General features: G+C 45.5%; 1 protein-coding gene across 1 annotated transcript; it reads left to right on the top strand.

The window, feature by feature from the left end:
• The first annotated feature begins 26,283 nt into the window (after nt 1-26,283).
• Nucleotides 26,284-33,346, top strand: ZNF706 (zinc finger protein 706). Its single transcript, XM_054017931.1, has 4 exons — nt 26,284-26,497; nt 30,788-30,924; nt 32,268-32,375; nt 33,041-33,346. The coding sequence occupies exons 1-3, from the start codon at nt 26,371-26,373 to the stop codon at nt 32,361-32,363; spliced, it is 360 nt and encodes a 119-aa protein (XP_053873906.1). The 5' UTR covers nt 26,284-26,370; the 3' UTR covers nt 32,364-32,375; nt 33,041-33,346.
• The last annotated feature ends 38,743 nt before the right edge of the window (nt 33,347-72,089 follow it).

Consider the following 72,089-nt stretch of genomic DNA (forward strand, 5'->3'; position numbering starts at 1 on the left):
ACAGTGCTATGTCGGCGGGAGAGCTTCTCCTGCCAACAGGGCTGCTGCTGCTCACTGGGGGAGGTTTAATTATGCTGATGGCAGAGTGCTCTCCTGTCTGCATAGAGCAGCTATACAGGAGACCTTACAGCGGCGCAGCTGCAGCAGTACAGCTGTGTTGCTGTCAGGTCTCTGGTGTGGATATAGCCAAAAACTCTCATCCTGAGCTACTGGGCGGGGTGGGTACACAGGGAGCCAGATACAGAGCCACTACAGAGGCTGCAGCCACCACTGGACTGAAGTAGCTATCCACAGGGCCTTTAGATGAACCCTTCCCCCCTAGGGAGTGCAAACAAGAGACGCCACAGATTTCTGGCCCTTCTCATCCACTCCATCTCCTTTTACTCTACAAAATGCTGCCAAACCACACAACAAGTGAGATTTAGGTTAGAAATTAGAAAAGATTTCCTAACTGAAAGGGTAGTTAAGCACTGGAACAAGTTACCTAGAGAAGCTGTGGAATCTGTCACTGGAGGTTAAGAAAGATTGGACAAACCTCTCAGGGATGGTCTAGGTAACACTTAGTCCTGCCTCAGTGCAGAGGACTGGACTTGATGACCTCTCAAGGTCCCTTCCACTCCTACATTTCTCTGATTCTATTGTGCCCACCCTGCATGGCTGCCCTGCACCAGTTTCCTGTTTCTATAGCTGAAGAGCCCTGGTATCACAGAAAGGGGAATGGATTTGCCCGGAACTAGATGGAAACGGTGCTGCCTCTGGGAAGTGGAACGTTCTAGTCTACAAAGGCAATTGTCCACTTTCATGGCTTCCCATTCACCTCTTACATTTAGTGACAGAGGAACAATCAGAACAAGCTTGCTCTTTCAGCGTATGTTATAGATTTCCCTCAGGTTCCCCAGAGCACTGACATAACAGGTTTCATAATGCTTCCTTGCTCTTCCCTGCTGGGCTGCCAACTGTCACTAATAAGGGTCAATAGAAGTCGGTTAAAAAAAATGTACATGCAAGCAATAGCAAAATGACTTAAGCCACTCTTGCCTCATGCTGCCATAGGTCTCTGGACTACAGCCTCTTTTCTCAGCTGTTTGCCCACTCCCCACTCACACAAATCTTGCATTGACTTCAGCAGAGTTTTGCCTGACCAAGGCCCTTCAGAGCTATTTTAAATGGTTCAGTCTGTAAAGTGGAACATGCATGGTCATAAACAGAAGTCATGTGTCTGAAGTCTTAGTGTTCTGGACTGAGTACACTGCAGTTCACCCTTTATCTTTGAGAGATTACTAATAAAAGACTCTTGTCAATACGTTTCAGGTCTGGGGACTCCTACCTGGAGCTGGGCGAGAGCTTTTGGACAACATTTTTCCTGAAAAATGCAGATTTGGATCAGCCAGAAAATTTTGCAAATTCAAGTCTTTCAGCAAGTAGTTTCAGTTAAAACTGGAGAATCACAAAATTTGGATGTGTCAGAACAAAACAGTTAGACTGGAGCCTAGATTCACAAGGGAATTTGAGCACCATTCAGAACACCACAGAAGAAAGTGGGGTAGTCTCTCCCCCTGCTTTAACTTTTGGCCCAGGCTGAAGCAGGACTTGAACCCAGCTCTCCCACATCAGTGCCGAAACCAGTAGGCTATTAGCTATTCTAACATAAGGCTCACTTGGTCCTGGTCTACACTATGAGTTTAATTCAAATTTAGCAGCGTTAAATCGAATTAACCCTGCACCCGTCCACACAACGAAGCCATTTCTTTCGAAATAAAGGGCTCTTAAAATCGATTTCTGTACTCCTCCCCGACGAGCGGAGTAGCGCCAAAATCGATATTGTCATTTCGAATTAGGGTTAGTGTGGCCACAATTTGATGGTATTAGCCTCCGGGAGCTATCCCACAGTGCACCACTGTGACCGCTCTGGACAGCAATCTGAACTCGGATGCACTGGCCAGGTAGACAGGAAAAGCCCCGTGAACATTTGAATTTAATTTCCTGTTTGCCCAGCACAGGAGAGCATAGGTGACCACAGAGAGCTCATCAGCACAGATAACCATGCAGGCCGATAATTGAAAAAGAGCACCAGCATGGACCGTACAGGAGGTAATGGATCTGATCGCTATATGGGGAGAGGATACAGTGCTAGCAGAACTTCGTTCGAAAAGACAAAATGCCAAAACTTTTGAAAAAATCTCCAAGGGCATGATGGAGAGAGGCCACAATAGGGACTCAGAGCAGTACCGCATGAAAGTCAAGGAGCTCAGACAAGCCTATCAGAAAACAAAGGAGGCAAACGGTCGCTCCGGGTCAGAGCCGCAGACATGCCGCTTCTTCGCTGAGCTGCATGCAATTCTAGGGGGGGCCGCCACCACTACCCCACCTGTGACCGTGGATTCCGAGGCGGGGGTAATCTCATCAGCCACACCTGAGGATTCTGCAGATGGGGAAGAGGAGGAGGAGGAGGAGGACGAGCTTGCAGAGAGCACCTAGCACTCCGTTCTCCCCAACAGCCAGGATCTTTTTCTCAGCCTGACTGAAGTACCCTCCCAAGCCTCCCAAGCCAGTACCCAAGACCATGACCCCATGGAAGGGACCTCAGGTGAGTTTACCTTTTAAAATATAAAACGTGGTTTAAAAGCAAGCGTTTTTTAATGATTAATTTGCCCTGAGGACTTGGGATGCATTCGCGGCCAGTACAGCTACTGGAAAAGTCTGTTAACGTGTCTGGGGATGGAGCGGAAATCCTCCAGGGACATCTCCATGAAGCTCTCCTGGAAGTACTCCAAAAGCTTTTGCAGAAGGTTTCTGGGCAGTGCAGCCTTATTCTGTCCTCCATGGTAGGACACTTGACCACGCCATGCTAGTAGCAAGTAATCTGGCATCATTGCATGACAAAGCCTGGCAGCATATGGTCCCGGTGCTTGCTGGCATTCAAGCAACATCCATTCTTTATCTTGCTGTGTAATCCTCAGGAGAGTGATATCGCTCATGGAAACCTGGTTGAAATATGGGAATTTAATTAAGGGGACAGAGGTGGCCGTTCCTACGGGGCTGTTTGCCTGTGGCTGAAAAGAAATCCTTCCCTCCAGTTAGCCAAGCGTGGGGGGGTGGGGAGGAGGCGGGGAATTGGCGCTGAGCTTTTTGCCTTTGGCTAGCAGGGATCTTCCCTGATACCAGCCACGTGGTGGGGGGAGGGGTACAGCGATCATCCCAGAGAATTAGATGGGGGGGGGGTTAGTTTGTTTTCTGATGCTGAAAGTTAACAGGAAAACCGCAGCAGTCAACGGGCTTTGCTTGATATGTGGGAAAGGAGGGCACAGAAGCCGAAAGACAATGGCTTACCATGGCCGCATGCAAGCTGAATTCTGTTGCCCGGACCTGCGTCTGTGATCTCTAACACCAAAGCCACAGGCATTCAATATTAAGATGGAAAATGCGACCTTGTACTGAAATCACATGTCCTATGTAATGTGAATAGTGTTTTTCACCGTGAAAGAGTATAAGCATTGTTCTGTAAAATGTATCTTTATAAAAACTTCTGTCCTTTTTTCCATCCCTCCAGCAGCTGCAAATTTTTCAAGCCTCCCTCCTCCGTCCCGAAGGCTATCTCAGATAAGGCAGCAGAGAAAGAGGACGCGAGACGAGATGTTCTCGGAAATAATGGAATGCACCCGCAATGAAAGAGCTCATTTGAATGAGTGGAAGGACACGGTATCTAAGTACAGGAAAGATGCCAGTGAACGTGAGGTCATGAGGGACGCTCGAGATGAGAGGTGGCAAGCTGCAATGCTGGGGCTGCTGCATGATCAAACCGTCATGCTCTGGCGTCTGGTGGAGCTTCAGGAACGGCAGCAGAATAACAGAGTGCCACTGCAGCTGCTGTATAACCTCCCTCCCCCCTCACCATGTTCCATAGCCTTCTCACCCAGACGTGTAAGAATGCAGGGGAGGAGGCTCCGTGCACCCTCCCACTCCACCCCAGTGGACAGCCCAACCAAAAGGCTGTCATTATATTGAATTTTTTCAGTGGCCTTCTACTTCCCTCCTATCCTCCTCCCAAATCTCATCTGGGTTACCTTGTCAGTTCTCTCCCTATGTTTATAATCAATTAATAAAGAATACATGATTTTTAAACAATAGTGACTTTATTTCCTTTAAAAGCAAGCTGTGATTTAAGGGGGGAGGGTGGTTTGCTTACAGGGAATGAGTCAATCAAGGAGGCAGGTTTTCAACAAACAGAACTTTCACACCGTAGCCAGTCATGAAACTGGTTTTCAAAGCTTCTCTGATGTGCAGCGCTTCCTGGTGTGATCTTCAAATCGCCCTGGTGTCTGGCTGCGCATAATCAGCAGCCAGGCGATTTGCCTCAGCCTCCCACCCCGCCATAAAGGTCTCCCCCTTACTCTCACAGAGATTGTGGAGCACACAGCAAGCAGCAATAACAATGGGGATATTGGTTTGGTTGAGGTCTGACCGAGTCAGTAACGAGCTCCAGCGACCTTTTAAACGGCCAAATGCACATTCTACCACCATTCTGCACTTGCTCAGCCTGTAGTTGAACAGCTCCTGACTCCTGTCCAGGCTGCCTGTGTATGGCTTCATGAGCCATGGCATTAATGGATAGGCTGGGTCCCCAAGGATAACTATAGGCATTTCAACATCCCCAACAGTTATTTTCTGGTCCGGGAAGTAAGTCCCTTGCTGCAGCTGTTTAAACAGAGTGGTGTTCCTGAAGACGCGAGCATCATGAACCCTTCCGACCAGCCCACGTTGATGTTGGTGAAACGTCCCTCGTGATCTACAAGTGCTTGCAGCACCATTGAAAAGTACTCCTTGCGGTTTATGTACTGGGTACCCTGGTGCTCCGGTGCCAAGATAGGGATATGGGTTCCATCTATCACCCCACTACAGTTAGGGAATCCCATTGCAGCAAAGCCATCCACTATGACCTGCACATTTCCCAGAATCACTACCTTTCGTAGCAGCAGCTCAGTGATTGCTTTGGCTACTTGCATGACAGCAGCCCCCACAGCAGATTTGCCCACTCCAAATTGATTCCCAACTGACCAGTAGCTGTCTGACGTTGCAAGCTTCCACAGGGCTATCGTCACTTGCTTCTCAACTGTGAGGGCTGCTCTCATCTTGGTATTCTGGCGCTTCAGGGCAGGGAAAGCAAGTCACAAAGTTCCATGAAAGTGCCCTTACGCATGCGAAAGTTCCGCAGCCACTGGGAATCATCCCACACCTGCAACACTATGCGGTCCCACCAGTCTGTGCTTGTTTTCCGGGCCCAGAATCAGCGTTCCACGGCTATAACCTGCCCCATTGCATGATCTCCAAAGCACTGGGGCCCGCGGTTTGATAGAATTCCATGTCCATATCCTCATCACTCTCGCTGCCATGCTGCTGTAGCCTACTCCTCACCGCCTGGTTTTGCAGGTTCTGGTTCAGCATAAACTGCACAATAACGCGCGAGGTGTTTACAATGTTCATGACTGCTGTCTTGAGCTGAGCGGGCTCCATGCTTGCCGTGGTATGGCGTCTGCACTGTTCACCCAGGAAAAAGGCGCGAAACGGTTGTCTGCTGTTGCTTCCCTGGAGAGGGGGGAGGATGTACCCAGAACCACCCGCGACAATGTTTTTGGCCCCATCAGGCATTGGGATCTCAACCCAGAATTCCAATGGGCGGAGGAGACTGCGGGAACTATGGGATAGCTATGGGATAGCTACCCACAGTGCAACGCTCCGGAAATCGACGCTAGCCCCGGTACATGGACGCACACCGCCGAATTAATGTGCTTAGTGTGGCCGCATACATTCGACTTTATACAATCTGTTTCCAAAATTCGAATTATATAAATTCGGATTAATCCCGTAATGTAGATTTACCCTTGGTCTCTACTGTTGAAGTTGTTCAGTTTTATATAAATAGATGGCAGAATTTGATTTTCAGTTTTTCTCATTTCAGTGATTAATATATTTTTATTTTTACAATTACTGGAAATTAAGGGGGTAGGGTAAGGGCAGTGCTGACAGCAGGGCTGCAGAGGGCTCCCTGGGTGGCCAAGGAGCCAACATACCCAGGCACAAGACGGGCTGTGGTCCTGGCTAAGCAGAGCAGAACAGAGTCACCCAGCCAGGGCTGCAAGGGAGGACACCCCCAGCCGCAGGGTGAGGCTGAACCGTGCCTGCCCAGGGCCAGCTCCCAACTCCTCTTTGGTGAGTGAGTGGGGCCATGACAGCAGGGCTGCACAGGGCTTCCTGCACGCAATCCCTGCAGGCACAAGAGAGAGGCTGCACTCCTACCCACTGTTACCAATCAACTGTTTCTGTGTCAGCTGAAGTCAATGGTTACTGACATCTGCCAATTTAAAATCAAATCCTGCCAAGCCTATGTCAAAAGTGCCTGAATAACCAGTAGGCCAGAGAGAATGACAATAGCCTGATGGCTAGGGCACTTGTGAGGTGTTAGGGCCCTGACTTCAAGGCCTGCTCCACAATGGGACTTCTCCCTTGGATGGTGGAGCCCCAGGTTTATGCTCCCACCCACTGAGCTAAAGGTTGCTGGGGTGGGCTCCTCTGTTTTGAGAATCTAACCTCTTATTTTATTGTTTTTAAAAATAAGTTAAGTGCCTCAAAACAAAATGAAACATTAGATTTTGGGTCAAACAAAAATGTTTCATTTGACCTGAAAAGGATTGATTTGCCAAAAAGTTTTGGTTTCAGTTCAATCCAAACTGATCCCCTTTCTCTGCAATTTTTCAAAGCTACCAGCAAACTGAAAAAAACAACCAGTTATTCATACTGTCTACTCCTATCTTCCCCTCTAGAAAGCGCTTAGCACTTAGGAAGAACCATTAGCAACCTTATCCATGTTTCAGCTCTGTGGTTTCACCTCACCTCCTGACCTGAGCCATATTATACTCCTTTCAGGTGAGGAATTTTCAACATGCATAGGAATTCTGCACGAAGCTCAAGGGAGAGACATTCTTACTCCTCTTGAGAAAGCATCCACAGCTGGGATTTCCTCACATGCTTCAGCACCAGAGAACCATATTCTGATGTCAATGATCCAACTATCCACGATTTCCTTTTTGCACACAAGTAGCCTCACTGACACAGTGACATCATTCACATGCATAAAGATGGAGATGTATGTATTTGCAGGTTTGGGGCCCAAGTTTTCTAGCCCTTACACCAAACCAATACCATATTCATCTGTGAGTGTCTACATTATCTCCACAAGAAATATTCCAGGAGAAAAACCCAACTGAGGAACACTATTTCCAGGAGAAATTCCAAACCCAGCTTCCCACTTAGTGTGTGTTATCCCATTACTTCAGCATTTGGCAACAAGGCCATGCCTGATTTTCACTAAGGAGTAAGTCCCCTTCTTTAACTATCTGTAAGCCAAGAGCAGTACATTGCTATAAGGAAGATTAACTGGCGTCTCAGGGAAAAAGCCTAGGGACTGAAAGGGTCCTGGTGAGCTAATTGGCTTCAGAACAGGGATGGATCACTATGATAGATCAGTGTGGAAGGGAAGGCCATGCAACTGCTCTTGCTGCTCTCCAAGCTATATCTGCTTGTTAGATTGAGGATGTCAGTGTCAGCAGCTGCGAACTAATACACCCAACACTTAAAATGAATCATGTGGATTTTAGTAAGATTTTAATCCACCAGAGAGAGAACTCAGTGTAATCTTCGCTCTCCAGGAGTAGGCGTTGTGCCTAAGGCAGTTGCTGGTGATGCTGTGTTAATTGTTATGCTTCATGAATATTTGTGCCTTGTTTCTTATTGTTTTCCCCCTTCCAATTGAAGAGCAATTGTCAGTTAGGAGTCAGTGTTTGGATGCAGAAGACCCTACAGCCTAGGCAGGGCTGAAAGAGGCTCTTACTTATGGTCAGTAATACAGAATAACTAATTCTGAATAAGATTTATACAGCAGATATTTTACTATTGATTTGCTTGCACGATACACTCATCCTGAAACAAAGATGAAATCAACAGCTCATGGACTGTATTCCCACAAAGCATATTACTACAGAATCTAGTCTTGCCAGTATCAGTTCTATTACACCATATCTTCCAGAGCAGGGATCAGCAACCTTTGGCATGTGGCACATCAGGGAAATCCGCTGGCGGGCTGGGACAATTTGTTTACCTGCAGCTTCCGCAGGTTTGGCCGATCGCAGCTCCCACTGGCCGTGGTTCACCATTCGAGGCCAATGGGGGCTCTGGGAAGTGGCTGCCAGCACATCCCTAGGCCCACACCACTTCCCGCAGCCCCCATTGGCCTGGAATGGTGAACTGTGGCCTGTGGGAGCTGCAATCGGCCGAACCGGCAGATACTGCAGGTAAACAAACCGGCCCGGCCCGCCAGCAGATTGCCCTGATGGGCCACGTGCCAAAGGTTGCTGATCCCTGTTCCAGAGTGTATCTCACAAGGAAGACCTCAGCTGGTCTCAACTACTAGGTCTTGAAAACATCCAGGAGCAGTTTTACCAGCACATGTAGAAGTACTGTGGTTTTGGACATGCTGTTGTCTCCAGCTTGAGTTGATGGTGTGATGCTAGTGAGGATTTGAAGAGACATGGGTGTAACCCTTCTGCCAGTCAAAGTTGGCAGCAACAAAGGGCCAGGTTCAGTATCTAGGGGTTCCTTTTCAACAATACAACACAAAACCAGCTGGAGCCCCCACCCAGTGACCTGGGACAATTACACACCACCCTCTGGGTGCCTCTAAGGGGCGATACTTCCCCTCTCGCACGCACAGAGTCTGAGTGTAGCAAAAAAATTAATAAAAGGAGGGAAGTCACTCAGCATTAATATGGGAAAACACCGCAAATAGGGTTCATAAACATAAACCATGAGCAAAAGACCCATTCCCAAGTAAGTTAGGCAGTGTCCTTTTCCCCTCAGGTCATAGGTGCCGACTCCGTAGGTGCTCTGGGGCTGGAGTACCCACAGGGAAAAATTAGTGGGTGTTCTGCACCCACCGGCAGCCAAGCTCCCCTAACCCCCTCCCCCGAATCCTCCCCTGAGCACGCTGCATCCCCCCTCTTCCGCCTACCTCCCAGCGCTTCCCACCCAGCTGCTGCCAAACAGCTGTTTGGCAGCTTTAGTATGCTCCAGGAGGGAGGGGAAGGAGCGGGAACGTGGTGGGCTCAGGGGAGGAGGTGGGGAAGAGGCGGGCCCGAGGCGGGGATCTGGGAAAGGAGTTGGAATAAGGGCAGGGAGGGGGTGGATTTGGGGCGGGAACTTTGGGGAAGGGGTTGGAATGGGGGCAGGGCAGGGGTGGGAAGAGGTGGGGCAGGGCCTCATGGAAGGGATGGAGAGGGGGCGGGGTCTGGGGCTGTCGAGCACCCATGGGAAAGAGGGGAAGTCAGCGTCTATGCCTCAGGTTCTTAAATCCAGCAACCCAAAAGCCCCTTTAATGTGCCCATCCCTTCTCTGCATGCCACCTCACAGTTGCTGTCCTTGGTCAGTGCAGCCCTAGAGTTCAGAGGTTTATCTGCAAAGTTCATCTCCCACTGTGGGTGGAAGGAGGGGGGAGGTAAAGAGGCATCTTACACACTCTGCTGCTCAGGCACTCACTCACTGCGCCTCTTCACCAGTTGCTCTGCTGGCTACTCACCAAGATGTCTTCAGGGCCCACCACTTAACACAGCTCTCAGTGATTTCAGTTGTTAGTGGAGGATCCTCACTGCTAGTGCACTCTAGATATAGTCATTTGCTACTTTTACTTGTGTAGTCAGCGCAATACAGTTATACTTCTAGCCCACATAAAGGTTTTATACTGGACGTGGTAGCCAGCTATTCCTTAGCATGACAGAGAATGAAGAGACTTATTTGGCCATCTGTACTACTCCATTCTTCACTCTACATGGGATTATCACTACTGTACATTTCCAGTGGTTTGTCCAGTCTAGTTTTAAGGGTCTCACAGTGGGCTTCCATAGTTTCCTGGAAGAAACTATATCATATTCATTCAGTGTCATGCTACTTTTATGATCTGTGTCTTAAACATTCTATTTCTTAATTTTATCCCACTATTCCTAGTCATACCTCCCCTTCCCACACTAATACCTAACCATCCTTTGAAATATTGTATATTCCCTTTAAGGTGTTGCTTACCCAAACTACATACATTTAGGTCAATGAAAATGAGAGCTTCCCTCAAAAATAAGGGACTCATGTAACTCCACTGGAGTTAGAAGAATGAGGAGGACTTGGCCTTACATCCATCTGGTAATGAGGCATCCAGAATCAAATGCAGAGTCAGGTGTTGTCTCAGACAGGAGGAGATTAGCTCCTTCACTCGGAGTCTATGTAGTTCTGTTAAGTTTAGGAACTCATTCCTACATTCACCTTTAAAAAAAATGCCTCTAAACTCTATTAGCAACAATAACCAATCACTGCCTCACATAGCCACCACTTTGAACAATCAGGATTACTTATGTAGTTAAATGAGTATCCCTATCTGTGTGCCTGTACTTAAAGTTGCTGATAATGCTGTGCTTAGCTATTCCCTCAACACTGAGCCATAGCATTCCCAGGGCCAGCCTGATAGCTTGAACTTGGGGGGATGGAATTGCACCAGGAACATCAGCTGGCAAGTGACCAAGATTTAGTCGTAGAAAGGACTAAATCCAGTCCACTGGTTGGATCATCAGTTTCCCTGATATGAACCAGGTACTCACAGGGTGTGCAGTGAGAATGCTGATCCATTGCTGGCACCAGTGCTTTTCAACCTTTATACAAATGAGTTTCTGCTTACCTAGACTTACAAGTTTACATGTGAAAAGATGACATTTGCCTAGGCATCCAAGCATGATCATTCCCAGAACCTGAAAACACCCTAAACACTGACTTGATTAAAATAGCCAAACACTGAAGTCAGTGGCATTTACAACCAAGTGTGCCCAAGACCGTTTTGAGTGTGTTTCATCTTTCCAATGGCAGAGCAGCCCAAGAACAGAATCTCTTGCAATGGACATTACTTGAAACAAATCCCACCTAGTCTACCTCAGAATAACCCCAGATAGCACTCTCACAGCTCAATCACCTGAGGAAAGCTGCAATTAAGGTGAGGTTGCATAACAACCTTCTAAGCACATTGGCTGGTACTTCATGGGAAGCAAATACTCCAACTCTCCAATCATGCAGTTTAGCCCCGTTGCTCTGCCGCAGAATACTGTGCTCCAGTCTGGCTCCATTCATCTCACATCACTTGCCCTGCCCAGGTTTCTGTGACATTGATGTGGTGTGAAGAGTAGTTTGCAGCTGATGTGGGAAACCAGTCTCCTATAACTGATCTGACCATGCACGTACCTAGCTTTGATTTGCCCTGCTGCTCATGGGCCATTCTGAACTGATTTTGAATGGACAGGGTCAATGTGCAGCCAGTCTTCACACCTGGGGCCAGTGAGAGGATCCCAGGTGCGGCTGCGGCCAAAGACAGACAATATCTCACATCACTGATGGCTGCCCTCTAACCAGATTTGATGGTGGTCTGAGAGCTCTGCACTTTGCTGATGAGGCTGCTGCAAATTGGCTTGGCATCCAATAACTTAAAGGAGTCTTCTTAAGGCATCATAATTTTAGGGCATGTGATGTGTGTTATCATTAGATTTCAATAGATCTCAACACAAGGCTAGTCGCACAATTGCAATGGCAGTCCACATTGTGTGTTTTACAGCTACGATCCACCAGGCGGCATAAGGAAGTGAATAACTTGCAGCTGAGCCTGAGTTCACTGCAATGTTTAATACATTTTTACTTTTGAATCACAGAAAAAAAATCAAGCACAAAAGTCAGTTACAATCAAAAGACAACAGAAGTGTCTAACAATGAGACTAGTTATGAACAGAACAAGATAAGCTAGTAAGTGTTACATATAAAATCAATAATGGTACAAAGGATTAATTGGTGGATTTTCTGCTTTAATTAGTATTGTGAAATATGCAAGTCAAACAGAAAAAATTGGTTATTTGTCATATATTGGTAAGATTGGTAAGGAGAAGAGCCCCATACAAGTATGTGGTGGGGGAGAGGAGGGTAAAGCAGATACAGCACTGCTGCAATACCAAACCAGCTCCCCAGTATAAAAACCATAGAGTTTTGCTATTGGCCTGCTATCTGTCCAGCAGTGATCAGTAAAAAAGCATGAGGAGCTCAGTTGTGTCCAATGCTCATTAATATCCAAGGAAAGCAAGACATTATGCTTTTCTGAATGAATCAAAGTCAACGTGATGGGACACAGTGTCTCTCACAAGACCTGGAGTGCAATCCTAGCCCCACTAAAGTCAAAGGATATCCCTAGACTCTAGATAAATCCCACCACAGGATTAATACTGATTGCACATCCAAGCAATCCTCTTTAGACACTGCATCGTAATTTTGTAGCTGAGGGGTACTACATGTAGTCACAGATTTGGGTTTCAATGACTGCAAGTTGTGGACACATGCTGCAGTACCCAGATATGAGTGCCCATCCCCCACCCCCAATCTTGGTTAGCAATGGGAAAGCAGACTGAACAAGCTAGGATTGGAGCCGCTTCCCGGCTCTCTGAGCTCTGGTCAAGTGTAGGTAGTCTCTTGGTCTATCCAAGGCCATCATCAAGTGTCTTGATGTTTTTGGTCTTTTGGCCTCGAGATGAAAACCTTGTCTTTGCTTCTGGGACCTTGAAGTGAAAAAATTCTCTAAGTTACTTGCCCAATTAGGGTCAGAAATGTATAGTGTTTTGTACACACAGACAGGTGCCAGACAGCCTCTGCCCTGAAGGGCTTATAGTTTAGAAGTGAAGACAGAACAAAACATGTAGAGTGGGGTGTGCCCATGAGAATGTGAACAGAACACTTTACAGAAGATGGATAAGTTGGAAGCACAGTATGTTAACAGGAAGCTTGTTTTAATTATGTAGTACAGTGAGAAAGACTATATGGAGACACAAGTTAATGGAAGAGAGCACTGTACCCCAACAAAAGTAATAAATAAGGGTCCATTCCTACAAGCTGACTGCCTCCTGTGAGCTGGTGAATACTCAACTCCTGCCAAAGCCAGTGGACCCATATTTTGCAAGCTCAGGCCCCAGACTCTTCCCACTTTTATGAAATTCAACATGTATACAGCTCAATTTCATCAGAAAAGGATCTTAGGTGTAGTTATTTCAGATGATGATTCTTCTCCAGACTGAGCGCAGAACTATTACTCACAATTCCATTGACTTCAGTAGCTGAAATGAGAGCCAAATTTTCACATGACTTTAAAACTTATTTGTTCTACAAGTAACTGAACAGTAACAAGAAAGGGTACATAGATCAAACATGCAAGAGGTCAACTGAACTCACAGCATACATGTCAATGTACTTTAATATATAATTACTTTGTCAATATGTTGCATTTCATTGATAGGACTAGTTATGCCAATAAGCAAAAGTAATTCTAATTACATGGTTCCAGACAAAAAGGTTAAATAAATAAAAGTTGATCAGATTTGAGGTTGGAAGGGAGCCATCATGTAAATAGACAAATTTTACTTTATGAATATAGTGGGATTAAAGTACCCCCAATATCCATAATGTCTCCTCTGAGGTTAGCAACCAGTCACAAGATACCAAATTTCTCTTGAAAAGAAAGTCCTCAAAAATACTGTATAGGCACTTATCTTAGTTGTAGCCTGTCTATTGACAACAGGAGTTAGAGCTACTTCTGAGTTAGAAATTACACCCTATGGCTTAATTCACCCCACAGTAACTCCAGTGTTGTTGCACTAGAAATGAATTGGGCCCTATAGCTTTAAATGCAAAGGATCAAGCTCCACCTTGAACACAGGAACTAGCAGACCATGAACATGAGTGGCAGGGAAATCCAAAGATCAGCAGTAAACTGTGACAAGTTACACAGATAAGGAATGCTGGACCTGGCTTTCCATTTGTTACAGAGACACAGACGTAAGTGAACAATTTTTCAATGGGAATGTTAAGAGGCACATGTGCAGGCTTTCTGGGAGAAGTCATGGACAAAAAATTGAGCAAAAGGTAGGAAGAAGTTCTCCCAATAGTTTCATTTAATTGGTTGTACCAGTTAAGTGAGTTACTCATCCTTACAGAGAAAAATATATCAGACCAAATTTCACCATCAGTCTAAGGCCTGGTCTACACTACAGAGTTAGGGCTACGTGAGGCTGTGACGGGGTTGGATCACAGAAACCCCCTTGGGAGCTGCCACCCGATGTGCAAAGACTACCCCTGTTTCTGTTTTCCCTGCCAGCTCAGGACTCCAGCACCCTGTCTTGCTGAGCCAGACACTCCCGTCTGCTCCAAGGCAGACCCAGGGTCTGAATCACTTGTCCCAAAGCTGCAAGTTTACCTGAAAACAGCTCACAGAAGTGTGCTTGTCTTTAGCACTCGGATGCCCAACTCCCAATGGGGTCTAAACCCAGATAAATCCATTTTACCCTGCATAAAGCTTATGCAGGGCAAACTCATAAATTGTTCGCCCTCTATAACACTGATAGAGAGATATGCACAGTTGTTTGCTCCCCCAGGTATTAATACATACTCTGAGTTAATTACTAAATAAAAAGTGATTTTATTAAATACAGACAGTAGGATTTAAGTGGTTCCAAGTAGTAACAGACAGAACAAAGTAAGTCACCAAGCAAAATAAAATAAAATGTGCAAATCTATGTCTAATCAAACTAAATACAGATAAGTTCCTCACCAGTTCCAGAATGCTCCCTTTTACAGGCTAATCTCCTTTTAGCCTGGGTCCAGCAATCACTCACACCCCATATAGTTACTGTCGTTTGTTCCAGTTCCCTTCAAGTATCCTGGGAGGTGGAGAGTCTCCTTCCTTAGCCAGCTGAAGACCAAATGGAGGGGTCTCCCATGGGTTTAAATAGACTCTCTCTTGTGGGTGGAGACCCTCCTTCCTCCCTCCTATGCAAAATCCAGCTCCAAGATGGAGTTCTGGAGTCACCTGGGTAAGTCACATGTCCCTGCATGACTCAGTCTTTACAGGCCGAAGCCATTGTCCACATGGTATCTTGCATGTCTCCAGGAAGATTTCTTATGTGGATTGGAGCATTCCAAGATGCATTGTTCTCCAAGTGTTTCCTGATCAGGTACTTAACCTGGTGAATTTCTTCCTAAAGAAGCTGACCAAATGCTTCCCAAAGCTTACTTAGAAACCAAGGAAGTATACAGCCTATATTCTTAACCTCAAGTAGAAAATGATATATATGTACAAATAGGATGAATAGATATAGTAGACCATAACCTTTACGGAGATATATTACATGGCACAGGCAGCACAAAACATATTCCAGTTATGTCATACATACATTTATAAGCATCCCCTCCCCATAAAGCCTTATGGGGTACACTGTCACAGAGGCAACTTATGTTGACCTAATTACGTAGGTGTCTACACTATTATGTTCCTCCCACCACTGTAACTTTCCTGCTCCGCTGACCTAACAAATCCACCTCAGCAAGAGGCAAGAGGCATAGTGCTTAGATCAACGTAGTTAGGATGACTCAGTGTCAGTGTAAACACTGCATTGCTTATGTCAATTTTAGTGGCCTCCAGGAAGTGTCCAACAATGCTCCACTGTGACCGCTCTGGTCACCTTTTTGAACTCCACTGCCCAGTGGCCAGGTACACAGCTGCATGCCCCTCCCCTTTTAAAACCCTGGGAATTTCTGAAATTCCATTTTCTGTTTGCTCAGCATGGAGAGCTAACATAGCAACTCCCCAGCTGACCATGCCGGCTCTATGCAGCAAAGACGTTCCTGTCTGGAGTACAGCAGAGGTGGTGGATCTCCTGAATTTGTGGGAAAAGGAGACTGTGCAGTCAGTCATACTTCAATATCTATGGCCAGATCGCTCAAGGCATGGTGGAAAAGGGCTACAACATGGACATGCAGCAGTGCCGCGTGAAAAATCAAGGAGCTGAGGCAGGTGTACCAGAAGGCAGCAAACAGTCGCTCTGGTGCAGAGTTGCAAACATGCTGCTTCTACAAGGAGCTGCAAGGCATCCTTGGCAGTGACCTCACCTCCACTGCCAAGCACCCTATGGATACGTCAGGGTAGCGTTACCAATTTTGATTGATTGTATTCCTGGAGGTTTCATTACATGCCATAATTGTCAATTAAAGATAAATCTTTAATTCCTGGAGACTCCAGGAAAATCCTGGAGGAGTGGCAACCCTAATCGGGGGAGATGGAGTCACAGGGCACTGCAATGAACCCGGAGGATGAGGTGCAGAATGAGGAAGGGGGCGGCGTATAGGGGATAGGTGACTGCGGGATGCAGTGCGGTGGATCCTGGATCCAGTGGTGTGTGATCCTGAGCCAGGACCTGTTTTTGACTCCTAAGCAGTCAAGCCACTCCCAGTAGTTCAGCATCAGCAAGCTTGGTGCAGGGGAGGGAACCTCTGGCAAGTACTCAGTTTGCTTCAATATAACAGGGACACAGCTTTTTTAAAGATCAGGCTAAAAGAGTGAAATAACCTATAGGGGCGCAGTTCATAGACTCATAGACTCATAGACTTTAAGGTCAGAAGGGACCATTATGATCATCTGGTCTGACCCCCTGCATGCTGCAGGCCACATGACCCTTCCCTGGACTCTGCCATTGAAGTCCCCAATCCTGTGTTTTAGTGACCTCAATCGGCAGAGACCCTCCTGCTAGTGATCCCTGCCCCATGCTGCGGAGGAAGGCGAAAAACCTCCAGAGGCTCAGCCAATCTACCCTGGAGGAAAATTCCTTCCCGACCCCAAATATGGCGATCAGTACTACCCCGAGCATGTAGGCAAGAGTCTCTAGCCTGGCCCTTGTTGGCCATTATGCTATTTACGTACCATTGCTTGGTTTTCCTTGGCTACTACGTTTTACCATTAAACCATTCCCTCCATAAACTTATCTAACTTAATCTTAAAACCAGACAGGTCCGTCGCCCCCACCGTTTCCCTCGGAAGGCCGTTCCAATATTTCACCCCTCTGACGGTCAGAAACCTTCGTCTAATTTCAAGCCTGAACTTCCCCACGGCCAGTTTATATCCATTCGTTCTCGTGTCCACATTAGTACTAAGCTGGAATAATTCCTCTCCCTCCCTTGTATTTATCCCTCTGATATATTTAAAGATAGCAATCATATCCCCCCTCAGCCTTCGTTTTGTCAGACTAAACAACCCAAGCTCCTCTAATCTCTTTTCATACGAAAAGCTATCTGCTTCTCATTCCCCTGTTCGGCTAGGCAAAGTGGGCCCTGCAGAACACTTTGTTTAGGTGCACTGGGATGTCCCGTAAATCCTTCATAGAGATCTCTAAGAAACTTTCCTGGAGGTAGTCTGCAATCATCTTGTGACGTTGCACCCCTAAGGCTTTATGGAAATATGCTTACGAATGTATATATGACATAACTGGAATATGTTTTATGCTATATATGCCATGTAACATATCTCTGTAAAGGTTATGATCTACTGAATCTATTCATTTGTATGCATATATCATTTTTGTATTCAAAGTTATGAATATTGGCTGTATACTTGCTTGATTTATAAGTAGTCTTAGTAAAGCATTTGGTCTTCTTGAGAAAGGAATGTGCAAATTAAGTGCCCAGTCAAGAAACACTTAACAAACAATGGACCTTGGAAGGCTTCAATCCACATAGGAAGGGGGTGGGGGATGAGTGAGTGAGTGCTGAACTCACTGTATTCAGTTTTTTTACTGTATTAGGCATAGACTTGCGTGTTTTATTTTGTTTTGCTTGGTAATTCACTTTATTCTGTCTGTTACTACCTGGAACCACTTAAATCCTAGTTTCTGTATTTAATAAAATCACTTTTTCCTTATTAATTAACCCAGAGTATGTATTAACCTGGGGGGGGGGGGGGGGGAGCAAACAGCTGTGCATATCTCTCTATCAGTGTTATAGAGGGTGAACAATTTATGAGTTTATGGATTTATTTGGGGTTTGGACCCCACTGGGAGTTGGGCATCTGAGGGTTAAAGACAGGAACACTTCTTAAGCTGCTTTCAGTGAAGCCTGCAGTTTGTGGGATGTGGTTCAGACCTGGGTCTGTGTTTGTGGCTGGCAAGTGTCTGGCACAACTAGGCAGGGCTCTGGAATCTCGAGCTGGCAGGGAAAGCAGGGGAGAAGTAGTCTTGGCACAACAGTTGGCAGCTCCAACGGAGTTTCTGTGATCCAACCCATCACACATCTGTCAAAGGTTTCTGGAGAGGGCTGCCTTACTTCTTCCCCTGTGGTAGAACACTTTCTCATGCCAGTCAGCAATTATTTCAGCAGGCACCATTGCAGCACACAGGCTAGCAGCATACAGAGCCAGTCTGTAGCTGGATGCATGCAGGAGCTGTTCCCTTTCAGCCTTGGTTATCCTCATGAATGAGATATCAGAAAAAATCACCACCACCTGTGGAGAACGGTGCCGGCATTCAGTTCAACTACCCTATCTGCTTGTACTGATGCCAGAGTGCTACCCCCACTTTATTGTCCTGAATCGCCTCTTCCCCGCCAAGCCAGACTCACCATGGCTGGAACTGCTGCTAGGCTGTATGAATCCCAAGGGGAAGTAAGAATGTTGTGCTTGTAACATGTGCGGATCATGGGGAGTGAATGCACTCACAGAACTACCTCTGTCCATTGTTTCTTTAGCAGCTGCAAAAGTGACCTTGAGAATCACTCCATCCACATTAGGGGAGCAGCTCAGCCAGATAAAGAGGAGAAAGAAGAGGACAAGGGAAGACATGTTCCAGGATGTCCTGCAAGCCTCTGGCACTTTGGATTGTGAGCAGAGGGCTTGGAGGGTCATGATCAATGATAAAATGCAGAAGGATAATGAGGATAGGAAAAACGGGCAGCAAGAGATGATAGCGCTGCTTAGGGAGCAAACAGACATGCTGCGATCCCTGATTGAACATCAGACTGAATACATCCGTGCTCACGTCCCCCTGCAGCCCATAGAGAACTGCATTCCAGGACCTCCCAAACTCTCCCCCCACACATTCCACATCTCTTCTGGGGCCGCAGCAGTACCCCCAGCCACTCCACCTTGCAAGAGAGTATACAAAATGACAGACATACATATGCCCAGCTGTCAGAAACTACATTGGTGTATGCATTTGAAAATTCCCTGTTCCTTCCCCTTTAAAGATAAACTTTATACATTCAGGTAAAACAATTTTAGCTTTGAATAGTAATATTTGCATGGGTGTGGAATAAAAATCTATTTTTGAAATATTAATCAATCTTTATTCATCTCGTCTCCAACATATGATGGCTGTGCCCAACATTCAAAGATACTATAAACAGCAACAGTTGCGTTTGCATTGTTATATTAGTGCACAAACACTCATTACAAGGTTCATAGCATGGTGCAAAAAACATCTGGCACAGCATGCTACAGCAACACATATTACTGTGGCTCATTGTTAAAATGCTCCTTCAAAGCCTCCATGAGCTGAATAGGTCCCTGTTGAGCCCTTCTTATAGACCGTATCTGGCTGCTCAAAATCAGACAGATGATCCACCTCCATGCTCCACCTCTGTAGAAACTTCTCCCCCTTTGCTACACAGACATTATCAAGCGCACAGCAGGAAGCTATGACCATGGGGATATTTTCCTCACTGAGGTCTAATCTCTTGAGTAGACAGCGCCAGAGGCCCTTCAAACATCCAAAGGCACATTCAACTGTCATTCTGCATCGGCTGAGCCTGTTGCTGAAGTGCTCCTTGATGCTCTTGAGATGGCCTTAGTACAGCTTCATGAGCCAAAGAAGTAAGGGGTAGGCAGGGTCTCCCAGGATCACCATTGGCATTTCAAACATTCCCAGTGATAATCCTTTGGTCTGGAAAGAAAATCCCTGCTTGCAGCTTTCTGTACAGGCTTGTGTTCCTAAAGATGTGTGCATCATGCATCTTCCCTGACCAGCCCACATTGATGTCGGTGAATTGACCCCAGTGATCCACCAGTGCTTGCAACACCATAGAAAAGTAGCCCTTTCTGTAAATGTACTCTGTGGCAAGGTGGTATGGTGCCAAGATACAGATATGTGTGCCATCTATCACCCACCCACGGCAAATAATCATTTTGCGCCTTTTTTCCTGGGTTATCCATGCAGATGCCGTAGCATGGCAAGCATGGAGCCCACTCAGCTGTACACTACTTTTGTGAGCATTGCAAACACTTCACACATTATCCTGCATATGTGCAGAGCCTAGCTGGGAGCCGCCACCACGAGGAAGATTGTGAGGAGGACATGGACACAGCCATTCCTGAAAGCATGGGATGTGGCAATTGGGATATCACGGCAGCATTGGGGCATGTTGAGACAGTGGAACGCTGATTCTGGGCCTGGCAGAATCAGCTGCTAAACTTTCGCATCCTAAGGCCACTTTCATGGAACTTTGTGAGTTGCTTTCCTCTGCCCTGAAGCACAGGAATACCAAGATGAGACCTGCCCTGACAGTTGAGAAGTGAATGGTGATAGCTCTGTGGAAGCTTGCAATGCCTGACTGCTATGGGTCAGTCGGGAATCAATTTGGAGTGGGCAAATCTACCATGGGGGCTGCTTTGATCCAAGTAGTCGGGGCAATCAATACCCTTCTGCTAAGAAGGGTAGTGACTCTGGGAAATGTGCAAGGCATAGTGGATGGCTTTGCTGCAATGGGGTTCCCTAACTGTGGTGGAGCAATAGAGCATATCCCTATCTTGGCACAGGACCACCATGCCAAAGAGTACATAAACCGCAAGGGGTACTTCTCAATGGTGTTGCAAGCTGTGGTGAATCACAAGGGCCGTTTCACCGACATCAATGTGGGATGGTTGGGAAAGGTGCATGGCACTTGCATCTTTCGGAACTCTGGGCTGTTCGGAAAGCTGCAAGAAGAGACTTTCTTCCCAGACTGGAAAATTACCATTGGGGATGTTGAAATGCCAATAGTTATCCTTGGGGACCCAGCCTACCCCTTGCTCCCATGGCTCATGAAGCCGTACACAGGCAGCCTGGACAGCAGTAAGGAGCAGTTCAACTATAGGCTGAGCAAGTGCAGAATGGTGGTAGAATGTGCCTTTGGGTGTTTAAAAGGGCGCTGGCGCAGTTTGCTGAGTAGGTTAGACTTCAGTGAAAGCAATATTCCCATTGTTATTGCTCCTTGCTGTGTGCTCTATAATATCTGTGAGAGTAAGGGGCAGACGTTTATGTCGGGGTGGGAAGTTGAGGCAGATCGCCTGGTGGCCAATTTTGAACAGCCAAACATCAGGGCAATTAGAAGAGCACACCAAGGCGCGTTGCGCATAAGAGAGGCTTTGAAAAACAGTTTCATGACTGACCAGGCTACGGTGTGACAGTTGTGTGTGTTTGTCCTTGATGCAAAGCTGCCCCCTTTGGTGAATGTACTTCCCTGTAAGCCAATCCCCGTCCCCCCTTCGACCACAGCTGGCACAGGAAATAAAGTCCCTATTGTTCTGAATCCATTCATTTTTTTATTTATTAAAAAAAAATTGAGATCACTGGCAATGCGGACAGGTAAAAGGAAGCCAGGGTGTACAAAGGGTTTGATAACGGGGTGAGGTGAGGGAAGAGGGAAGGACAAGGCCACATTGCTTATTGTAGCCACACTACAAATCAAAGCTGTTTGAATGACAGCCTTCTGTTGCTTGGGCCATCCCCTGGAGTTGAGTGGCAGGGCGCCCGGAGCCTCCTCCTCCCCTTGCCCCACGTTCTTGGGTGTCTGGGTGAGGAGGATATGGAACGTGGCAAGGAGGGTAGGCAGTTACACAATGGATGCAGCAGGAGTCTGTAGTCTAGTTGGCTCTCCTGCAGCTCCACCAGACACCTCATTGTGTCCGTTTGCTCCCCCATTAGCCTCAGCATCTCCTCCTGCAAGTTATGATCACACTCATTGTATGCTTTCCTGGCCTCTGCCACCAAATGCCTCCATGCAAGCATAGCTACTGACTCATTTTCCTTCTGGAGAGTCTCCCTCTGGTAGATGGGTGATTTGAGAAGTCAGACATTCAGCCAAACCACAGATCCTCCCTTCTGGGTCTACAAGAGTCAACACAAAAACAAAACATATCCTTAGTCCAGCCCACATCACAGTCTTCATCCCTACCCGTGCAGGGCTGATACCCAAGGTGAAACAGCCCAATACATCTTCCTGAAAATCCAATCAATTAATGCAGGCCAAGAAAGGGGGCCTTCTCTAGAACTCCAGCCTTGGATCTCTAAATAAGAGGTGGTGCACACCCAGGCTTATGCCAACCCCGCTTCTCCCATCGTCAGCTGTTTCCTTCTCATGCTTTTTCACATATTCAATGCCTCCTTAGCACAGGCCTCACAATTAGGCCTTTACCAATCTTTTTTACCAAACAAAGGTCTTCCTCTGTGTAGCTCAAAATCTTGTCTCTCTCACCAACAGAAGTTGCTCCAATAAAAGATATTACCTTACCCACCTTGTCTCTCAAGTACCATTTTAAACATTTACACTGAAGCATATGATAATTGCACTGTATACTTGAGGGCAATATAAATGTACACTTGAGAGGAAAATACATGATATGCTAAGGAAAATGGCGTTCCCCTGAAACATCCCTTAAAATAAAGCACTGTCCCTTATTTTCATGCAGCAAAGTTGGTCACCATAATTTACACACTGGTTTAAAGGCACTGACATCAGAGTCCAGACAGGACTTAGAAGTCCCAAAACAAAAGCATCTGGGCTCTAGCAGCAGCTCCTTCTTCTACACGGCCTTAGGCACTACCTGGAGAGCCCCACAATCTTTCCTCTCCTTACTCATAGTCTATACCAGGGGTCTCAAACTCAAATGACCACGAGGGCTACATGAGGACTAGTACATTGGCCGAGGGCCGCATTACTGACACCTCCCCCCGCCACCCTTGGCCCTGCCCCCACTCCACCCCTTCCATGAGGCCCAGCCCCCATTCTAACCCCTTCCCTGAAATCCCCACCCCAACTCTGCCCCCTTCCTGTCCCCAGGGAGGGCAGGAGGGGTGTGGGGCTCAGGGCAGGGAGTTAGGGTGTGGGATGCAGGAGGGGTGCAGGGTACAGCAGGGGGTTGGGCTGCAGGATGGGCTCGGGAGGCGGGCTCCTGCCCGACACGCACCGGGGGCAGGGCAGGCTGCCTGCCTGCCTGCCTCCACGCCACTCTGAGAAGTGGCTGGAACCTGGGGGAGGAGGGGTACAGGGGTCTGCGTGTTGCTGTTGCTTCAGGCACCAACCCCAGCAGCTCCCATTGGCCGGGAACGGAGAACTGTGGCCAATGGGAGCTGCTGGGGGCGCTGCCTGAAGCAAAAGCAACACACAGAGCTCTGTGCACCCCCTTACCCATGTTCCGGCCACTTCCCGGAGCGGCAGTGGGCAGGGCAGGCAGGGAGCCTGCCCTTCCCCTGGTGCGCGTCGGGCTGGAGCCGCTCTAGGTAAACGCTGGGGTGGGGGGACCGCAAGGAGCTCACGGGCCGCAGAAAACAACCCCGCAGGCCGCATGCGGCCCCCAGGCCGCGTGTTTGAGACCCCTGGTCTATACCATCCCTCCTTTCCCTTCTACAAAGAGTCCTGTGGCACCTTATAGACTAACAGACGTATTGGAGCATAAGCTTTCGTGGGTGAATACCCACTTTGTCAGACGCATGTGACACATATCTTCACTCCGCAGGTGTTCCGGTCCTTTAACACCCTTCAGCTTCTTCCAAAAACACCTTTGTACCTCTCTCATGCCATTTCTTGTGCATAAGGAAAACCTCTTGTAAAATCTATACAGCCACTACCTTACTTCCTTTCAAATCCCTTCTTAAACCTACACCATGATGCCTACAGAATCTTATCAGCTGACCATGGCTTATGCTTCAATACGTCTGTTAGTCTATAAGGTGCCACAGGACTCTTCGTCGCTTTTAACAGCAAAATATGTAATTATCAAAACTGTGCCCAGTCACCATATTCATTTGCTTCCCTGTCCTAAACCCTTCATCTGTTAAGGACAGTTTCTTTACCTTACTCCTGGGGGAATTCTGCACCACTGCACGTGCGCAAAATTCATGTCCCCTGCAGATTTCTTTGTTTCCCTGCAGAAAAATGACTTTCTGACAGGGAAGAAAAGGGAAACTGCAAGAACAGTCACACACCACTACCTAGCTCAGTGGTTTGAGCATTGGCCTGTTAAACCCAGGGTTGTGAGTTCAATCCTTGAGGGGGCCATTTAGGGCAAAATCAGTACTTGGTCCTGCTAGTGAAGGCAGGGGACTGAACTTGATGACCTTCCAAGGTCCCTTCCAGCTCTATGAGATAGGTATATCTCCATATATTTCAGGTACCCCAGAACAGCCAGCGGAGAGGTAAATCACCCCAGCCAGTAGCTCCTTCCCTGAGCTGGGATCAGCTGCTAGTCCCAGCTGGGTTGGAGGCAGAGGAAGATGAGACTTCCTCTTCTCCTGCAAGGAGTGGCTGGGGCTGTGTCAGACCTATCTCCAGAAACCTCCCCCAGCTGCAGGAAGTTCAGCTTCCTGCCCCCATCACTACTCAGCTGCAGGAAGGGTCACTGTATGGGGAGCTGCTCCCCCATCCTCCATAAACCTTGTGTATCTGGACACTCCATACCTCAACCCCTGCATCTGGATCCCCCCGGCCATAACCACTGAGCTCCTTGCACTTAAACCTCCACCCTGATGAGCCCCACCCTCCTGCATCAACCTGAGCCCCCACATCCAGACACCCATGCCACTGACCCCCAATTAGCTGCACCCACACCCCACCAAGCCCCTGGCACCCCAAGTCCCCTGCTGAGACCCCCCTCCATTGAGCCCTAACCACCTTCACCTGGAAGCCCCTGCAGAGTCACATTGCCCCTGTACCTGGAAACTCCACTCCACCCCCCCCCAACAAGCCTCAATGCATCCATATCCCCCACACCTAGACCCCCCACATTCAGCTGCCTGCACCCAGTTTGTCCCACACAGAACCCTCTCACCCCACACTGAGCCCCTTGGATCCTGCCTGGCACAGAGGAGCAGGGCAGGGTGTTTCTGAGGCAGGCCCAGGCCTTGTGCTGTGTCAGGGTCAGGTGCAGCCTCATTGCTGAGTTCATGTTCCAGGGGTGGGGAGGCTGCAGGGTGATCTCCCACCTTTGTGCAGCCAGTGGCCTGTGCTCCACACTGCCATGCTGGAACCTACACATTTATTTAACAAATAAAACTTGCAGAATTTTAAAATATTGTGCATATATAGGTGCAGAATGCCCTCAGGAGTATTTATCTGTGTTTGTACAGTGCCTAGCACAGTGGAGCCCTAATCCTTACTGGAGTCTGAGCCCTACAATTTATAGTTCTTTTGCTTTGTCAGAGTGTACAGTGTCCAGGCAACTCTGGTTTTGTTTGCAGCTGACTTACTGGTTTGGGTGGCGCCGTTAGTGAGACAGGCACTATGTGAAAGGGGGAGCTTAATCCTTGAGTCCCAGTGTCTCTGTGCTTTAAGGTATCCCCCTATGTGCCTGTCTCAGTTCACTGACAGTGCACAACAGATCACAGCACAAGTGCCTTTCAAACCAGCACTAGTGGAGCTGCATTGGTGCTAGAGCAACAGTGAGAGATTTCCCTCAAATCCTCAATGTAGATGCAGCCAATATGTCTTGAGGGGGAAATGAAGTGGCCTCTAATTAAAGCGCTGCTAAGGGTGGTTAGAGTTCAACAATCTGCACATGGACAGCTGACAGAGGGGATGGAGGATTTGGCAGCGCAACAGGCGCTTGCGGAGTGTGAACAGGGGGTCGCGTTAAGAGGGTTTCCATGCTCAGGGATTCCCCTTCTTGCGTCCCCAATTCCCATCTCGGATTTGTTGCGGGGGGGGGGGGGCGAGGGGCTTAGTAGGTAGTTGAACGTTTAGGGCCCGGGAACCCACCCCCGACTCCGTCCCCCCGTGACTCAGCAGAGGGCTCCCCCCCCCTCTAACACCTGAGGGGAGGCCTGGCGCCCAAGCCCCCATTTTCTCAATGAAAGCCCCGAGGGCGGGATTTTCAGGCCCACTCCCCGCACACCCAGTGGGGATGTCTCCCCACTCCCATGGTGACGGGGGCACCCGCAGGAAGCACGTTTCTCCCCTCCCCGGCGGAGAGAAGCGATGGGCGGGACTGGCAGAGTCAAAAGTCCCCTGCTCCTCCCGGTAGCGGGCGGCTGCAGCATCCGGGCACCGGGGGAGGTGCTGCGGCTCCGCCCCCTGTTCCTGTGGAGGCCCCGCGCCCTTCCCTGCGTTATGTAAGAGGGCGGCGCCGCCATTGGCCGGCGGGATCGGGGCGGCCGGGACCTGCCGGCGCGGGGGGAGGCGGAAGCAGCGCGCATGCGCAGTTCGGGGGCGCTGACTCCTCCATCCTCCTCTCGGGCAGGCGGCGGCCGCGGCTGCTGCGGGGCCGCACGGAGCCTTCCCCACCCGCTCGCTAGCGCCTGGGCCGGCCGGGCTAGTCCGGGTAAGCGGGGACCCGGCAGGGCGCTGCCGTAGGTGGGACCTGGGCCCTTCCCCCGGGCACGAGGGGAGAGGAGGCCCGCAGGCGGCGAGCGGGCCGGGGAGCGCGCTGGCCCCGGCCCCGGCGTGAGGGCATCTCGTTGGGCTGGGGCCTGATCCTGGCGGGGGCGGGCGAGGCCTGAGGTGGTGTCGGGGTATTCCCCGGGGCGGCGGCGGGAGGCCGGGCCGGGGGTGGGGAGAATTGGGGGAAGGGGCGGCCCGTGGCCTGTTGGGGGCGAGCTTCTCCCGCTAGAGGAAATCTGCATTCACGGTGCTGGACGGTGTCGAAACTTGACCATGGAGGTGGACTCGGCGCTCCCGGTCCCTGCCTGCCTGGGCCCCGGGGTCAGGGAGCGCGGCCGAGCGCAGCGTTGTCCCTGTGCCCACGGGCTCCCCTCCCCGGCTTGTCCCGTGCAGTCCCGGCCTGGGGGGCTGCGCTCGCTCGCTGCTTGGAGCCCTGCGGCCGCTGGCTTCTCCCCGGCCCGCGACACTTCAGGGTCACCCAGAAGGGGCTGAAGTACTTGTACGCTACGCTCGGAGCCGGACTGAATTCTCGGTCTCAAACCAGGCTGCTGCCTGAGGTTGGTTCTGCTTCATCACAAAGAGTTTGAGCCTAGGGCCCTTGGCGATCCTGCTGGAAACTAAACTGAACAGTTTTAACCTATTTGTAGCCTCTGAAAGTATCAGAGGAAGCAGCTGCTGCTCTCCAGTCTCAGGATATGAACATTCTGCTTCTAGTTTGACTTTCCGGTTTTGGTTACTTGTAATCCTTGTTGTTTTACAAGAAAACAACTTAGTATGAGGTGTATTGCAATACATGGGCGTCAATCGAGTTGTGCTGTTTAGCATTTGCGTCTTCTAACTTCACTGTGACTGCTTTAATGTTAAACGTTTCTAACAAGCTTTTTAAAGTTTCTTTTATGTCCTGTCATGCAAGTCTGTATTAAATCAAGATTTGGGGCCAGTTTAAGTTCTTGAAGGGTGTTTCTGTGCTTAAGAAAACAGGAAAGTCATCATAATATGTTACTTTAACTCTGAAATATAGAATTGGTTTAGTTGTGGCTGAATGTAACTGTTTTCAGCAAACTCTGAAAGTGACAGTATTGTAGTATTCCAAGAGAGTTAGAAATACTTAGCTTGCCAGTACACTTAATGTTTAAATTCCGCATACTGGAATTACGTTGTGTAATTTACAATTTTTTAAAACTAAAAGTCTGGCTGGACCAAATCTGAAAGCACAATATTTTCGAATAAATGCTTTTTTTTAGTTAACTAGACGAAAATAACAGCGCCATACTTATGGGCAATCTCAATATAATAAACTAGTGTGCTTGTCTAGTGGCCTTTTTAGCAAACTAATATCAAGACACTAAATAAAACATATTGTAACACTTTTTAATTGAGGTGCAACTGTTGCAGGAGAAATAACTGAGATAACTAAAACCCACTCTGTTTCCCACATCTGGATGTTTTTGTTTAAAGAGAATTTTAGTCTCTCCCTATTGTTTGTTTTAAAACAATCTTGACACTAGTGTAGAGCAGTATTTAGATAAATGAAGTCTTCCATTAAATTAACTAGGAAATTTAAACCTTCAGTTAACTGTAAAAATCTTTATCTCCCTTGCTTTTGAAACAGGAAGTGCACATTCTTCAGTGTACTCTACATAAACAGTCTGAGGCCCTTGCTGGGATTACCCCTGAGGGAGTTCTGCACCAAAACATTTGAAAATTCTCACAAAATTTTAAAATTCTGCAAATTTTATTTGTCAATAAAGCAAGGCAGTAGGGGGGACAGGCCACTGGCTGCACGGAAGTGGGAGATTACCCTTCACTTTGCAGTGAGGCTGTAGCCCAACTCTGACACAGTGCAAGGGCTGGGTCTGTCCCAGAAACACCCTCGGGCCCTGCCTCTCTGCACCAGGTATGGGCAGGCAGGCTCAGTCCAGTAGGTTCCAAGTGTGGAGGGACTTGTTCTGGGTGGGGCAGTCTGCATGTGGGCAACTCACTTGGGGAGGGGGGGCAGGTGCAGGGGTGACTGGATTCACAGGGGCTTGTTGGGGGGGGTTACAGGTGCAGGGGCAATGGGACTCAGCAGTGGGGTACTGTTGAAGGGAGTTGGGGATCAGTGGGAGGGGGTCTTGGGGCTGGGTAAGATGGAGGTCTGGGTGCAGGAGGGGGTGGTCTGGGTGTAGGGGATGTGAGGCTCATCGGGGTGGGTGTCTGCATGCAGGGGGGCTCTGGATGCCGGGGGTAAGGCTCAGTGATGTGGGGATATCGGAGGAGGGTTGTGGGTGCAAGGGGGTGAGGCTCGGTGGGGGGGACTGGGTGGGGCAGGGTTCTAGGGGTGGTCCAGGTGCAGGAGCATGTGAGGTTCAGCGGGAGGTGGTCTGGGTGCAGGGGTGGGGGTCTGGATGCTGAGGAGGTGGGGCTCAGTGGGGGGAACCTCAGGATGCAGGGGGTAGGACATGGGGGAGGGGGTTCAGGTGCCAGAGGTTGTGTGTGTGTGTGGGAGGATGCAGGGGATGAGGCACAGGGGGAGAGAGGGTCTGGGAACGGGGGCTCTGGATGCATCAGGGATTGGGCAGATGGGCAAACAGGGGAAGGGCAGTCTGGCGCTTCCTGCAGTCATGGGGAGGTTTCTGAGGGTGGGTCTGACCTGGCCCCAGCCATTCCTTGCAGGGAAAGAGGAAATCCAGTCCTTGCCCAGTGAGGACTAGCAGCTGAGCCTGGCACAAGGAAGGAGCCACTGGCCAGGACATCCCTAGCTCTCACTCTCCCTGCCCCCCCCCCCCCACGCTGTGGTGATTTACTTCACTGCTATCTGCTCTGGGCACCCAAAACGACTCACCCACCATTCTGAGGAGGGGTGCATGACAGTTTTTGTGGCTTCTCTGTCAAAAACTTTTTTCTGCAGGGAAGCAAAGAAATCTGTGGGGGACATGAATTCTGTGTGCGTGCAGTGGCACAGAATTCCCTCAGGTGTATAGCATGTATCAGTGTAATGACAGTTTCAATTGAAACCATTAATAGTGAAATTGTGACAGGTATTTCTAACATCCTGAAAACTCATTACTAATATAGTGTTTATTTAATGTGACAAAATCACTATAGCTTTTCTTTAAATAGTTTTGGTACAGAAATAGTTAAAACCGGCTCCTTAGATTTTTGTTCAAAATCTATTTCATGGAAGTGTTGAACATAAGAAATCTATTGCATTTCTGTATCTTCTTTCTAAGAAAATTTGCATGGAATTTTCACTTCATGCTTTTTTCTCTCCTCTTCTGACTTCATAATCCTTTTTTACAGTTGGTAGCTATAGAATTACATGGACTGTAAAAACTTTAGGGCAGGGACTGTCTTTTTATATTCATAGAGTGACTAACACTATGGGACTGGGTTTCCAGGTACTTCTGCAATTCAAATAAACATCAGATTTAAAAAAAAAAAAAAACTTTAGATGAGGAATTAGCAGCTAGAGTAGAAATTTGGAAGCAAGTTTTCCATGAAATATTACCTGCTCCACTATATAGACTGTCCATTTATCCTATTCCCATGTCTCATAGACATCCTTTCCCTGATGGTGGATGACTTCAGTCCCTGAGGGCAACTCCTATCTCCTCCTCTTGTCATTCTATATGTAGTAGTGGCTATTGATGGAGGCAGCTAACCTGGCTCCCTTGGGCTGAATTTATAGTTCTGTGCTGTAGCTTGCATTAGGGAGAGGCAGCACCATGTGCTTTATACAGACCCCTAGCCAAGTGCTCCATAGAAACCAGTGATCCATGGACAACAGTTCAATAATCACTGTCTTGACATCTATGGCCCAATTCATGTTTCATCTGGAAATGTTTAGGGCTTTATTGCTTAGAAAATCAATTGATTAAACCAAAGTGAGATCTTTAAATCTGAATTTCTTTACCTGGGCAGGAATTAGAAAATAAATGCATATAAAAGGAAACATTGGTTTTACTGTTTATCCACTGAAAATACCTCTCTAAAAGATGGGCTTTGAAGTGTCACTTAGGAGGAAGCTTTAGAATGGAACCTACTAACCACTTTTCATATAAAAAGTACTTAGAGTACAGAGGTATTTACACAAGGAACCTGAACAGAGCTGTCCATGTGTCTGCCTCATGTGGATTGAGTAGGCCATATGGAGAGAGCATATGACTCTTTGCTCATAAGGATACCTTCTGAGTCAGTAGCCAAAACAGTCTCTTTCTCACTTAGACTAAACATCCTTCTTTGTTTGTAGATATGGCTCGTGGACAGCAGAAGATTCAGTCGCAGCAGAAAAATGCCAAAAAGCAAGCTGGACAGAAAAAGAAACAAGGACATGATCAGAAGGCTGCAGCCAAGGCTGCCTTAATATATACCTGCACTGTTTGTAGGGTAAGGAGGAGCAGAAGACAAAGCATTACACTGGGCAACTCTTCCAGCCTAGAGTAGGACTTTTATAGAAAGAAGTTGTGGAAATCACAAAGTAAATGTTTCTGTGGTAATAGTGGGTTAACTGGCTAGTTGCTCCAGGCATATTTGTAGTTTATGTGCATATAATAGGGTTTCATATTACTTTTGTTGGGCTGTATAACCTTAGCTACATAGATAACTTAGAAAGAGGGAAGATCAGCACCTTGTAGACCAGTGGTTCCAGACTGCTTAATTGCAAATTTTCATGTTTGCAGTTGGTATGCAGTACAAGGCTTCTCTAGAGGTCTGAGACCACTTTTCTGCTGTGTATTTTACTTCATCTTTAAATGAAAAGATGCTCCTTACTCGCCATCATTGATGGCTGATACTGTTGAGCATGATGCTAAGAGCTGTAGCCAGGGTTTAATAAATAGTTATATACTTCTGCCAGAGTTATTGTCTTGACAAGAGAACAGAAATTTTAAGCACCTAATCAGATTCTGACTTTCCTCCTGACTGACTCTTCTGAATCCTGCCTTTCCTCTTATAGAGTGCATTCATTTAAAGGGCCAGTCCTAGAACAGATCTGTGACTTGTAATAAACTGTAATGGAAAGTGTGACTTGTAATAAACTGTAATGGAAAGCTTCCCAATGGAGGACTGCTCACTCAGATGCATGCACCCCCATTCTTTTCTGCAAAATATGCCAGTTTTCCTACTAATGCAATCAGAAGTTGCGGTCTACACATTGCTAGAAACAATGGGTTAAGAGACTACAAATAACTCTTTGGGCCTCAGTGTACCAGTGAGGCCATAAAAAATGAATTGGCTTCATAGTTCTATACAAGTTAGATATGTATCCTTTGGCTGAGTTTTGAAGGGAGTAGGCTTCCCACCTAATTTATTTGTAAAATCCTAGATTGAATAAACTTGACATCTGCAAGGAGGTTTCTAATAAAAATGAGCACACATCTTTCAGTGCATTCTTGGCAGGTGGCATAAAACAAGTATGTGATAATGATATGCTGAAAACAGGAGTTAAAAATCAGAGGATTGTATTAATATAGAGCCAGAGAGTCTCTAAAACTAGCATAGTAATGCACAATAGCATCTTGATAGCCTGTCTGCTGGAAGTACTATGGCACTAAGATTGGTAATTATATACATATGTTGCATTCATCAGTGAGACAAGTCAAGCCCTATGTTGACCTTGGTGAAGAAAATTAAGGTTTGAAATGGGGAGAACAGTTCAGTGTAAATATTTTACTTAACACTCTTCTGCCATGTATAAAGATAATTTTTTGTTTTTGTTTTTTTTTAATCAGACACAAATGCCGGACCCCAAGACCTTCAAACAGCACTTTGAGAGCAAGCATCCTAAGACTCCACTTCCTCCAGAATTGGCTGATGTTCAGGCATAAAGTTGTTTACAGGTTATTACATACACTTTTTTTTTTTTAAACTAAATCTGAGTTGTACTGTTTATCATAATGAATTAGCCTTGCTCACTGGCTAGCTGAGAATTATTTCATTTTCTCCAAAGTGAAAGTTAGCTTGAAACTAAAAACACATCCTCAGATCACTAAGCATGAGAAGCAACTTCATCATTACTACTGCGGCAGCAGAAGTCCTGGTCCTTGATTGGACCATTGATACTAACTTTGAGGAAAAAATACAACCCTAGGTGAGAGGCTTGCCCATGGGGTTGATACAAACTAATGAATGCGAAGTATTATTATTCAGGTATTTAGATTAGAAGCATAAATTATTGTAAATACTTTTTTCACTGTATTTCCTTCTTGCCGTACAAGATTTAATGAAGTTAGAACTGTTGAGCACATGACCAAATGTTTAGACTTTGTTACACAACATAAAAATATATACTATTTGGCTTGGGTAGAGAAAGTATTTATGTAGATACTAATCTTCTGAGAATATTTGCAGGGTAGCTAAACCAATGCCAAAAAAAACCCCATAATCAAAAACCCTTTGGTTCGTAATTAGTTCAATATAATTTTTCAGTGATTGGAAGCTAAGTAGTAGTTAGAGCAGTGTTGAGCAACAGTTCAGTTTAACTGAATTCTTGTTTTTTTTATAGGTGAATTCATGGCACCTATTGACTCGTCTACAGTCAGACCTTACATAACAAATCTGCAGCTGCTTTTCTAACAAACTGTTGATCAGCAAAAATGAAGGGGTTACAGAAACATTCATATTTTTATGCTGTTCCCTCTTGAGCTTCATGCAAAGACGATTCTGTGTAAATGTACAGTTGTGCCCTATTTGGAAATCCTGAAAACCAGTCCATACTTGTTATAAACATTTTTTACAATTGTAATTATACTGATGTTCATATTGTGTAAAATAACTCATTTAATAAAGTAGTACTTTGATTTTTACAATATCACAGGTTAAATGCTTGTAGAAGTTCTGTTTCAACTTTCCACATTATCTGCCTTATAAAATCCTAATGAGGACAAAGTGGAATTCTCTCCATCCTGCCAGAAACGTGAGCAGTTTCATTCCACTGAAAGTAATGTGCATTACAATAAGCTGAGCTAAAGCTAACCTAAGAGGGAGACTGCTTATGTTTACCTTCCAATGTTCTGCCTGTTTGAGCTCGGTTACTAAAATTTAATTTCTTGACTCGAGGTATAGCCAACTTCTTAGAACCTGTATTAGAGTCATGGGACTTCCTCTTTTTTGTTGTTTGTTAGGGAGTGTGGGTACTACAAGCCATTTAGAACAGGTCTCCTTTGCTGTAAGGGAACTTGTTCCTTCTATTCATGCACTGGCGAGACTCTTGTTAGACAAGTGAACCTTAATATTTAGTAGATGGCTGGCAAAGCTGAGACACAACAGAATTTAATATTTCTGGACATGCTTATCAGAATAATGTTCACAAATGCTATATCAAGTTAAAGTAACTCTGCTCTTCATTGTAAAATTCAGTTGGAAAGATTGTAAATGCACATGAACAGTCAACCACACGTCTCACCTCCCACCCTCCAGAGTCTCTGGCTATCTTAGTAGCAACTTTTTTCAAGAAGTGTGCAAAGTAATCAAACTCTAATGATCTGCTTACTTGACAATGAACTTAAAATAAGCCTGTTGGAAAGCACACAAGCCAAATGACTAACTGGAAGTGATATAGCTAGTTAAACTTAAATCAGTCCTGACTTACCAACATTACCAGGGAAAATTTTAAGTTTTGCCTGAAACCCCTAGATGAGAGCACTTGAGGACAGATTTAACCTTCATAAAGTGTATCATGGACTTGATTCTAATCTCAGAGCACAAAAGTGGGGGGGGGAATCTAAAACTGGTGTATTTGAATTGTGCTGGAAGGTCTGTGATATACAGTGGTAGCCATCCTAAATATATTTGAGGTGGTACTGCCAAAGAACAGACCTTCTGAAATTGGTTAGACAGAGGGGAAATGCTATGAATTGCTGAGAAATTGGTTACAACAAACTGCAGCCACAATAACTACTCTTATTTCTGACAGACCAAGTAACCAAGTTGAACACATTCTTTGATTTAATGAAATTCACTTGAAATAAGTGGTATTTTTGGTATATCAAGTCAAATACAGCCTCTTTCTATGTCCACTTACTTTCCCTTTTAATGAATTACTTGTGTCAGGCTAGCCTCCCACCCTCTTTACTGTGACATTAAGTTGTATCTTTTTGTAAATGTTCACTTTGGCCTAAAGTTTCATTGTAATATACCCACTCTGACATAATCTGTATACCACTGAATTTTGATAGGTACCCTGTTCGTCTGCTGAAAATAATCCAGTACTGCACTAGTACTGATATTAGAATGTAGCCCTTCATTTTTTCTTAATGTTAGCAGTTAATTCAATAACTTCATTCTGACAGCCTGACTCCCACAAGACAAGAAATCTGCCTTTCAACTTGGTGCTGAGGGGTACCTAAATGTTCTCATACTGTAATTTCATCAAAAATAAGATGAGTATACCCTGAACAAAATGTTCCTCACATTGATTGATGTTTGGTAGTCTGGTTTTTCTCAGGAGAAGGTTCTGGGATGCATCCTTTACCAAAAAAAGCCCTAAGCTGAAAGACATGTTTTGTTGCTTTAATTTACAGATTGTGTAGCAAACATAGTTAATGAGCAAATAAGGTGGCTGGAAAGCGGCATCATACTGGTAGGACAAATTAACCTACTTAAGAATTTTGTTGCATTTTGAAAACTGTATGATAACTACGTAACCATCAGTTGATATTGGTAAAGGCCAGGGTGGTGTTCAGTTTTATACACTAATAAACTCCCTATTTACAGCTGTTGCAATCTGAAATACTGTAACATTTTCTAATAAACTGAACCCAAAAGTATGGGGGGAATGCAGGACTAGTGGGGGAATTATCCTCATTTAGTATTGTCTGCAAATACTCAGTGTATGGATTTAAAGAGTTGTGTGGGGGGTAAGGAATAGGGGAGTTTCCTCTCCTCGCTTCTAAACTTGTGAATGGCACCCTGTTAATTCTGGCTAAAAAGACACAATTGTGCATTGTACTGTGTCTGATTAAAGAGCAAGTTAAAAAACCTAAAGTGTAAAATGTGATATTTCCTGCCTGTTAAAAATAAGTGTTCCTGTATTTTTAGTAAATTAACTTATGCTGGCTGGACAGCTCTAAATCTTGAAGCTATCCAGCTACAAAAAGAAGCTGCAGCAGGGCAAACTTCCCACCTTCATCCTGCAAGGCTGACTTGCCTCTATGCAGGGACTGCTATCGCTTTCTCCCCTTTAGAGGCCTGCCACTGAGGATGTTGAAGAATATCTGCAACAAAAAAAAAAAAAAAAAAAAAAAAAATCAAGGACAGTTCATATGTAACCTTAACACAGCAGTATTTGTGTTTTGTGCAATGTTCTGGCAATCTCTTTGGAGACTTCCCCATCTCTTAATTCTCCTGTGATAGAGAAGTGCTCTTCACTGCAAGATTGACCAAGAGAGTTAGTTATATTTGAAAGTTACATCGTGATGAGGATCTGGGTTCCTCCAAATTTTACTTTTGTTGAAACATCATGCAATATCACTAAAATTATGTAATAAAGAGAATTTACATATCTTATTTAAACCTGAGTCAAGTTCTAATGCAGATCTAAAAAGTGTAGCATAGTGAAGATTGACAAGTTGCAATGTGTTTACCAATTAAAAGTCAAAGCATAGTAAAGGGTTGAATGCTGACACCATGTAAATCAAAAAGTTCTGACCAGCAAGCTGACTACTTTAATAAAGAATACAGAGTAAAGGGTCAACTTGCTTTATGTCTACTCAGTTCACCACTGCAAAGTGTTTTTGTATTAGAGCCCCCTGGCTAGTTTACCCATTTAGAACCCTTAAGGCAGAGGTTCTCAAACTGGGGCTTAGGACCGCTCAGGGGGTCACGTGGTTATTACATGGGGGGGGGGGGGGAGGTCATGAGCTGTCAACCTCCACCCCAAGCCCCTCTTTGCCTCCAGCATTAATAATGGTGTTAAATATATTTAAAAAGTATATTTAATTTATAAGGGGGGGGGGGGGGGGCTTGCTCTGTGAAAGGGGTCCCCAGTAAAAAAGTTTGAGAGCCACTGCTTTAAGGCATTCTTCCATGGCTGTACCTTCAACCAAGTGTTGTTGGCTTCTAATTCTGGGTTTACACATTTGGTGTAATTATTACATATTTAATAGTATCTCCAGAGAGGTCCCATCATTCAAAAAGGATATTAAAGGCCTAGTCTATGCAGTAGCTGAAGTTTTGCTAGCAACAACTGTTTTAAAATTATCTGGATATGCCTATTTGCATTAATAGAGAACTGTGGGGTTTTTGTTTTTAAAAAACCTTTGTGTCCAAAATCACCTTTTAAAACTTCGATGGGGTTAAAAGCCACACACAAAGCTTTCGAAAGTGATTAGTGATTTTTTGGATGCCTCAATTTTATGGGGTCAAACCTGAGACATCTTAAATATGGGGTCTGATATTTCAGAAGTGTTGAACACCTATTCTCTAAAAATAAACCTTTCTATAAAGACATTTCAAAATCACTAGTCCTTGAAAAACTTGGCTAGTGTGAACACCGCTGAAGTGTCTTTCATGTGCTTAGCTGTCAGGGGTGAGCATGTAAATTATCACAAGAATTTTGCTTATGCAGAAGATGATCCTAACTATATTGACTTCTAAACTGGCTAAATGTTAGTTATGATGCCGTATTTCCTAATTTGGTCCTCTAGTCTGGACAGACACAAACTCTGCTTAAACCTTATTAAAAGCAGGCTCTGACCATGCCTTTTAAAAATGTTTCTAACATAGCTTGGCCCTGTGCAAGGCAGGGACCTAACATATGTTTAATACAGGTTTAGCTGGAACAATGTTCAGTTCTCTAAAGGTGGATCTCAGAGCCAGTGCAGAGAGGGCTACAGCATCAACACACTGCCCTTGAGGTTGTATCGAGTCTAATAAATCAAACAGAAGAGCAGTTTACGTGACTGCCCTGCCTCTTTCTCCTTGAATGTTTTTTCCACTGTAAGAGGTATTAAAGCCATAAACACTTTACTATGATAAAAATCTATGGCAAATAAAAAAAAGTCAAAGCTGCAAACTTTCCCACAAAGGTTTAAGCTGTGCTAAGCATTTACTCTACATGCTGTGTATGGCTAAATTTCAACATACAAGAGAGTATGGCGTATGAGAGTATTTGCAGGGCAAGAGAATGCATCCTAGACAAGACTGTTCTAATCTGTTGTGTGTTCAGTAACGGTTATGTTGTACTCTTGAACACTGTATAGGACTGATTTGTTCAGAATCTGAATTTCATTCTCAGTCTATGTCATTATGACTATATTTACTTAAATCCCTCCTCTGGCTTTTAAAGCCCTGCATAACCTTACCCCTTCCTACTTACCCATCCTTCTTTCTTTTCACTTGACACGAGTTCCTTCCACCCTACTGATGCCAGCCTCAATACACCACTTGTCTGTCTCCCCCACAGTCATCTGTATGTCTTCCATGCCACTCCTTAGGCATGAAATGTCTTTCCTAATTGGCCTCCAAGGCTTCTACCTTCTTCTCATGCTAACTCTGCCCCACCACTCCCATAAAGGTCTAGTTCTACCAGGATGCTTATAGCAAATTAAGCAAGTAATAATGTTATGGTTTAGTGGACATGGGGGAGTAATTTATATAATAAATGCTAATATCAAGATATAGCCAATCATTACCTTCCCCATTTAATTTGTATGTTGTCTCTCTCTCCTCTACCCTTTGTCTGAATTGGGCACAAACCAATGCTTCCTAAGTGTTTTGTACAGTGCCTAGTACACTAGGAGAACTACTGGAATATCAATTATTAATTATACACAACTTATTCTCTGCTTGAAGAGAGTAGGGTTTTCTTTTTAAAATCTATTTAATCCCTGGTGTATTTTAAAACACCAGTTGCTGTTATGTCAATTATTTCCATATATATATATATATACACACACACACGTGTATGTGGTGTAATAGTCATTTTATGTTTTTGAATAAAACTTTGAAAAGCATGTTTTACTTTGAGGTATTTAAGGATCTTCATCTTAAGGATGAAAAAAATTTGGGTATCAGTCTTTTTCCAACCAAAAGAATAGTTAATTTTTCTATTGGAGAAAATATTAGCAAACATTTTAAAACTGTGTTGGCTTGTGGAGTTCTGTATGCAATTATGATAAACTACTATTTGTATTGTAGTAACACTTTAGAGACAAAAGTGTCATTGTGCTCCGTGTTGTAACTTGAATCAGATATCTGGGAATGGGTGCAGTGTAAGAACCTGAATAGAATAATTTCCTTGTGAATAGAAGTGTATTTTCTCTCCATACAGGATTTGAGGATGGCAAAACTCCTCATCTTAGTTGAGGAAGAAGTTTTTATATTATTAAACTAAGAATGGTTTTGGTTTGCTGAGTTTCTTCCTTAGGAGTTACATTTAGTTTATTTAACAATGTTATAGTATTATAAATATTGTAATACTTATACTCTAAGTATTATTTATGGTTTAGTTTCTTTCGTAAATGGATTCTTCTGTACTCCTGTTGGATCTTGTAAGTCAGCCATAAAGAGGGTTTTTTGAAGAGATCTAAGAAATATTTTATCCAATGACTTGGCTCCACTGAAGAAATACCATGGTTGTTTTCACTTAAACAATATATTTGATACAAGAGTGAGTTATATATTGCTATTGTAAATCCTTGTAAGGTCACCCGAAAGCCTGTGAACCCCAGCTTTGCAATTTTGTATTGAGGAAAACCCTTTAATTTCAGCTAGGGTGTCTCCTAACCTGGCTCATGCTTTGTGGTTCCATTTCTTCCCAAGTAAGAGTTTGATCCTGCACCACTGAAATCAGTGAGAGTTTTGCCATTGACTTCAGTAGGCGCAGTCAGACTTTAATACAATCTTCTCTAAACTCTCTGTGTTGAAGAGAGAATAACTTTTTGAACCATACATCGAGCAGTCACAATCACTGCATGTATTTAAATGGTTCAGCATTTGACAAACACAGAAAGGCAATAGCTCTGATACCCTTGTAAAATTTCCATTCAACCTCTCCCCCAACTACTTTGTCAGGTTTCTACGAATTAGATGTAATGTCCTCTCTCTCACAAAGATTAATAATTCAAGCAAGCTCTTTACCCCAAAGAAGACAAACTGTCATGTTTATGGTATATAAGAGATAAATAGTTGTACTAATCCCTAATTTAATATTTACACAATGTTGTGTGAAACATGTCTTGAGAAGCTGACCTGAGGACACCCATTCTAAATGAACAAGGACACATCTGGCATATTTCACAAGCCATAACTCAAAAAATGGAATAAAGACTTAGACAATTCCTAAGTTTGATTTAACTTAATACTCCCTCATGAACTCACCGCATGATTTCACAGGGCCCATGTGTCCTTTCCCCAACCCAGTGAGATCCGATTTTCTTTTTGCCGGGTGTCTGGCACAATGGGGCCCTGATCCCTGACTGGGGCCTCTAACCACTACTGCAATACGAATAAGTATGTGTATTTCCTTATGTAAAATGTTTGTTTTTAAGCTCTTGTCAGAACTCAGGTTGATCATTAATGATCGCCATGTTCTATTCAAGAGGCAAAGTGCCGTAAGTGTGTCTCCAAGAGTTTGTGTGTTTTGTGGCACCCACAAAAGATATTTTTCTCAAGGACAGACACAACAAGTACCACCTAAAATTTATTCTTAAGGGATGCAATCAGAAATGCCAAATAAAACCGTAAAACGGCTATTACCTGGCAAACTCTCTGATAAATCTTAAGTTATAAAATAAAGAAATACATATTTGTGCCTTCTTCTCTCCCTCCTCCTCCCCCACCCACCCCTTGCCTTGTCAAACATGTGGCAGATGTCCAGTGCAGGTACTTGTTGGCATAGGCGCCAACTTCATGGGTGCTCCGGGGCTGGAGCACCCACGGGGGAAAATTGGTGGGTTCTCTGCACCCACAGGCAGCTCCCCGCCACAGCTCACCTCTGCCTCTTCCCCTGAGCGCGCAGCCGGATCCTGCTTCTCCCTCTCAGCGCTTGCGCCACAAAACAGTTGTTTCGCATAACAAGCGCTGGGGGGGAGGAGGAGGAGGAACGCAGCACGCTTGGGGAAGAGGCGGGGCTGAGGCGAGGATTTGGAGAGGGGTCCAATAAGGGCAGGGAGGGGGCGGAGTCGGGGCAGGGCCGGAGGGGCGCGAGCACCCACCGGAGCCAACAAAACTTGGCGCCTGTGCTTGTTGGGAAGGGATATGGTTATCGGATCAAATGAATTGGAAAAGGATTTCTAGGAAAGCATTCCTTGAGGGGGCTCCTATCTCTGATCCAGTTAATGAAAGAGATGAGCTTACACAGAGCTGCTCTTCAGGTCTGGGAAATATACAGAGCATCACAGCTAAATACAAGGTGGAACAGATTGTTTAGCATAAGTAGCTAGCACATATTTCAAGGGACCATTCGAGGTTGAAGTGGCCTACTAACATCCCTCTAGTCATAGTGGGGAAAGGAAGGGAGAGGATAACAAAAGGCAACTGGGGCTCGGGGGTTGTTAGTGGGTTATAGATTGTCAGTGTCGCTATTCAGTCCATGAGTTTTACTATCTAGCAAAGCTATGAATTTAAACTTCAAGGCTCGTCTTTTGAAAGTGTTGTGCAGCTTGCCTTTGAGGACAAGGACTGAGAGGTCAGTACAGATACAGAATGATCGTTTTGTGAAAAGTGTTCACCCATGGGTCATATGGTGTATTTGTCTTTTATCATTTTGTGTGTGTGTGTGTGAGAGTTCATTCAAGAGCATAGTGACTATCTGGTTTCACCCACATAATTGTTATCAGGGCATGTAGTGTACTGAATGAGGTATACCACATGATGTGATTGGCATGGATGGGATCCAGGGATCTTGAAAGGTGTGTTGTGGTGGGTGTTGATTATCATAGCAGTGGAGCTATGTCTGCAGGTTTTGCATCTGGTGTTCTGGCAGGTCTGATGCTGCTTTGAGTTGTGTATCCTGGTCTGTTGGAAGCTTGCTTCTGATGATGAGCTTGGAGAGGCTGGGACAGAGGCAGATGAAGCTTTTCTGGGGCCCTGGAAAAGAGCAAGTGGGGGACCCCTCCCCACCCCTTCTGCCTGGATCCCGCCCCCGCTCCACCCCTTCAACCTGCAGCCCCACACACAATCCCAACCCTGCCCTATCTTTGGGGCCTGCCCCTGTTCCACCCTGCCCCCTTCCCACTCTGACACCCCACTGTGGCCCCCACAACCAGTTTGCTCCTTTCTGCCCTGCCCCCAAGACAGGAGAAGCTCTGTCCCCGTGCCACGGTCTTGGGGCGCAGTGGGGAGTGAGATATCCTCTTGTCCCGGGGCCGCAGTGGGGGTCCGGGTGCTGGGACTTCTCCCCCCACCCCACATGATTATGTGGGGGACTAGGGTTGGGGCACTGCCCCCCCCCACCACCCTGTGGCTTCTCATGGGGTTGGGTGGTACAGGAGGCTTTCCCTGTCGCACTGTGGCTTCTGCCAGGGATGGGGTCAGGGACTCCTGCAGCTTCCACTGCCCTGCCCACCCAGCAGCTGGTGCTCCGAGCTTCCACTGTCCAGTGGCAGATTTTTTCCTGAGCCCCTCAGTTGGCAGGGGCCCTGGGCATGGGGGTTGTTTGAAAGCCAGAAGGGGGGTTTCAGGAAATATTTCTTTCAGGATATGGTCCCCATCCAGCATGGGTTATAACTGTTTAATAAAACCCCATATGGGTTCCAGTGTGGGGTGGTAGGTGACAACCAGGGGGGTTATTTCCATATTGGTCAGAGGGGTTTTATTTCCATATTGAAGCAGATTCTCTCAGGATAGATGAGTGGCCTGTTCCATGATGCAATCTACTTCTCTGGTGAAGTGCCCTTGTTTGGTGAAGGAGGTTATAAGTGTGTTAAGGTGCATATCCGACTTTCTGTCTGGAGCATGTTCTGTGGTATCTGAGTGCCTGGCTGTAGATAACAGATTTCTTGGTGTGTTTAGGGTGGTTACTGGATCTGTGGAGGTAGGTCTGGTGATCTGTGGGTTTCTTGTATATAGTTATCTGTAGGGTTCCATTTCTGAAACTGATTGTGGTATCCAGGAAGTTGATGCAAGTGTGGGAATGTTCCAGAGAGAGTTTAATAGATGGATGGTGGATGTTGAAGTAGTGGTGGAAAGGGTGAGGGTGTTTAGGTCATCTGCCCAGAGGATGAAAATATCATCAATGTATCTCAGGTTTATCATTGGTTTTGTGATGCTGCCTTCCCCCCACCTCCTTCCACTCCCAGCTATGACTGGAGGGGTGTTAATAGGCCACTTCACCTTGACTGGTCCCTTGAAATATGGGTTAACGCCTTACACCAAACAATTTGCTCCAGCTTGTATTTAATTGTGACACTTGCGATGTAAAGCCTCCGCTCAATCCAGTAGAATGCGATTGTAAGATTTGTAACTTTTCAGTCATTGCTAGTATGATCATTAAGTTCTGTAACCTTTGCAAACTTTGTAACTTTAGTTATTGTTAGCATAGCCTTTTAAGTTTTGTAACTTTTGCAAGCTTTGTAACCTTTTCAGTTTGTATAAACCTCCAAGTTTTGCAATATTCCATCACGCAATCAGAGAGAGTGTGAACAAGGGAGTGTGTGTGGGAGATAAGGGAGTGTGAACAAAGGAGTGTATGTGGGACTGGGAGGAGAGGAACTGCAAGGAGAAAAGAGCCTGGAGCCAGGAGCCAGGTGTGTCTGATGTAATCTGCCCTGAGAAGGCAATCATGGGGTGCTGTAAAGAAAAGAAGAACCTGGTATGCATGAAAGGAACGAGGCCTGGCGGACACAGAAGGGAAACTCAGTGTACGTGACAGAAGCCACCCAGTTCCACCTATTAATTTTGGGAATAATTAATTTCTTTGTCATGATTCACCTAGAGAAGAGTGTCCCATACAGAAAATATGTTTTGTTCCAATAGAAGTTGTCATCTCTACTGAACTCCTCACACACTCTTTTACTTTTATTTGTAGAATAAATTATTAATAGCTGCAAGTGCCCTTGCTTGTCCAAATCCTGATGTTCCCTAAGGCAAAGTGAGAACTTTTGTGAGACCAATAGTGGGGTCACATACCAGAATTTCTATCACAAAAAAACAATTATTAATAATCTGGCCCAGCAGACGTTTGCTTCTCTGGACTGTAATTCTAGTAATCTGGGAATATTTCTTGGCCCTCCACACCCTTGTTCATGCAGAAACACTCCATTCATGCCCACAGTTTACTCTCTGATACCTTTCCTCCCTGGCTAGACCATACAGAAAATCTTTTTTAGGGACAGGGATCCCCAGGGGAAGGCAGAGTGTATGGGGAAAGGACTCGGGACAGAACCAGTGGTGGGTGTACGTCTTGTCCCCATGCAGAATGCTTGGGAAAGGTAAGGCTATGTAACTGTTTCTGCAATGCACCCCCCAGCCATGGCTGTGAAAGCACCAGCCCATAAAGGGAGTCCCAGAAGCAGCAATTGGCACACTATCTCCGTGCTTAAAACATTCACCATATTGAGCTTTATTGTTTTATAACTGAGGACACAAACAACCAACCAAAAACCTGGGCCTGGTTCCCTGCTGCATTTATTGAAAATAATTGGCTCTAGGATGAAAGCTTTCATCTCACATTTCCGCTACTAGCCCCTTTAGACTGTGTTTTACTAAATGTCTAATACAAGTTTAATTGCAGAAAATCAGTACTGCAAACTCCACCTTCTAACAACCCATATTTGTTTCTCCACCCTCACAATGCCTCATCTCATTTATTCTCCACTTAATGCTTTCTTTCGGCAGGAGACAAGTATTGTACATGAAAGGAAATGAATATGAAAAAACACACAGGCATGAAGCAAAACAAGAACTGGCAATGCACAGTCTGCAAGAGTGAACCAAATTATTCAGCATGAGCATTTAGGGCTTGACCCTGCAAACCTTTACACATGAGACTAATTACATGAGTAAAGGTTGCAGGATTTGATCCTTAGTTTTTATCCACCTTGGCAGTAAGCTAAGCTCTTTATTGCAGCCATTGAATTTATTTTTAAAGAACATTTTCTACCCCTCTCTGAGAACCGTCTACTGATTATAAGATTTTGGAGAACTAATAAACAGTTATAAATGTCAGAAGAAATTCTAAGCTGAGTCTTCAAATCCCTTTTCTAGCTATATTATTTATTTTTTTACTTTTTAGCCACTAAGAACCTGATTCTGCAGTCCCTCAAATAAATGAGAGCTTTGCCATGATTATAATTAATATATTCCTTTGTACAGGGCCCAAAAGTTGTTAAAAATGTGTACTAGATGCCTAGTAAACTGTAATGGGAGCAGGATTGGGTTCAACTTTCCGAACTACTTGTACAGATGGCTACTTTTGATGTATGTTTGTTCTCCCTTTGAGTGTATTACAGACTTTAACTATCTTTAATCGTGACCTTATTTGATAAAGTGATATATTAAATATCGGTTTCTTTTCATTTCTAGAGAAAGCTAAGGGGAAATACTCCCTTAAGCAACTATCAAAATATTACCCCCTCCTTGCTTTTTTAAACTAACCAGCCGATAATCAATTAAATAATTATTACACCTACAAAAAAATGAGAACAACAAAGCTTCCACTATTTTAAAAATGTAAATCTGAGTTAAACTGACTCATAAGAATCACATAATTAAATCTAGGAGCCAAAACCTGCTCCCCTGTCTAATCTAAGCAGTGCCTTTGATTGAAATGGGACGAATAAGGACAGAAGTTGGTTCTGTATTAAGAGTCCACCTTTGCACTGAAATTGAACATACTGACAGCACAAACGAAAGCACCCTGGGGTAGCAGGAAAAGAGCCTAAGCTTGATGCTACAAACTGCACAGGCATAAAAGTACATTTTGTTCCACTATTAAACAAGGAGATTTGGGATCTAATAGTGTCTCCTTCTGTAGCCTTTCCATTTTCTATTCATGATAAAATTGTCCACAACTGTAATTGTTCTGTCCAGCCCTCACAAGCCAGGGAGAATTAATCAAGGTCTGCAAAATCTACTCCTCTTAGTTTCAAAGAAACATTCTTTTGTACTCTAAATATCTATTGACATTTGAGGCAAAGCACACAAAAGACTCCTGTCCTTGCTATTGTGGAAGCAGTTTTTCAGAAGCTGACAATCTAATGAATGGTGCATGTCACTGTAGACATTCAGAGACCTCTTATTTTTACCTAACCTTTTTGAATTTTTTTTTAAATTAACTCTTCTAAGAATGGAAATACTGATCCATGCAATGAAAAGCTGAAACAATTATATTTAAATTGCCTTGACAAGAATGCATGATGGCTTATTAGAATATGGTCCTGGCCAGTTAGGGCCATATCGTGTAGTGCCCTCAGCTCAGGTGTACAATGCCTAGCTACACCAATATGGTTGTATATGGCCCTGGATGCCCATTGCCAATATGTGACTGACTGTCAAATCTTTTAGATCACAAATGGATACCAGCTCCCACCGAAGGCACACTGGGACCTCATCACCGAAATATCCTGTAAAACTTGACAAATCTCAACTACAGTATGCGTCATATGTTTTCTAACTTAAACTTGATTTGAACTTACTGTTTTTCACATGTAGCCAGGTGTGCTTGCATGGGCTGATAAGTAAATAGTGTGGATTTTGCTTATTTTTAAATCAGTGAAATAGCAAGTCTTATCAACAATAAATATTTCACATTTTGCACTATGTAATACTTAGGACTTATACTACTTTTTCATCCATACATTTGAAAGAATTTTACAATGCAAATGAAATAATTATATACTTATCTAGTTTGTGCCTTGCCTCCTCCTCCTCCTGATTTTTATCGGTTTCTCTAGTTGTGTATTTTAGTAGTCATAAGAACAGAACATAAGAACGGCCGTACTGGGTCAGACCAAAGGTCCATCTAGCCCAGTATCCTGTCTACCAACAGTGGCCAATGCCAGGTGCCCCAGAGGGAGTAAACCTAACAGGTAATGACCAAGTGATCTCTCTCCTGCCATCCATCTCCACCCTCTGACAAACAGAGGCTAGGGACACCATTCCTTACCGATCCTTGCAAATAGACATTAATGAACTTAACCTCCATGAATTTATCCAGTTCTCTTTTAAACGCTGTTATAGTCCTACCCTTCACAACCTCTTCAGGCAAGGAGTTCTGTGACTCCTTGTTGACTGTGCGCTGTGTGAGGAAGAACTTCCTTTTATTTGTTTTAAACTTGCTGCCCATTAATTTCATTTGGTGGCCCCTAGTTCTTGTATTATGGGAATCAGTAAATAACTTTTCCTTATCTACTTTCTGCACATCACTCATGATTTTATATACTTCTATCATATCCCCCCTTACTCTCCTCTTTTCCAGGCTGAAAAGTTCTAGCCTCTTTAATCTCTCCTCATATGGGACCCGTTCCAAACCCCTAATCATTTTAGTTGCCCTTCTCTGAACCTTTTCTAGTGCCAGTATATCTTTTTTGAGATGAGGAGACCACATCTGTATGCAGTATTCAAGATGTGGGCCTTACCATCGATTTATATAAGGGCAATAATATATTCTCCATCTTATTCTCTATCCCCTTTTTAATGATTCCTAACGTCCTGTTTGCTTTCTTGACTCCCGCTGAACACTGCATGGACGTCTTCAGAGAAATATCCACGATGACTGCAAGATATTTTTCCTGATTTGTTGTAGCTAAATTAGCCCCTATCATATTGTATGTATAGTTGGGGTTATTTTTTCCAATGTGCATTACTTTACATTTATCCACATTAAATTTCATTTGCCATTTTGTTGCCCAATCACTTAGTTTTGTGAGATCTTTTTGAAGTTCGTCACAGTCTGCTTCGGTCTTAATTATCTTGAGCAGTTTAGTATCATCTGCAAACTTTGCCACCTCACTTTTTACCCCTTTCTCCAGATCATTTATGAATAAGTTGAATAAGATTGGTCCTACGACTGACCCTTGGGGAACACCACTAGTTACCCCTCTCCATTCTGAGAATTTACTATTTATTCCTACCCTTTGTTCCCTATCTTTTAACCAGTTCTCAATCCATGAAAGGACCTTCCCTTTTATCCCATGACAACTTAATTTACATAAGAGCCTTTGGTGAGGGACCTTGTCAAAGGCTTTTTGGAAATCTAAGTACACTATGTCCATTGGATCCCCCTTGTCCACATGTTTGTTGACCCTTTCAAAGAACTCTAATAGATTAGTAAGACACGATTTCCCTTTACAGAAACCATGTTGACTTTTGCTCAACAGTTTATGTTCTTCTATGTGTCTGACAATTTTATTCTTTACTATTGTTTCAACTAATTTGCCCGGTACTGATGTTAGACTTACCGGTCTGTAATTGCCGGGATTACCTCTAGAGCCCTTTTTAAATATTGGCATTACATTAGCTATCTTCTAGTCATTGGGTACAGAAGCCGATTTAAAGGACGGTTACAAACCATAGTTAATAGTTCCGCCAGGTTAAACTGGGTTGCCAACCTCTGACCGTTTTTTTCAGGCAGAGGAAACTGGGTTGCCAACCCTCCAGCGTTGTCCTGGAGTCTCCACGAATTAAAAATTAATCTTTAATTAAAGATTTTGTCATGTGATGAAACCTCCAGGAATATGTCCAACCAAAATTGGCAAGCCTAGTGTGACTCACTGCTCATCCGTTTGGGGAAGAGGTGGCAGTGGTGGGAGAGGATGCAGTCCTTACATGTTACTGCCTGTTTCTTTTCCTACCTTCATGATGAACCGGAAGGGCTTGTGTAAAAACTGGAGGTAGGGGAAACAGCTCAGTCAACAATTCAGTTTGAATTGTAAAGATGATTTTGCTTCCAAAAGAAACAACACAGGCTCAGTACTAATTGACAAGTTGCTAGTAGCTAGGAGCAGAAGCATCCAGTTTCTTTGCATATCAGCAAGGACCATCTAACTAATACCACATATAAATTCTTATCACAAAACTATATGAAAAGAGCATTAGTTAAGTTGCAAAGATAAGCACTCCAAAGCTAGGAAATGCCAGAATTAAGGTGAAGGGAAATGATAATTTTTCAAAAGTTTAGATCTCCACCAAACCTAAATGGAATTTTATGAAGCAAAACAAGGCACTTCTCTGAGCCTAGGACTTTGTCCCTGCTAAATATCAAAGACCTGCTGCAAACAAAGAAAGTGATAAAGCTTCTTTAAAAAGGTTGCAAAAAAACCTTTTAAAATGGCAAGTGTAACAATCTTTATGTAGATGTGGCTGTCAGCTCCCCCATACACATGCTCTATAATTGCTTAGAATATCTGATATAAGCTACTTACAATGTAGGGCGCTTATGGATTGACATTACAGTGTGTGATAGTATATATGTATTCATTTTTGAGAATTGAAAGTGGGGCTTCACAGAAACAAGTAGAGACCTACTCTCTTTCCCAAAGAACTTACAACCCTGAGCTGCAGCTAGCGTGTGGGTCGACTACTGCAGCATTCTGCTGATTGCAGCACTCGACCTGTGTGCTGTCAACTGCAGGATCCCAGCCTAAGGCCCCAGTCTTGCAAACACTTAGCCTCCAAGTCAATAGGACTACTCACATTATTCCTATGAATATTTCCAGAATTGGGCAGGTCCCAAATTCAGCCATGACACAACAAGTGAGGAACGTAAGAGAGAGGTGGGAAGGAGAGGAAGGAAGGAAGAACCAAAGTTCCAACAGTAAGATCTCATGGTTACTCAGTGAGCCAGGTGCATTACTTGGTGGTTCTGTTAAACTGGATTGTGTAAAAACTCATAGGTGGCATGGCAGAAAAGAGATGTTAGAGGACATTTGTGTGAGTTTTATCTCAAGTGGTTGTGGCTGCATAAAACGCTGTGACTGCTCCATATTATATAATGGGTTCTAAAAATAGTTATTAATGAACATGTACACTAGTCTCTTTCCTGCAATAAATAACTGGGTTGTTTGGGGAGCAAGGGGTGTTCATTACATAAAATAATGGACTGAACCATAAACATTTAAAAATAAAACTTGTTCCATATCCCCCTCATTCAAAATTTTCAAATTAAGTTTTTAATTAATGATAGAAAAACTTCAAAATGTCCCAGATTGGGGTTCAGCGCACTCAGACTTGTGTAGCTGAAGCTTCTCCAAAGCATTCAGATCTTTTGTGCCTGTAGCACTACTTTTATAAAACACTAGAATAGTCCAGATCTATAGTATGGAATATATGGGTCACATTCTGTTTTCAAAAAAAGAACAGGAGTACTTGTGGCACCTTAGAGACTAACAAATTTATTAGAGCATAAGCTTTCGTGGACTACAGCCCACTTCTTCAGATGCATACGAAAGCTTATGCTCTAATAAATTTGTTAGTCTCTAAGGTGCCACAAGTACTCCTCTTCTTTTTGCGGATACAGACTAACACGGCTGCTACTCTGAAACCTGTCATTCTGTTTTCAGTTACACTACATGTAAATCTGAAGTAATGCCACTGAAAACATCCATGTAACTAAGAGTAGAATTTGACTCTATATCTTCCAGTGGTGGGAGTGTGAAGTTTTGGCAGGACACTGTAGAATAGGGTAGCATTTTTTCTACCAATTACCTAATTACAGGTGGGTCTGATAGCACCGCCTGTTAATAAGGCTTCCTTACACCACCTATTATAAAATCCTGGTTTCAGTGGCTTATAACTTTGCTAAACTTCAACAACTTGGACTAAAATTTTCCATGCTGGGTGTCTGCCCCAGGCTGATTTTTTTTTATTTTTTTTTATTTCAGCCCAAATGGTTTAGCTGTTTACAAGAACGAGGCTCGGGGAAAATGTATTGTTTTGCCCATGTTAAATTCAGGTGATCTTTTCTTTGAGAGGCTCTAGTGTGTACATGATTTGGAGAAGAGGTTTGAAAGTTAGCAGGGATGACCTCTCTGTCATGAGTATCACGCAAGGACCCCTTGATGACAACTGGCAGAGGGCATAAGGGGTGCACAGGTGTCTGATGTCTGCATAATATTTAGTCAAAAGTTAGTATGCAAGGTCTGTTGAGAGCGCATAGCCTGCTGGTCATAACCATTGCAAAATTAATGTAAGGATATTATTTTTAAAGTTATGTATCTACATGAAAACTGTGCTTTTAAGGTATGTAAGACATGACACCAGAAGGTAATAAACAGGTTTTGTTTAGGTGGTGGTAAGAGATACTATCTCCCTGGCTGACCATTGTGTATTATGTGTCTTACAATGTAAGTCTATTTGCATATGGAGCCACCAGCCAATCAAAATTATGTAGTCCACAAGAGCTCATGAAATCTACAGGAAGGAACTCACAGCAATCCTATTTATGAAGATCAAAGAATTATTCTACTATATCAGGAGAATGCAAGGAAACACAATATTCTTCACCTAGGGGACAAACAGCCATCATGCTTGTCTTATGAACGGAGGATCACAGCCAGCCTGGTTGTTAAACACTGGGAGAAAGTCTTTGGGTGAGCTAACCTTTATGAGACAGGAGAATGACGTATTATTCAGGTCTAAGCTCTGGAAGGCATGTTATGATTTTATTTTACAGGTAGCCAATTGTTTCCAATACTTCTATCAGTAGAACCTCAGGATTACAAACACCTTGGGAATGGAAGCTGTTTGTAATTCTGAAATGTTCGTAACTCTGAACAAAACATTGTTTGTTCTTTCAAAGGTTTACAACTGAGCAGTGACTTAATACAGCTTTGAAATTTTACTATTCAGAAGAAAAATATTGCTTTTAACCATCTTAATTTAAATGAAACCAGCACAGAAACAGTGTCCTTTGTCAAATCTTTTTTAAACTTTCCCTTTATTTTTAGTAGTTTATGTTTAATACAGTACTGTACTGTATAATATTTGCTTTTTTTCTCGCTCTGCTGCCTGATTGTGTACTTCCAGTTCCAAATGAGGTGTGTGATTGACCAGTCAGTTCATGACTCTGGTATTCATAATCCTGAGATTCTATTGTACTTGCTATTATTTGAATCTCTGTTCTTTATTAAATAAACATATACCCGTTTTCACTATAAACAAATCTAAGTGCTGCGAGCTGAGTGGTGATCCTGTGGTGAAATTGTTAAGCTGTGGTGTACTGCTCCTTTGGGAACAGCAGATCTGTGAATACTGTGACTGTCGAGTGGAACAGAGGTTGGTCACTCCAGAGAGATGCTGTGAGGGCTCCAAGGTTGGAGTGTGCCTATTGCTAACCTGCAGCGGTACAACAGAGCCTGCGTAGGCTGGAAGGGAAGTGCTTGTTTTGCCCATGGCTGGTGGAGTCAGGAAGCTGACCCAGGAGGCAGGTGATGTGCTTCGTGGCAACTTCTTTTTCTCCAGCGCACAGAAAAAGCAGGATCTGCAATCCATCTCCCAAAAGAGTTAGATGCAGGATCAAATAAAAGCAACCCAGGCCCAGTGGTTGTTGAGGGCCCAGAGCTTCTCCTGCTTCTCCTGACACACTCTGCGGAGGGATGGTCCCTAGGGCGAGATGGATCAGCCCCTTCACACAGCCCCAGAGGTGCAGCAGGCATCCTGGCATGACCTCAGCAACTCCCAGTACCTTGGGCTGTAGATCCAGCATTTTGGGCTGTATAAGTAGGGGCATTGCCAGCAGATCGAGGGACATGATCATTCCCCTCTATTTGACATTGGTGAGGCCTCATCTGGAGTACTGTGTCCAGTTTTGGGCCCCACACTACAAGAAGGATGTGGAAAAATTGGAAAGAGTCCAGTGGAGGGCAACAAAAATGATTAGGGGGCTGGAGCACATGACTTATGAGGAGAGGCTGAGGGAACAGGGATTGTTTAGTCTGCAGAAGAGAAGAATGAGGGTGGATTTGATAGCTTCTTTCAACTACCTGAAAGGAGATTCCAAAGAGGATGGATCTAGACTGTTCTCAGTGGTACCAGATGACAGAACAAGGGGTAATGGTCTCAAGTTGCAGTGGGGGAGGTTTAGATTGGATATTAGGAAAATCTTTTTCACTAGGAGGGTGATGAAGCACTGGAATGGGTTACCTAGGGAGGTGGTGGACTCTCCTTCCTTAGAGGTTTTTAAGGTCAGGCTTGACAAAGCCCTGGCTGGGATGATTTAGTTGGGAATTGGTCCTGCTTTGGGCAGGGGGTTGGACTAGATGACCTCCTGAGGACCCTTCCAACCCTGATATTCTATGATTCTATGATCTGGGAACAACAGGATCCCACCAGATAACTAAGTGATGTGGCCAAAGTACACCCTGTCCCCTCACTTCAGCTTCTAGCTGGCTTTGGCAGCTGGATGGCTGTGAACATCCTGCAGAAAGATTAGAGCTCCCCCTGCTGAAGGAACAAGAGTGCCCCGCATCTGTGGATACTTACCCTATAGTCCCTGATGTTCAGAGATGATGGTCAATCTCACTGGGGAGTTTGAGGATCCTTGCAGCCAGCGGCAGTGCCCTCCTCCCCCGTGGAGCGATGCAGTAACCCCTGGTTGATCCTGAAGGTCACAAGGGAATCATGGAAGCTGCAGACCTGCTGGTAGGCTAAAGAGCGCTGTCCCTGGTCCCTTTGTAAGGGAAGATTTTAACAGTCCAGCAAAGTGCCTAGGCCACTGATAGTATGTAATATGGAATATTGATTATTATGCTTATTGCCAAAAGCAGCTGTAAGGCCTTTGTAGCAGCCTTAGCATAACTAGGTAAGCCAGTAGGAGAGGGGCAGTGACCACGAGAATTGAGCATGACCCTGCACCATCCTGTTGGATTTTCTTTTAAACTGCTGAAGTATGCAGTTTTGAAAGACAGGAAGTCTATATCTGACTTCTGGTGTGGGTTTGTCAGGGCTCATGAACTGCAGTCTCTGCAAAAACAAAGCTGTATAACTAACGGCTTGGAAGTTCTTGCTTAACAAACGGCTTGCTCAGCTGTTATTGGTGATTGACAAGCTCTGTGACACTTTTGTTACCTATCAGCTCTGTATTCTTGGGGAACCCGGGCGCAGTACCAGCCTGTGTGACTCACAAAAGACCTTCCCCACCCCACCCCACAGCCTCTGCTTGAACCAAAACCAATCAGAAGAAAGACTTACAAAAAGCAATGAAAAGGCAGTGGGAGACACACCCAAACCCCTGGGACAAGGATGACAGGATTAAAGAAAATCCCCTAGCCTCATTTGCATCCAGAATGGAGAATAGAGATTCCAAGGGAAGAATCGCACGGAACTCTGGGACCAGAAAAGCAGGGAAGCACTGCATGATGGGGGATCTCTTCTCCAGATGTTAATGAACCCATGCCTGCACACAACCAGCTCAGTAGTTATCAGACCAGTTCTAGTAATAAATCCTTTATTGGTATCCAAAATAGCAAAGCTCCCTAATTGCATTGTGAGCTCCCTCGAAGGAACACCGCCCAGAGCCAGGAATGATCAGTTCCTATTGTCTAGCCTGAACAAAACAACTTTGATATACTCCCTTGAGCCATCAGTTTATCCACAAACAAATCTAGTGTTCTCCCTTGAACCACTGTTGTTTTTCTATAAAAACCCCTCCCCATGCTCAAGTAAGTGTTCTGATGCCTGGATCCAAAATCTGCATCAGTTCCATTGGGACTTCATCTTCGCCTGATTGATCGTGCTGGGAGGTCTGCCTGACTCCAGCACTCCGGACCCTCAGCTACCACCACCACCTGTGAACTCTAATCGATTCAAGCTTCATGGAATGGTGAAAACCCATCTCTCTCTCTCTCTCTCTCTCTCAGTCTCTCTAGGTATGGCCTTCTGACGCTGACTTGTGTGATCAGTTATAGTTTTCTAAACCTGACTTTTATAATCAAATTTAAGTTAGATTTAATATTATCACTGTTTTGTTTGTTTGGTTCCCCTATGGTTATTACCTGGCAATAAATAACTGTCATGGTTAAGCTGATTGCTTTTCTCTCTCTCTCTCCCCCGCATGGTGTTTTTTTGTTTGTTTGTTTCCACATTCACTCTGCAGCAACACTCTTCATACCTAAGCTAAAAGAGCCCTACAGTGCCCAAAAATCCTGTGGGGTTTGCTCATCAAGTGGGTTACTACCAGAACAATTGTAACGTGAAAGTGGGGATAGGGATGTGCTGAACCTGGGACATATCAGGGTGGCAACTTGGAAGTGCTGCTTGACCCAATCTGCTGAGTCCAGGGGTATATAAAGATGGCAGTGTGACAGTGTACCCCATAAGGCTTTAGGGGGAGGGGGTGCTTATAAATGTATGTATGACATAACTGGAATATGTTTTGTGCTGCCTGTGCCATGTAACATATCTCCGTAAGGGTTATGGTCTACTATATCTATTCATCCTATTTGTACATATATATCATTTTCTACTCGAGGTTAAGAATATGGGCTGTATGCTTGCCTGATTTCTAAGTAAGCTTTGTGAGGCATTTGGTCAGCTTCTTTAGGAAGGAATTTGCCAGGTTAAGTACCTGATCAGGAGACACTTAGGGAACAATGCATCTTGGAATGCTCCAATCCACATGAGAAGTCTTCCTGGAGACATGCAAGATGCCATGTGGACAATGGCGTCGGCCTGCAAAGACTGAGTCATGCAGGGGCATGTGACTTGCCCAGGTGACTCCAAAACTCCATCTTGGAGCTGGGCTTTGCATAGGAGGGAGGAGGGGGGTCTCCACCCACAAGAGAGAGTCTACTTAAACCTGTGGGAGACCCCTCCAGGTTGTCTTCAGCTGGCTAAAGAAGGAGCCTCTCCACCCCCCCCAGGATACTTGAAGGAGACTGAAACAAAGGACAGTAACTACAGGGGGTGTGAGTGATTGCTGGACCCAGGCTAAAAAGAGCTTAGCCTGTAAAAGGGAGCACTCTGGAACTGGTGAGGAAATTATCTGTATTCAGTTTGATTAGGCATAGATCTGCGCATTTTATTTTATTTTGCTTGTGACTTACTTTGTTCTGTCTGTTACTACTTTGAACCACTTAAATCCTACTGTCTGTATTTAATAAAATCACTTTTTGTTTAGTAATTTACTCAGAGTATGTATTAATACCTGGGGGAGCAAACAACTGTGCATATCTCTCTATCAGTGTTATAGAGGGCGAACAATCTATGAGTTTGCCCTGCATAAGCTTTATGCAGGGTAAAACGGATTTATCTGGGTTTAGACCCCATTGGGAGTTGGGCATCTGAGTGCTAAAGACAAGCACGCTACTGCGAGCTGTTTTCAGGTAAACTTGCAGCTTTGGGACAAGTGATTCAGACCCTGGGTCTGTGTCTGGAGCCAGACGGGAGTGTCTGGCTCAGCAAGACAGGATGCTGGAGTCCTGAGCTGGCAGGGAAAACAGAAGCAGGGGTAGTCTTTGCACATCTGGTGGCAGCTCCCAAGGGGGTTTCTGTGATCCAACCCATCACAGTGGCGTAGTCGGCAGGATCTGTGCACAGGTGATTGCTTTGAGATACTGGTAGTGATTTTAAGTGAGTTTTAAGTGTGGTGGCTGGAGAACAGACAAAGTGGTTACTGGTTTGTTATTTTCTGTTTGCTTATTTCGGGCAAGGGAAGTAGGGACAGAAAAGGAAGCTCTCTGTTAACTAAGAATCCCCTGAGCTGAGTGCATCTCAGTTTCAGTGAACTGCAGAGGGGTTGTGGCCCAGCACAAGAAAGCAGGACAATGAGTACTGGTGATCTCAGTTCCAGTGAACTGCAGAGTGGTTGTAGCCCAGCACGAGAAAGCAGGACAATGAGTACCAGTGACGCTGCTATTAAACTAAAGCTGGCCAGGTTGGAAGCAAAAGAGAGAGAAAGTGAACATAAGAGACGGCTGGAACTAAGACAATTAGAAATTAGTGCCATGGAGGCAGAACATGCAAGGGAAGAGGCTGCCCACAAGAGAGCTATGGAGGTCGAGGCAGCGAGGGCGGAGGCAGAGGCAGCGAGGGAGGCAGCGAGAGTGGAGGCAGAGGCAGCTGCCCACGAGAGGGCTATGGAGGCCCAGAGGGAGGCCCGGAAGCATGAACTGGCTGTTATGGAGTCAAAGAGACGAAACCCTCCCCCTGCTGGCTCCACTTCCCCAAAAAGCCATAAATGGGAGCGGCTATGTCCACAGTATGATGAGTCCAGCGATATCGCCGAATATTTCATCACCTTTGAGAGACTGTGCACCCTCCATGCCATCCCTGAAGATCAGAAGATGACCACATTGATAGCAAAATTGACTGGTAGAGCTCTGGACATATTCAATAAGATGCCTATTGATGATCCTTCAAACTATGGTAAATTTAAGGAACTGGTTTTGAAACAGTTTCAGGTTACACCTGAAACCTACAGGGTTAAATTCAGGAGCCTTAAGAGGGGATCTGGATTAAGTAATGTGGCTTATGCCAATGAAATGAGAGATTTGGTAGATAAATGGGTGCGGGGGAGAGGTATTACCAGCTTTGAAGGGATGTGTGATCTGGTTACTCAGGAACACTTCCTGAATATGTATCAGGGGGTAGCCATGTTAGTCTGTATCTACAAAAACAACAAAGAGTCTGGTGGCACCTTAAAGACTAACAGATTTATTTGGGCATAAGCTTTCGTGAGTAAAAACCTCACTTCTTCGGATGCATAGCTGAATATGTGCAGTGATGAGGTAAAACAGTATTTGTGGGACAAAAAGGTAAATGCAGTGGGTGAATTAGCTGAGTATGCTGACTCTTATGAACAGGCCCAAGCTGCAATCAAACACAAACCATTGGCAGAAGGGTATAAGGTTGGGGGAAAGCAGAATCACCGTTTTACCCCTGGGTCTGGGAAAAAAGAGGCTGGGCGGTCACCCCCCCATTCCCCTGGTACTCGACCCAAATTTCCTGTGCAAGCAGAGGAGCCCAAGAGGTGCTATCATTGTAAATCCACTGAGCACCTGAGGAATAAGTGTCCCTTACTGAGTGAAGCTGCGGCTTCTCAGAGCCAGGCTGTGGCCTCTTTCCACACAGGATTTGTAAAGCTTGCTTCCACACAACCAAGCAATGAGCATATGCATGCTGTTAAATTGAATGGTCAAATGCTTCTTGGATTAAGGGACACGGGTGCTGAGATTTCAGTGGTCAGGAGGGACCTGATCCAAGAAAAGGATTTGTTGCCAGGTAAAATGGCAGAATTAGAGCTGGTCGGGGGTTACAGAGTCCTTGCACCTTTAGCTAAAGTACACATGCAAACTCGGGATTTGCAGGCTGAACTGACTGTTGCAACAGTGGCACACAATTTTGCACCGTTTCTACTGGGGAATGATTTCTTTAGTGTGGCAGAATCTGTCCCAGGGTTGGTTAGCAGTGAGAAGGAATCTTGTGCCAAAAGCCCCAGAGGGGGGGGCGAAGTCACACAGACTGCTGGGGGAATAGGAGGGTGTCTCTTAGATTCCTCTGCAGCAGTAAAGGATGCAGCTTCGGGGGCAGGGCTGATTGTAGCCGGTTCCTGTAGCTCTGGGGCTCCAGGGAAGTTCCAGAGGGAGGAGCTGGATGAAGCCAGCTCCTGTCCCCTAATCATCTCCCCGGGGGAGGGGGATGTACCACCTTGTAGCAAGGAGGCCACCACAGCTGCTGACTGCCAGGAAGTTGCAGGTCAGCAGAGGGCCGGGCCTGCCCTGGGGTGCACAGAGGTGTGTGTCCCAAAGGTGGAAGTTGGGGTCCTGGGGACCACTGTGGTGGGAACAGGCCCCAAGGACTCTATAGCTGAGTGCCAGCCCAACCCGAGTGGAAGGGGAGGGATTTTGCGGGCCAGTGAGAGGTCTGTTGTAGCTGGTAGCTGTGAGTCCACAGCTGGGGCAGGACCACCTTCCCTTTCAGGGGACACAAGAGTGTCGGACCCAGCGGGGAGCCCAAAGAGGGAAGCCCAAATGGAAGGTCAGGGGGGGCCAGAGAGTCCACCCACCTTTTGTGGGGAGGGGCTTTCCCAGGAGGAGGGTGAAAAGTCTGCATTCGAAATGCCAGCCCCCTCTCCTGTGGATCAGGTTTTAAGGGAAACCTGGGGGTCAGGTCTCCAGGATGAGGGGGTCTATCCAGCTGACCCATTGGAAACAGAAAGTGGGGTGCCCAAAGGGGTCCAGAGCACCCCAGGGAAAGCTGCTGTTCTTGCTACACTTGCAAGAGATAAAACTCTCTCTCCAAGACAGGGGGGGGAAATCTCTTCATGGGAGGAACTTCACGAGGGAGTGGGGCCCAGCCCAGAGAAACTCCAGAGGGAGGGGCCGAGGACAAGTATGGTTGTAGTACACCCTTTCCTGGCCAAAGACCCAAGCACATGCCCGAACTAGAAGTCTCCCCCAAAGAGGCAGAGGAATCTGCATCAGAAGGTCTACCAGAGGGCACAGAGAACTGGGAAAATGCAATAGATGCTAAACAAGTCAAATTGAGTGAACGAAGCCTGTCCACTGTAGATTTGCTGTTAACCTTGTGTCTTTTGCTAATTCACCTATGGGTTAAAACAAAAGAATTCACACTAGTGGTAAACCCTTTAAAGATGTGGAACATATTTGATTTGTGGAATAAGCTGTTATACATGCTGGGGATGGTGACAGGACAGCCCCACCAGCATGTTACTTTACAGCCCATACCTGTAAAAAGCAGCAAAAGCATAACAGGCCTATGCTGCTGTGTAGAAGGGGAAACTGAGGCACACTGCCTCATGGCATTGGTGGCTAAATGCCAAGATACCTCCACGTTAATGAGTATTGCTGCCTGCATTCTGTTAGCAATACTACATCCCTACCTGTTTGCAAGCATCTGGGGACCAGGGACCCCAAAACGGGCTAGAACCCCCAGGAGTGACATCATATGGTTTCAAGGTACTGAAAGGAAGTGTGACCAGAAACAAACAGAAATTTTACAGGTACTGCCTCCGCCATGGACAGTGTCCAAGTCTCTGGCAGTAAGTTCAGGGGGAGGATGTGATAGTGTACCCCATAAGGCTTTAGGGGGAGGGGGTGCTTATAAATGTATGTATGACATAACTGGAATATGTTTTGTGCTGCCTGTGCCATGTAACATATCTCCGTAAGGGTTATGGTCTACTATATCTATTCATCCTATTTGTACATATATATCATTTTCTACTCGAGGTTAAGAATATGGGCTGTATGCTTGCCTGATTTCTAAGTAAGCTTTGTGAGGCATTTGGTCAGCTTCTTTAGGAAGGAATTTGCCAGGTTAAGTACCTGATCAGGAGACACTTAGGGAACAATGCATCTTGGAATGCTCCAATCCACATGAGAAGTCTTCCTGGAGACATGCAAGATGCCATGTGGACAATGGCATCGGCCTGCAAAGACTGAGTCATGCAGGGGCATGTGACTTGCCCAGGTGACTCCAAAACTCCATCTTGGAGCTGGGCTTTGCATAGGAGGGAGGAGGGGGGTCTCCACCCACAAGAGAGAGTCTACTTAAACCTGTGGGAGACCCCTCCAGGTTGTCTTCAGCTGGCTAAAGAAGGAGCCTCTCCACCCCCCCCCAGGATACTTGAAGGAGACTGAAACAAAGGACAGTAACTACAGGGGGTGTGAGTGATTGCTGGACCCAGGCTAAAAAGAGCTTAGCCTGTAAAAGGGAGCACTCTGGAACTGGTGAGGAAATTATCTGTATTCAGTTTGATTAGGCATAGATCTGCGCATTTTATTTTATTTTGCTTGTGACTTACTTTGTTCTGTCTGTTACTACTTTGAACCACTTAAATCCTACTGTCTGTATTTAATAAAATCACTTTTTGTTTAGTAATTTACTCAGAGTATGTATTAATACCTGGGGGAGCAAACAACTGTGCATATCTCTCTATCAGTGTTATAGAGGGCGAACAATCTATGAGTTTGCCCTGCATAAGCTTTATGCAGGGTAAAACGGATTTATCTGGGTTTAGACCCCATTGGGAGTTGGGCATCTGAGTGCTAAAGACAAGCACGCTACTGCGAGCTGTTTTCAGGTAAACTTGCAGCTTTGGGACAAGTGATTCAGACCCTGGGTCTGTGTCTGGAGCCAGACGGGAGTGTCTGGCTCAGCAAGACAGGGTGCTGGAGTCCTGAGCTGGCAGGGAAAACAGAAGCAGGGGTAGTCTTTGCACATCTGGTGGCAGCTCCCAAGGGGGTTTCTGTGATCCAACCCGTCACAGGCAGATTGAAAGTGCTGCTCGATCCTGTCTGCTCAGGTGTACTCTGTTTCAGTGTGGTGCCCATGGCATATGAGGGTGACAGCTTGGAAATGCTGCTTGACCCAGCCTACTGACTCCAAGGACATATAAGGGGTCAGCTTGGGAGTGCTGATTAACTCGGTCATCTCAGTCACGCTCTGTTAATGTGTGTGTGTCTGATTCTGGGGCTGGAAGAACCCAGCCCTGGGGAACCTAGGTCCTGCAGGATAGCTCCATTGGGAGGGAACTTGCTGCAGGGAGAAGTAGAGGTCTGTATGAGAACACAAGTGACACAAGCAGTACATTGATATAATTACAGAATTCCTTCCCCCCAAAGAGTAACCCTAATAAATGAACATACCCTAAAGTAATGGGCAAATCTGGTAACATTTTGAGCATTAAAAGGGAAAAGAGGTCTGGGTCAAGCAGACGCTGCTGTGAACCCATCTTAAGGTTCCCACAAGCAAACCGAAGGCTGGCCACCAGAAATCTGTTGTTGACCGCTCCAGATCTTCAGGGTAACTATTTGTTTGGGGTGTTGAGTGCTCTATAACCTACTGCATTTGTATCTGCTTGAGACTAAAAAAATTGGAAGCTTTAAGTGAAAGCACTCCTCTGGGGATGCTGGAGACTAAAACAGTAAAGGCTTTAAGTGAAAGCACTTTTGTTTGTGTTGTTTGTGCCAACCATCTATGAGCCAGATGTGCTGTGTCTCCACTGATTTATTTTCTGACTTCACCTTGCAAAGAGTAAAATTACTGAGAACTTTGGGTTCAGAAAACCCTGGGTAACACCTTCATCTGGGAGGATGAGATTAAAATCCCTGCACCACTGGAGAGTGACTTGCACCTTCCTCAGTCAGCCTTGCGATCACCCTCCCCCTGTGTGATTAACGAGGGGGCAGGGCTGACCTAGGAGAGAAGGCCTTAAAAGCCAGAGATTTGCAGAGATTGTGGCCTGCATTTCCCACTCACAGAGAGCCAGCTGGGGGGACCATCCAGTGGGAAAGGCTTCTGCTGGTGGAATCTCTCAGGAAGCAGGTGGGAGAGCTACAGGAGGAGGTGGTTAGGGGAATTCCTCCATTCACATGGAGACATCCAAGGCTGAGGAAGCTATCCAGCTACCGGGGATGGGGGGGAGGAGGATATGGCTCTGTCACAGGGAGGGCACTGGCAGCTGGTTACTTCTAGCAGCAGGCAGTGCTCCACCCATACTCCCAACCCACCCACCATGGTGATGAAAAACCGATATGTTGCCCTGGCAATGAGCGATGAGGAATCACCCCCAAAGGTGGAGGAGGACAAGCCATGTACCCCCAAGGCTGGGAGGATCACAGCCACCACTCCCAGGAAGGTACTGGTGGTTGGTGTCTCTTTTCTGAGGGGGACGGAGGCACCCATCTGTCACCCTGACATGGCATCCCAGGAGGTATGCTGCCTGCCAGGGGCCCATATACGAGATGTTACGGAGGGATTGTCAAGGCTCATCCGGCCCACTGACTACTACCCCATGCTACTCATCCATGTGGGCCCTAATGATACTGCAAGGTATGACCCTCAGCAGATCAGAGGTGACTACAGGGCTCTGGGAGTAAGGGTGAAGGATTTGGGAGTGCAGGTGGTGATCTCTTCGATCCTGCCATTCAAGGGTAGGTGCCCAGGCAGAGACAGATGCATCCTGGGGTCCATCTATCAAGGAAGGGGAAGAGCATATTTGGATACAGACTGTCTAACCTAGAGAGGTGGGCTTTCAACTACGTTCGAAGGGGGCAAGTGACCAAAGCTCATAGGTAAGTCAAAAATATGGAGACCTGGGAGAAGGTTGGGAATTTGTGGGGAGCATGGGCTGCTATAGGAGGGATAAAGCAGAGACAAGGCAGAACTGGGCGGGGGGAAATCAAATCAGTATCTTAGATGTCTATATACTAATGCGCCAAGTATGGGGAATAAGCAGGAAGAACTCAAAATGCTAGTAAATAAACACAACTATGACATAGTTGGCATCACAGACTCCTGGTGCGATAATACACATGACTGGAATATTGGTATAGAAGGGTACAGCTTGATCAGGAAGGACAGTCAGGGGAAAAAAGGGAGGAGGTGTTGCCTTATATATTAAAAATGTGTACACTTGGACTGAGGTTGAGATGGAAATAGGAGACAGACTTATTGAAAGTCTCTGGGTAAGGATAAAAGGGATAAAAAAACAAGGGTGATGTCATGGTAGGGGTCTACTACCGATGTAACCAGGAAGAAGAGGTGGATGAGGCTTTTTTAAAACAACCAACAAAATCATCCAAAGCACAGGACTTGGTGGTGATGGGGGACTTCGACTACTCAGACATTTGTTGGGAAAATAACACAGCAGGGCACAGATTATCCAATAAGTTCTTGGAATGTATTGGAGACAATTTTTTATTTCAGAAAGTGGAGAAAGCTACTAGGGGAGAGGCTGTTCTAGATTTGATTTTGACAAATAGGAAGGAACTGGTTGAGAATTTGAAAGTGGAAGGCAGCTTGGGTGAAAGTGATTATGAAATGATAGAGTTCAAGGAATGGTAGGAGAGAGAACAGCAAAATAAAGACACTGAATTTCAAGAAGGGAGACTTTAGCAAACTCAGGGAGTTGGTAGGTAAGATTCCATAGGAAGCAAGTCTAAGGGGAAAAACAATTGAAGACAGTTGGCAGTTTTTCAAAGAGACATTATTAAGGGCACAAGAGCAAACTATCTCACTGCATAGGAAAGATAGGAAGTATGGCAAGAGACCACCCTGGCTTAATCAGATCTTCAATTATCTAAAAATCAAAAAAGAGTCCTACAAAAAGTGGAAACTAGGTCAAATTACAAAGGATGAATAGAAACAAATAACACAAGTGTGTAGGGACAAAATTAGAAAGGCCAAAGCACAAAATGAGATCAAACTAGCTAGAGAATAAAGGGTAACAAGAAAACATTCTACAAATACATTAGAAGCAAGAGGAAGACCAAGGACAGGGTAGGCCCGTTACTCAATGGGGGAGGGGGAACAATAACAGAAAATGTGGAAATGGCAAAGGTGCTTAATGACTTCTTTGTTTCAGTTTTCACCAAGAAGGTTGGTGGTGATTGGACATCTAACATAGTGAATACCAGTGAAAATGAGGCAGGATCAGAAGACGCTAAAATAGGGAAAGAACAAGTTAAAAATTACTTGGAAAAATTAGATGTCTTCAGGTCACCAGGGCCTGATGAAATGCATCCTAGATTACTCAAGGAGTGGAGTGAGGAGATATCTGAGCCACTAGAGATTATCTTTGAAAAGTCATGGAAGACAGGAGAGATTCCAGAAGACTGGAAAAGGGCACATACAGTGCCAATTTATAAACAAGGAAATAAGGATAACCCAGGGAATTACAGACCAGTCAGCTTAACTTCTGTACCCAGAAAGATAATGGAGCAAATAATTAAGCAATCAATTTGCAAACATCTAGAAGATAATAAGGTGATAAGTAACAGTCAGCATGGATTTGTCAAGAACAAACCCCAACAAACCAACCTGATAGCTTTCTTTGACAGGGTAACAAGCCTTGTGTATAGAGGGGAGGTGATAGACGTGGGATAGCTAGACTTTAGTAGAGCTTTTGATACTGTCTCGCATGACCTTCTCATAAGCAAACTAGGGAAATGCAATCTAGATGGAGCTACTATAAGGTGGGTGCAACACTGATTGGAAAACCATTCCTAGAGAGTAGTTATCAGTGGTTCACAATCATGCTGGAAGGACATAACAAGTTGAGTCCCACAGGGATTAGTTCTGGGTCCAGTTCTGTTCAATATCTTCATCAATTATTTAGATGATGGCATAGAGAGTACACTAATAATGTTTGTGGACGATACCAAATTGGGAGGGATTGCAAGTGCTTTGGAGGATAGGATTAAAATTCAAAATGATCTGGACAAACTGGAGAAATGGTCTGAAGTAAATAGGATTAAATTCAATAAGGACAAATGCAGAGTACTCCATTTAGGAAGGAACAATCAGTTGCACACATATAAAATGGGAAATGACTGCCTAGGAAGGAGTACTGCGGAAAGGGATCTGGGGGTCATAGTGGACCACAAGCTAAATATGAGTCACCAGTGTAACGCTGTTGCAAAAAAAGCAAACATCCTTCTGGGATGTATTAGCAGGAGTGTTGTAAGCAAGACACAAGAAGTAATTCTTCCGCTCTACTGCGTATTGATTAGGCCTCAACTAGAGAATTGTGTCCAGTTCTGGGTGCCACATTTCAGGAAAGATGTGGACAAATTGGAGAGAGTCCAGAGAAGAGCAACAAAAATGACTAAAGTTCTAGAAAACATGACCTATGAGGGAAGATTGAAAAAACTGGGTTTGTTTAGTCTGGAAAAGAGAAGACTGAGGGGGGACATGATAACAGTTTTCAAGTACATCCAAGGTTGTTAAAAGGAGGAGGGGAAAAAATTGTTTTTCTTAACCGCCGAGGATAGGACAAGAAGCAATGGGCTTAAGTTGCAGCAAGGGAGGTTTAGGTTGTACATTAGGAAAAACTTTCTAACTGTCAGGGTGGCTAATCACTGGAATAATTAATTGCCTAGGGAGGTTGTGGTATCTCCATCATTGGAGATTTTTAAGAGCAGGTTAGATAAACACCTGTCAGGGATGGTCTAGATAATACTTAGTCCTGCCTTGAGTGCAGGGGACTGGACTAGATGATCTCTCAAGGTCCCTTCCAGTCCTGTGATTCTATGAATCCTCCAGGATCTGGCACAGCTTGTTCTGTGGCACAGCGGGGCCCAGAGGTCTACAGACTCGACTAAGCCGATGGACTCCTGGTGATTCTGTGGGTGGTTCCCATCAACATTCCTGTGACCTTTGGATGGACTTCCCTCAGTGGTGACAGAACGCTGGCACAGCACCATCTGCACCACATGGTCCACCTTGCCCCTGACAGAAGAGTGAGCAGCAGAGGGAGCACAGCAGTGCCCAGTGGGACAGGGAGAAGGGCAACACAAATACCTCCTTCTGAGAGTCTCCCCCCAAGGAAGGGATGATGACAGCTCCAGTGGCGGCAGTAGCATAAGAGGGTGAAGGAGTGGGGTCAGGAGTGGGATTGGGGGTTCCCCGCAGCTCACCAAGCACAGGGGTGAAACAGGTAGGGCCAAGGGTCCCCTCTGTGACACTGTGCCACAATGGACTCAGTGCCCACAGCCTTGGCATCAGGTGGAATATGGACTGGGTTGGGACAGTGTTCCCTCTAATTTTTTCCATCCATATGCGGAATGAATTTTGTTATGTGCACCATATCGAGGAATGTGCAGATGTGCGCCACCAGTAGAAACCAAAAACCTAGATATAATATATATATATTTTTAAAAGTTACCGTAGGGATAATTACTCCAGCCAGGACAGGTTATGCATTTTAGAACTCACTGCTCAAAGAATTAAATTTAAGTGTAAGAGAGAAATAAAAATGATGACATGCATATAGCAGTCAAAAAACTAAAATAACACACTTGAAAGAAGTAACAGCCACAACAATACAATTATGTGTTCGGAGGGGAGTGTGAAAGACTGTGTGTATGTGTGACAGACACACACCGTGTGTGTGCGCACATGCGTGTGTGTGACAGAGATGTGTGTTGCCCCTTTAAATATGCTGACCTGACTTTAAGTATGCTGCCCTTTTAAGTAGATCAAGTTCAGAAGACACAACAGCAGCTATCAGCAAGCTCCCTCCATCCTGACCCCTGTTGTGCTGTTGTCCCCCCCACCTTGTGGAGATGGGGCACAGGGATGGGGGACACCCTGACATCAGCACCCCTTTTCCCCGCACTCTGCAGAGCAAGCAGGAGGCTCCTGGGAGCAGCTCCAAGGCAGAGGGCAGGAGCAGCACACAGCAGTGAAGGGAGAGACACCTGAACTGCACGGCACTTGATAGCCTGCTGGACAGCCTCCCAGCCATGCAGCTTACAGGGAACTTAGGTTGGGACTCCCAAGCTGCTCCAGGAAAAACAGCCCCATTTCAGAAAGCTTTAAGCCCAGCTGCTAAGCTCTGACCATCACCTTGATGGGCTCAGCAGTTCCAAGCACAGTGCCATCAGCAGCCAGACAGGTGGCAAGGGAAGGGGGCATACCAGATGGAAAAGCAGGTGAGCATCCAGTGCAGAAGGTTGGGAAGATGGGGGCAGGCATCATGATGGACTTGGCACTCAGACTGAGAGCCACTGGCAAAGGGTCATCCTCCCTTTGGACTACAGGGATCAGACCCAGAGCCTTGATCTCCTAGATGATGGCCTGGAGGCCCCCAAACAAAGAAAGAGGTTCCTCCCCATCAAAACCGAGTCAGGTACTACCTCAGTGCCAATCAGGGTTACAGATGATGGAAGAGCGGGGGGGTGGGGGGGGGGGGGAAGTGTCTCTCTGAGGCCCCCTCAAGAAGGGACTCCAGGAGAGGGATTATGTCACCCTGCTCCATTGCTAGAACCTCCTTGGCCAGGTCCACCCTGTGGACTTTCTCAGGGGTGCAGAAGCAGGCTTAGCGGCAGCCCCCACCCAGATGACCTATAGGAGACCTCCCACTCATTGAGAGGGAGCTACTAGGCCTATGATTTATGCCAGCAGTGGTGGAGTATGTAATGTTCCTGAAGATTACACACAAAAAGGAAACTGTGAGAAACATATAGAAAGTGGCAGAGGGTCCTGTGGCACCTTTAAGACTAACAGATGTATTGGAGCATAAGCTTTCATGGGTGAATACCCACTTCGTCAGACATTCACCCACGAAAGCTTATGCTCCAATACATCTATTAGTCTTAAAGGTGCCACAGGACTCTCTGTTGCTTTTTACAGATCCAGACTAACACGGCTACCCCTCTGATATAGAAAGTGCTTTGCATAAAGGTAAGGCACAAGAGCTTGAAGCAGGTCCGAGCACGAAAGCCAAACTACAAAGAACAGTGAGTGAGCTATTTACTGTAAAAACCAAAGAACAGCTGCACCAGGACAGAAATTTACCGACTTACAGAGGTTTCCTGTTCTGCTAACATTCACATGTCCTAGACAACCTTGCTACGAAAAACTATCTGGAAAGCTCCCTGAAAAACATTGGTTTTATACCTACTTCGGATCATCTTCTAAGAGCATACTTGCCAAAAAGTTTGAAAGACATGTCAGTGACTTGAACGAACTGCTGAATCAATGTTTTGGAATTAGTCTCGTAGAAGATGAAACAACTGATGCTGAAGGGCGCTACATATTGAATATCCTGGCAGTGGCCTGTTTGTCTTTTACAGACATTTCAAGCTGACAAGGGGAAGGTAGTTTGGAATTGAAGTCTTTGCTAATAGCGTGTATATGTTTGGAGACTGTTAACTTTAAAACTGTGAGTCATGCAGTGGTGGAAACAATTCAGAAATATGGAATTCCTTTTGATAAAATCATTGCCTTTGTCACTGACAACGCTGCATATATGAACAAAATCTGGAAATGAATCCTCAAAGCACTTTTTCTGAATGGAGTGCATGTAACATGCATTGCACATCTTCTCAACTTAGTGAGCGATATCTGGAGAAAAAAGGTTTGGAAAAGTAAATGAACTTGTCATTGCTGTAAAATGTGCATTCACTGCCTGCCTTGCCCGCAAAGCACGGTTCAGTCAATCATTGCGGGGGAAAGGGAAAGTGCCTGCAATTCCACCTACTCCAGTAATCACAAGGTGGGACTGGTTTGAAGCTGTCCATTTTCATACCAGCGACCTGCAGGATTATGTGGATTTTTTTGAGGAGGAGTGTGAGCGAAACTGTAGTTCATCTATTGTAGATGTGGTCACCTTAAGTAAATCAAGGGAAATAAAAGCGGATATTGCAGCAATTGAAGCATTTGCACCAAGAATAATGGCAACTCTCATAGCTTATGAAAAACCAAAAATCATATCACATAAGGTGGTCAATGATTAAGCCAATCTTGCCAGCTGGGCAAAGTCCTTCAGTGGCACTACTGACCACCTGTTAGCTAAGAAAGCCCTTTGCGAAAACAGATAAAATCAAAGCCTACATGACTGGTTCTGAACGGTTTTGTCAACATGCTGCCAGTTTTCTTAAAACCTGCTGAGTGTTTGGTACCAATCAGGCCAAACTTCTTGACCTTGCATCACTAAATGTATTTTAGTCTATTCCCATGTTTGAAGACAATGAGATGGCAACAAGACAATGAGATTGGAGCTATAGCAGTGCAGTTTCTGAAATGAAGTGCCTTGACATACTGGAATTTTGGTGCAACTTAAAAGATCATTTTCCAAGTCTGGCCGTAATAGCTCTGAGGTGTTTATCGGTGCCCAATCACAGTGTGGACTGCGAGAGATCATTTTCTTCTTACAAAGATATCTTGCGAGATGACAGACGCTCAATCAAAGATGACAACCTGGTGATGTACCACATGCTGTTTCAGAATCGTGGAAAGCTCTGTTAATAAATGACCATTTTACAGTCTAACAGTTAATCCTGTCAGTAGTCAACATTATATAAGATTTAAATAGGCAATTTAAAAATTCTGTACTGATGTAGTGAAAACTGCATTACTGTGTGTACATTTCTGTGATTTTCTTGTTTATTTCCAATACCCTGTCCATGGTTTTGAATAAAAATACCCATGACAAAAATGTAGCCTTACTCATGAGTGCTTGGTCCTGGGTGGAGATTTTAACACCACCCTGGACATGCGGGACTAACTGGTTGTAGAGATGGATGGGGCTGCTCTGGTGCCTTTCTTTTTGGAGGAAGGGCACTCGTGATCAACCAGCTAGTCCTGTCCACGCTCTGGCACCAATTCAACATCCCGAGCCTGCCCTGGGAACCCAGGCCAGACTCCAGAAGAAAATCCTGGAGTTTTTCTGTCGGGCCTGCACTGGGTCTCTGTGGATGTCCTGAGTCTCCGCCTGGGGGAAGGAAGATGGGCACTGGTAGGTATCCTCAGTCAGGTCCACGCCTTCTGCCTCCAGGCCCTGCAGAGACTCCTTTACAGTGCACGTAGTCCAGCATGGAGTGCTGCTTTCCATGGGGCACGCTTTCCTCTGCTGCCTTCGAGTGCTCTGATATGACCGGCAGCTCTTTTATCTCCACCAAATAGGTCTTTCCTGAGACCTCTCTGAGCTACTAGGCTTTCACCTAGTTTCCTCACAACCTGGAATCTAGGTTTAGTGACCAGGTCCTTAGCAGCTGCTGAGGGATCACCTCACACACCCCCTACTACACAACCCACACTTTTGTATACATGTGGTTGTCATAAACACACAGCTAAGGGTAGCATAAAATCCCTCCTTTACCTGTAAGGGGTTAAAAAGTTCAAATAACCTGGTTGACACCTACCAAAAGGACCAATAAAGAAAGAAGATACTTTCAAAACTGGGGGAGGGAGTTTTTGTTTGTGCTCTCTTTGTTGTGCTCTCTTAGGGCAGAGAGAGAGACCAGGCAGGGAAAAAAAACCTCTCCTAAAACCCTACCTGAAATAAGCATCTAAGATTACAAAAATTGTAAGTAAAGCAAAGAAATGCGTTAGATTATCTTTTGTTTTAGCTTGTGAATTTTCCTTATGCTAAGAGGGAGGTTTATTCCTGCTTTTTGTAACTTTGAAGTTGAGCCTAGAGGGGAATCCTCTGTGTTTTAAATCTTATTACCCAGTAAAATTACCTTCCATCCTGATTTTACAGAGGTGCTTCTTTTACTTTTTTCTTTATAATAAAGTTCTTCTTTTAAGAACCTGACTGGTTTTTAGTGTCCTAAAAACCCAAGGGTCTGGTCTGTACTCATTTGGTTAACCTATTGGTTGGTATATTATTCGCAAGCTTCCCCAGGAAACGGGGTGAAGGGGTTGGGGGGATATTTTGAGGAAATAGAAACTCCAAGTGATCCTTTTTCTGAATCTTTGTCTAAATCACTTGGTGGTGGCAGCAATACTGTCCAAGGACAAGGAAATAATTTGTGCCTTGGGGAAGTTTTTAACCTACGCTGGTAGAAATAAGCTTAGGGAGTCTTTCATGCAGGTCCCCACATTTGTACCTCAGAATTGGGAGGGAACCCTAACAGTGGTGGAGTCCCCTTTGGTGTGCTGGAGGTTGGTTCTGGCTGGTGCCACCAGAATTGGAGACCTCCTGGACTGCGATGGAGCATCTGGGTGCATCCTGTGGTGCTCAGTCAGCACATAGGGTTGCCCACCCTGCATGTCCCATGTTGTGTGCTCCAGGAGGTGAGGCAGCCATGCCCCCTGCTTCTGTATCTTGACTCAAGTGGGTCCTGCAGGAGGGGGCTCCCCACCCATCCCTCACCCCAGCTCCCCAGAACTCATCATTGGACCTCTGCCCCATGAGCCTCCCTGGCCATTCCTGACACACCCCTGAACAGCATCAAGACATTTCATCTCCAAATCATGCCCAGAAAACATCTGTATGTGGTCATGCTCCATACCACTTTCTCATCCTCTTGTCCCTCCCCAACCCCAAGTGGCAAGACCTGCTGCCACCTGTGAAGGGCAAGGAACCCTGCAGGGCTGTCCAGAGCCCCCATTGCTGTTTGCTTGCCTGCCTCCCTTGCCTCTTTTCTTTACAATTTATTCCCTGCCCAGCCCTGCTTGCACCTGCCCAATCCCTGACCTTGTGATTCCCTCCCCCCATATTGTTCAACTCCCATTCACTTCACTCCCTCACACTTATCTCTGCCCTTCACTCCCTGTGCAGCTGGTTTCCCACCCCCAATTGCCTATTGTGACTCTCACCTTCCCTTATTTGTTTAATTAATCCCCCCACAGTTTCTATTCAGGCCAGTGCCGAGGAGAAATCAGCCTTTTCCTCCCTATCCCCATCCCTTGTTTCTATCCCCCCTCCTGTAGCTGTGCCCCTCACCTACTCTCAATGGCAGACCCCAGCCTGGCCACGTGTGAGGCGTCTACTCCAGTGCCTTTGTCCATACATGGAGGTGGAGAGAGGGAGGGAGGAGAATCCCTGACCACCATCATTGCCGCACCTCAGCTTTCTCCCCTATCGCCCCCATGGCTTCACCACCACCGCTTCTGGCATCATCAGCGCCTCCACTGAGGCAGCAGCAGAATGGACAGGCAGGGATGCCACTGCCAAGCCTCCTATCAGCACCACCTGCTGTCCTGTTGCCATCTGCTGAAGCCCCTTTGTCCACCACTGCTGCCGCCACCTCCTCCTATTCCATCGATGGTGGCCAGGGCCCCTTCCCCAGGAATCATGGTGTCTGTTGCCTCCTGGTAGCCACATTACTCCATGTCACTAAGTGAAGGTGGTCGTGGCCCTCAGCCATTGTGGTGGGGGCCTTGGTCATCGTGGCAGCCTCCAAGATATACAGGAAGGTTGTCTTCTTCCTGGCATTGGAAGCCACTACCCAGGAAATAGTGGAGAAGGGCATTTTGGT

This window comes from Malaclemys terrapin, chromosome 2 (assembly GCF_027887155.1).
Source record: "Malaclemys terrapin pileata isolate rMalTer1 chromosome 2, rMalTer1.hap1, whole genome shotgun sequence".
Lineage (NCBI taxonomy): Eukaryota > Metazoa > Chordata > Testudines > Emydidae > Malaclemys > Malaclemys terrapin.

Excerpts from the sequence above, each read along its gene's own strand:
- ZNF706 (XM_054017931.1), top strand. The coding sequence starts at position 26,371 with ATGCGCAGTTCGGGGGCGCTGACTCCTCCATCCTCCTCTCGGGCAGGC. Across the intron at positions 26,498-30,787 it reads GGCCGGCCGGGCTAGTCCGG|ATATGGCTCGTGGACAGCAG; the intron begins GTAAGCGGGGAC and ends CTTTGTTTGTAG. Across the intron at positions 30,925-32,267 it reads ATACCTGCACTGTTTGTAGG|ACACAAATGCCGGACCCCAA; the intron begins GTAAGGAGGAGC and ends TTTTTTAATCAG.